The sequence below is a fragment of the Juglans microcarpa x Juglans regia genome, chromosome 2D, assembly GCF_004785595.1.
Source record: "Juglans microcarpa x Juglans regia isolate MS1-56 chromosome 2D, Jm3101_v1.0, whole genome shotgun sequence".
Lineage (NCBI taxonomy): Eukaryota > Viridiplantae > Streptophyta > Magnoliopsida > Fagales > Juglandaceae > Juglans > Juglans microcarpa x Juglans regia.
Window position 1 is genome coordinate 13,601,103 of NC_054596.1, and position 60,948 is coordinate 13,662,050.

Sequence of the window (60,948 nt, forward strand, 5' to 3'; positions counted from 1 at the left end):
GTACATAAAAATAATTTTCACCAAATTAAAATCATAGAAATAAACTCACTAAAAATCCAACCAATTTTAAAATAAGAGAATAAATTTTTGAACAATAAAAAATAATCATTTAGTAAAAATACACTAAAATACGGGGTGTTACAGCTGCAACAACCGGTTGCCACTATTTATTGACCATCTGGGTTACCATGCCATGGAGGTGTGTGCCAAAGTGTTCAATCACCATGTTTGGATTGTTTCATCATCACAGCCGAGGGGTTAAGACAACTCAAATCCAATAACAAAATTAGTTTGCAAACGTGAAAATAAGAGCATTCCCATCCACTTCCCTAAACACTTGTGTGTTTTAAATATGGCTCAGAATGGTTTACAAAATTTACATCATATGTGAGACAGGAGCCCAACATTAAATGGCTGCAAAACCTAACCCAAACCCCACGTGCCTTTTGTGAAAAATATTACAAACTGCAAAATGGTCATTTGGGTGGGGATTACCCCGCCATGTCAATGGGGCCCACTAACATTTATGAATTACCCCACTAAACACCATCATCATAGCCTAACAGTAGACATGCAGCCCCCTCCCTCCCCCACAAGTAATAATTATTCATCAGTACCAAACACTGCAAAGGTCCCAATAGCACAGACCAATTCACAGCCGATAGGTTAGAGAAGGAAAAGCAACAATACTAAGCAGCAAGCAAAATGCATAAAAATATAAATTAAATTTGTCAAACCAACAGAGCTCAGTCGATGGGAACAATAATTAAAGAGATAACATTGGCTCAAACCAGCAAGCACAGGGCAGAAACAAGTCCAAACTGGTTGACTTGAATCACTTGTGAAAAAGATAATAAGTTCTCACATTATTATTTTTCACATTCAAATCCAAAAAGTCCTCATAATAATCTTTATATCATGAACTCAACATATAGATCTACCAACGCAGAAAAGTTAAGCTCTTCATACGTTACTCTTCATTCAAGTACTTTATCAAGCTCTACATATTTTCCTCTTAGTCCAAATCAAAATACATCTCATTCAGAGGAAAAATTCTCAAGACGCAACATCAATAATGTTCCAAACTCCAACAAATGAATACCTCGTATCTTGATATCAACACTCAGTTGCACAGAAAATATGTTTTGACCCAAAAATTTCAGCTTCGTTCAATTATACGAGAACGCTGCACACAGAGTATTCCACATGAAAAAAAATACTAAAACCCAACACAACCAAGCGAGCAAGACAAACTCAAACGAACCTAAAACAACCCAAAATGCAAATGAACAGCCAAGACTCGTCTCTAGTGGCAAAAGAAAGGCAACATTATCATAAGAAAGGCAGCCAAGACTCGTGTCTACCGAGGGTTTAGAAGTGACAGGTCTGAAGAGAATCGCAAAAGGAACACTTCAAAAAATTATCATAAGAAAAAACAAATCCCATGGAAACAACGAGTAAAAACAGAAATCAGTTGACCCAAACATAAACGAGTGTAAAAACTAAAACCCAGATGGGGAAATGGGTTTCAGAAAATGTTTCATCAACCTGTTAAAAATCCTCACCCAAACAAGAAAAATTACATTAATATGCAATGAAGAGAGACAGAGACAGAGAGGGAGCCGCTCTGTTGCTTGCGATAACAGATTGAAAGCTGAACAGACGGAATCCTTACCTGTGAACGAAGGTAGGCGCGAGCGATTTTGGTCTTTGTTGTGAATCGAGAGGAAGAGAGGAACACGCGGGACCAACGGCAACAAATTTTGGATTCAGTCGATTGGGGATGTACAGTGGTTCCCCAAATATGGGGAACGACTGTGGATCCCCTAAAACAAATCCATATTTTAGGGAATGGGATGGGAGACTCATTTTCAACTTCCCCTAAATTTGATCTCTAAATTTTAGGGATAACAGTGCTTTACGCATCCGGATGGGGATGCTCTCATTGTCATCTTTTAAAGATCACAGGAAAAAAAGCAAGCAGTACTGCCAAGTGAACACTGAACAGAGTTGCTTGGCGTCTTATACTTGGTCTGGACAAAGATATTCTAAAATCGAGTGTGCACTTCAGTAGGAATATGAGGCCTCAAACTTGCCAAGTAATTCCCTCCATCTTTAGCAATATGATAAATTTTAAAGCTTCATTCTCTCTTCTCTAAGTGAAAACTCTCTCTCAGCCAAAGCCTAAAAATCTCCTCATCTCCATCCAGAGGCGGTGGAGCTTCGTCCCACCCTCTTCCCATCAGCTCTTTTCGGAATTGTCCATCGGTTTTTTTCAATTATTTTTTTTGTTTTCCAACCATAGTACAGAGATGTGGTGATCTATTGTTTTTCGACCACCCGTGATTGCCATGCACTGCACCGCAAGACTCTTCAAGAGTATTACGTGACCTCCACGGGCCTCCACAGTCACTGACAGTCGTCTGCAGGCGATTTGACCCACTTGTTGCTTACTATTTTCCTACATTCTCACTTCTCTGACCAAGAATTGAGAAAGAGGAAGTGAAAGTCTCTTTAGCCAATCCAGATCAGCAAAATTCAGCACATGACAATCCACCGTGGCTTCAATCATAGTATTGCGGTCTGACCAAAACCGCTCCAGGTGACTCCCCTCCTATAGGAAATGGGTGAGGGACAAGTCATTGACTCCAAATATTTATTTATTTTTTCTTGTGTTGTATTAGCTAGTTTGAGATTATTCTTAACTCTTGTATCTTATAACTGTTAAATATATTTATAATATGATTGCTTAGGAAAAAAAAAAAAAACTCCCCCCATCTTTAGCATCAAAATAGAAAGGTGAGAAATCAGTCTGGGAGAAGGTCTAGAAACTTAATATTCCAGGATCAACCAAAAAAGTTCTTGTGGAGGGCATTAACAACTATTCTTCCTACAAAGTAGATTTTATTCCAGAAGAAGATTGTGAAAGATGATTTATGTCCAATTCGTTGCAGGGATGTCGAAACAATTCAGTATGTATTATGGTCTTGTTTTGTTGCATGTGATGTTTGGGCAGAAAAACAAAGTCTAGTTCATAAATGGAGCTGCATAGATGATGAGTTTAGTCAATTATGGGAAAGGATGCAGTAATATTTTCAGATGGAAAAACTAGAAGAGCTAGCAGTCATTATTAAAGGGTTGTGGACTAGAAAAAATAAACTCATTTTCGAGGATAGATTTGATAGCCTCAACAAAGTAGTAAATACTGCCATTTCAAGCCTTGCAGAATTTCGGGAAGCTCATAGGCTAAATGAAGAAGTTAAGGAGCATAAAGGAGATAGTAGAAAAGAAACCAAATCGATAAAACCCCGATAAGGATTTACAAGACTTAATTTTGATGTGGCATTAGATGTTGTAAATCAGAAATTGGGAATTGGTTTAATAGCAAGGAATTGCAGGGGAGAGATTCTTTTCTCATTATGCTTTGGTAAGCCATTTAGTGGGATACCTGCTCTTGCTGAAAACTGTGCTTTATGGAGGGCTGTTGAACTTTATAGAGACCTTGATATTAAAGATGTCATATTCGAGGGAGATGCAAAAGATGTGATACAGGCTATTATTGATTGCAAGCAGGAATGGTCATGGTTGGGGGAGCTATTGGAAGATATCAAGCATCTGGTTTCATTGAGATCAGACTGGCAAGCCTTGTTCACATATAGGAAAGGAAACAGTGCAACTCATACTCTATCAAGGAAGGCATTACAGATGGATGGAAGAGGGACCAAATGTTATTTATTCTGCTATAATGAAAGATCATATGGTATGTAATTGACTCTTTTATTACAAGTGAACGTGAATGAGTATGGTTTTCTCAAAAAAATAAAAAAGAATAGCTAGGTGAGGGCTTCCAATCCAAATGGGTAAATAAGTCACAAATAAAGATCTTCACAGATATTGTGGATATCACTCAGAGCCGTATAGTAGGATAAAAAGCCAAAGCTTTATCCCCGGGCAAGCAGAACAACGCTTATACAAAATGTGCATGGCAATGGCTCTCCCCTCCTACCTACTTATGTAAGATACAAACGCTTATCATAACGTATGTACCTATGTCATAGTTGTGGCAATCGGACTATCATTGAATTTCTCCAGGCGATCAAACTTATAGCTGATGAACTTGCCAGGATTGATCATCCTGTCTCTGATGACGATCTCACCCTTTACATTCTAAATGGTTTGGGTCTAGAGTTTAGGGAAATTGCTGCACGCATACGAGCTCAAGAAAATCCTCTAAGGTTTGAGAAGCTCCATGATCTGTTAATTGGTCATGAAAGTTATCTCCGCTGCTTGGAACAACAAGCTGCGCAACCGTTGGTTGCAACAACAAACTTCACTCAGCGCAAGCAAACCTCCTCTGGAACGAATGGCCAGCGTTCTTCTTCCAAAGGTCGCGACAATAACAAATGCAACAACAATGGTTCGGGTTTTCGCAAATATAAACCCAAGTGCCAGTTGTGCGATCAGTTGGGCCACATGGCTAAATCCTGTCCGAAGCATACTTAAAATGATTTCTCTGCAAATTGTGCTGCATCCTCCAAAAGTAGGGATCAGAAATGGCTAGTGGACTCGGCAGCTTTACACAACATGACAACTGATCTTTCAAATCTTTCTATTCATTCCGAATATGATGGTACGGATGGTGATTGGTGACGGATCATGTTTGCTTGTATCTCATATTGGGTCATTATCCTTTGCCTATCCCAATCGCATTTTTCATTTGAGAGATACCCTATGTGTTCCCACCATTAAAAAAAATTTGATTTCCGTTAATCATTTTACCAAACAAAATAATGTCTATTTTGAATTTCATCCGTCTCATTTTTTGTGAAGGATCGGATCACGGAGGCGACACTACTCAAAGGTGAATGTGAGGATGGCATGTACCCTTTGTCGGAGACAATGGCTATGTTTTCGAATCCCGCAATTGCTTATGTTCATGAATGTACGATGGTAGATGGATGGCACAAACATCTTGGCCATCCTTCTCTTAATTTTTCAACATCTTATCCGCACTTTTTCTTTACCTATTAATAAAAAAGGAAGTTCATCCCTTTGTGTCTCAGGTTCTCAAAATAAAGCCCATCGGCAAATGTTCCAATCTCATGGCTTGAATAGCATGGCCCCCCCTAGAATCTCATGACACCAGTATTGATGGTTCAAAATATTATATTATTTTTGTTGACCACTATACCAAATATATATGGCTCTATCCTATGTCTCACAAATCAAGTGTTCAAACGATATTTCCTCAATTTCGAAATCTTGTGGAAAATCGATTCAACACTAAAATCAAGAGTCTATATTTTGAAAATGGAGGCGAATACATTGCTCTCAAAATTACTTATATGTTCATGGCATTGGTCATTACACTACTGCTCCCCACACCCCACAACAAAATGGCATGTCTGAAAGACGACATCCCATCTTGTTGAAACAGGTCCTACTCTTCTCATTGATGCACATATGCCTCTTTCTTATTGGCCATATGCATTTCAAGCACAACATACTTGATCAACCGAATGCCCACTTCAACCCTGAACAATAAAACACCTTTTGAGATGCTATTCAATTGGATCCCCAACTACATGAAGCTCAAACAGTTCGGGTGTCTTTGCTATCCTTTGACCAAACCCTACAATACACATAAGCTTCAGCCCAAAGCCGTGTCTTGTTTCTTCGTGGGTTACTTGCTGACCCAAAATGCTTATCTGTGTCTTGAGCCCATCAACTGAAAAATCTACCATTTCCGACAAGTAATTTTTGATGAGAGAATCTTTCCCATGGCTCAATCTAACTCTCATCCTTCAGAAAATTCCCAAATTGACACTAGTGCTTTGGGCGACGCACAACCCGTGGTCATCTCTCTACCGTTGCTACCTCATGCACCAATGTCAGCGCCAAATGTCTTACCAATGGGTACCGCTGCTCCTTCGTTGCCTTTGGTGGATTTGCCTCCCACGACGGTTCCTTCGCAGGTATGTTCTTCTCCACTTCCTTTAGATCCACCCGAAAATCGCTCTCAAAATCTGAATGTGAGTCATCCGTATGAGGTATCCACCAGTACTGAATCTCGCACACACCATATGGTCACCAGATCTATGAACAACATTTATAAGCCTAAAAGATTGTTCATGGTCACCAAACACCCTATACCTCCATCTCTGGAACTCACCTCTATGACTCAAGCTCTAACTGATCCCAAGTGGCGCGATGCAATGTCATCTGAGCTTACAACTCTTATGTGCCATGATATGTGGCGTCTGGTACCACTTCCTAAAGGCTGCAATATTATTGGGTGTAAGTGGGAGTTTCAGGTAAAACGACTTGCTGATGGATCAATTGACAGATTTAAAGCCAGATTAGTGGCAAAGGGCTTTAATCAAAGACTTGGATTAGACTACACTCGGACTTTGACTTGGATTAGATACACTCAGACTTTTCAGCCCTGTAGTAAAACCAGTGACAATTCGAACAATATTATCTGTTGCTGTGATGCACGGTTGGCCACTCAGACAATTAGATGTTAATAATGCTTTTCTTCATGGTCATCTTACAGAAGTATACATGACACGACCTCCAGGTTTCGAGATCAATCAAAACTTGATTATGTTTGCTGCCTTTGAAAAGTAATTTATGGTCTCAAACAAGCACCACGTGTTTGGTACTTTGCCCTCAAACAAGCCCTACTGGAATTTAGTTTTGTTAATACCAAGTCAGATTTTTCATTATTTGTGTATGATGTTGAGTCAACTATTGCCTATTTTCCGGTGTATGTTGATGACTTAATTATTACTGGCAATGACTCTCATTTTATTGCAAGCATCATACAAAAACTTGGGGAAAACTTCTCTTTCAAAGATTTGGGACCATTACACTTCTTTCTTGGAATTGAGGTAATTCCTACAAACAATGGGCTGTTTCTCACTCAACATAAATACATTAGGACCTTTTGGCTAGAACATGCATGGATGGAGCCAAGGATGTCACCACTCCACTGTCAACTTCGATCTCTTTGAAGTTAGATGATGGATCAGCAGCTGTCGACTCTACAAAATATCGCCAGGTAATTGGTGCATTGCAATATTTTTCACTCACTCGGCCTGGTTTGGCAGTAAACAAGCTATCATAGTTCATGCACTGTCCTACAAATCACTGGACTGCCACAAAATGATTGTTGCGTTACCACAAGAACACAATTTTTTATGGCATCTCAATTCAGAAAAATATTAGCCCATCTCTTATATGCTATTCAAATGCGGATTGGGCAGGAAATTTGGATAACCGAAGCTCCACATCAGCAGATCTAATTATGCTTGGTTCAAATCTTATCTCATGGAGTTCAAAAAAGCAACGTGCCATTGCAAGATCATCCATAGAAATTGAATATTGAGCGCTAGCAACAGCTGCATCAGAATCGGTGTGGATGCTATCACTCTTTACTGAAATGAAGTTCTCTCTTCCAAAGCCACCAATGCTTTTGTGTGACAATCTTGGTACAACCCATCTTAGTTTTAATTATGTCCAGGATTCAAGAACGAAGCACATACAAATTAACTTGTACTTTATTCGGGACCTAGTTCAAAAAAATGCTCTCATTGTTCGACATGTGCATACAAATGACCAGCCTGCAGATTTACTCATCAAACCTCTTTCAAGGCAACGCACAAATTTTCTACGAAACAAGATCAACCGTACTAATTGTAGCCCATTCTTGCGGGGGCATATCAAGGAAGAATGAACTGTCATTATATACCAACTCATGTAATAGAATATTTAGGCTACGTTTGGGACGTGATAATACCTGAGAAGTGTTGAGAATGTTTGTGAATAGTTATGAGTAGAGATTGAAGTGAGTTTGTGGGTCCCATTGAGAGTATTTTGAGTTGTTTGGATGTATGAAGTATGTTGAGTTGTTGACTTTTGGATAGATAATTGAAAAAGGTGTGGGTCCCATCAACGATTGATTTTTTTTAATGATGACTTTATTTATATATAATAATAATAAATATTATAGTGATTTTATTTTTTATTTATATATAATAGTGATAAATATTATAGTGATTTTATTTTTTATTTATATTTAATAGTGATAAATATTATAGTGATTTTATTTTTTTATTTATATTTAATAGTGATAAATATATATTGATTTTATTTTATTTTATATATAATAGTGATAAATATTATAGTGATTTTATTTTATTTTATATATAATAGTGATAAATATTATAGTGATTTTATTTTTTATTTACATATAATAGTGATAAATATTATAGTGATTTAAATTTAAATTTATATTTAATAGTGATAAATATTATAGTGATTTTATTTTTTATTTATATTTAATAGTGATAAATATTATATTGATTTTATTTTATTTTATATATAATAGTGATAAATATTATAGTGATTTTCTTTTTTTTTATATATAATAGTGATAAATTTTATAGTGATTTTATTTTATTTTATATATAATAGTGATAAATATTATAGTGATTTTATTTTTTATTTACATATAAGAGTGATAAATATTATAGTGATTTTATTTTTTATTTATATTTAATAGTGATAAATATTATAGTGATTTTATTTTTTATTTCTATATAATAGTGATAACTATTATAGTGATTTTATTTTTTATTTATATTTAATAGTGATAAATATTATAGTGATTTTATTTTATTTATATATAGTAGTGATAACTATTATAGTGATTTTATTTTTTATTTATATATAATAGTGATAAATATTATAGTGATTTTATTTTTTATTTATATATAATAGTGATAAATATTATAGTGATTTTATTTTTTTTATATATAATAGTGATAAATATTTTAGTGATTTTATTTTTTATTTATATATAATAGTGATAAATATTTTAGTGATTTTATTTTTTATTTATATATAATAGTGATAAATATTATAGTGATTTTATTTTTTATTTATATTTTTTTGGAGAGACTTTGGTACGAAGATGGTTCATTGTGTTTAGCATGTGAAATATTTTCATCAGTACGGGAATACTTGGAAAGTGTTGAGAAGACTTTGCTACCCAAAGTAGCCTTAAACTAATAAGCCAAGATTGCTGCAAGCTAGAATCAAGGATCGGTTTTATAATTATTTTCTTGCATACTTTCCATACATATTTACGGTTTTACATTGTATACTTTCCATACATAGTTACTCTATTTTTGTATATAAACCAGCTTTGACATATGAATAAAGTTGTACAAAATTCAAGCAGTACTTGTTATCTTTTACCCCCCATAATAACCTATTGATCTTGATCATGTTCATATCTACAACCATTTTATAAATTATTACTAAAATTCATCTATTTTAAATGCAGCCTCGATAAAGCTATCCTTTTTTTCTTTCTTTCTTTTTGCATCTTTCTTTATTTATATTTGGGAAAGGATGCTGCTAGAGGAACCGATGAAGGATCGATAAGTGCAAATGCACTTTTTTTTTTTTTCCTGTTATTTCAATCATATTTTGATATATATTTAAATATTTTTAAAAAATAAAAAATATCAATTCACTAATGATTAATTCCTTAATCATTAAGAAAAAAAATAAAAAGAAACAAAAAAGTCAATTGATTACTTTTATCGGTCAAAATTATTGGTTCAAATAGCATTTTCCTTTGGGAAAATATATAAATTGGCTTCAAACTAGTCACCAATTTGTAATAATTTTGCAAACGATCAATTTTGATAACCACTTACAAACTACTAAAAATTTGCAATATATTGAATTTTCTCCTTAAAAATATAAAATTATATCTAAAAATTACATTTAATATACAATTTTAGTTTTCCCAAAGATAATATTGTTTTTATTTTAAACTCTTGTTTTTTAAAAATCATTTATCAAGTAATTTATTACGTTCTTCAATTTTTTGATTCTTTTGTTATATATATAAAAGGCATATATATAAATACTTGATAATTAAAGGGAATTGAATGCATGTTTGGCCAAAATTAAAAATTTGATAGGTGGTTTTAAATTTCTTAGCCTGAAGGGTAAGGTATCTCCTTTCTTTATATATGACGCACGAGCGGTGTCTTTTAGAAGTTCTACACTAACTGTATGCCAACTAAGATTAGAAAATCAATCCTAACGAACTCGTTGAACCCTTCTTTTAGCAGTTATTTATTTACAGCTAGCTACAAGAAAGGCCTACCCAACACCACCCATATTGCAAAAGACATTAGAGATCAACCCATGCATGCAGTTTTTTCTATGACATTATAATCTCGTTGCTATCCATTAATATCAACTCTTCTTCAACCCCAAGATCCGTGCAAATTAATCTACGATTTCATAACCATAACCATAACTTTACTGCCATAGCACCCCGGTCTAGCTGCATTGCCACCAATATTCCGGACCAGCTCAAACCATGGCACGAGCCATGTTCATTTTGTGGAGCTTTTCTGCAATATTGGTGGGCTCAGCTAACCTTACTGCAGGAGTACCCGTAGGCGTAAATTGGGGTTCCCAGGCATCACACCCTTTGCTTCCCGGCATTGTGGTTCGTATGCTAAATGACAATGGCATAAAAAAAGTGAAGCTTTTCGATGCTGATGCTTGGACAATCAGTGCCTTTGCCGGATCCGGCATCGAGGTCATGGTCGGTATCCCTAATAGCCAATTGCACGACCTGGCCAGCAGCCTTGATAATGCCAGAGATTGGGTCCAAAAGAATATCACAAGACATATTCGCAATGATAATGGTGGCGTCGAGATAAGGTTATATATTAATTAATGTTATATAATATTGTTACATGATCTTTTGGACATTCATTTGCTAACTTAATTAATATTTCATGTTCAGACGACAATGAAATAAATAAACGTCCTAATTCATGATGTGAATAAAGTTAGAATCAAAATCATGCATGTGTTTCAACAAAACATGGAATTGATTTATTTTTAACTAACTAATTAATTATACATGCTGTTCTTGATTAATTTTGCAGGTATGTTGGTGTCGGAAATGAGCCATTCTTGACGAGTTACAATGGAAGCTATATGAAGACTACTTTCCCGGCATTACAACACATTCAGAAGGCTCTCGATGGGGCTGGCTTTGGAGACAAGATCAAGGCCACGATACCCATTAATGCTGATGTCTATGAATCCCGCTCAAATATACCATCTGAAGGTAATTTTCGCAAGGATATTCATGATCTTATGGTCCAAATAGTGCGTTTCCTGCATGAAAACAAGGCTCCCTTTATGGTCAACATATATCCATTCCTTAGTCTTTATCAAAACTCCAAATTCCCCCTGGATTTTGCTTTCTTTGATGGCGGCTCCCAGCCAATCCAAGACAAAAATCTCCAATACACGAACGTGTTTGATGCAAACTTTGATACACTCGTTTGGACGCTAAAAAAGAATGGCGTTGAGGACTTGGAAATCATTGTCGGGGAAGTTGGATGGCCTACTGATGGGGACAAAAATGCCAGCCCAAAGCTGGCAAAAAGGTTCTATGATGGTCTGTTAAAGAAATTGGCCAACAAAAAGGGAACCCCGCTTCGGCCAGAGCCATTACAAGTGTATCTCTTCGGCCTTTTCGACGAGGACATGAAGAGCATCGCACCGGGGGGCTTTGAGCGCCACTGGGGAATTTTTCGATACGACGGACAACCCAAGTTTGAGATTGATTTCACTGGACAAGGTAAGGACAAGATACCGATAGGTGCCCTTGGAGTACTATACTTGGACCGTCAATGGTGCGTGTTGAAAAAGGATAGTGTTAAGAAAATGTCAGAGGTAGGAGCTGAAGTTGATTATGCATGCGCCAACTCCGACTGTACCAGCTTGACATACGGCTCCTCGTGCAACAATTTGGACATGCAAGGGAACATATCATATGCTTTTAATATGTACTACCAAATGCAAGACCAAAGCGTTGAGGCATGCAAATTCAATGGCTTAGCTGAGATCGTACAGCAAAATGCCTCTCAAGGAAATTGCCTGTTCCCGATTCAAATTCAGAGCGCCGGAGAGAGGACCCGCTTGTCATATGGAGCAAGTATTTTGGTTGGTTTGTTGTTGATCTTGTTTTCATTGGTATTGTGAGATTTGAGCCAATAGATCATATATATATATATATAGACCGACCGGCGGCAAGACGTTGATGAATCTTTACAATTACGAGCTTCATTCATTCTTGTTTTACTAAAAATAATATAGCCATGAATATAAATTGCATTATTATCTTTAGAAATAGCCTACCAATAATACATTTTTCGAAATATTATGATAATAAATAGTAATAATCATATAAGGTTAACTTTGTTGATGAAGTACTTTTTGAATACAATCAGAAAATAGAGCAAGGGACTTGTAGATCTAATAAATATGATGCGTATTAATTAATTATATTTCTCTGTACAGACCAGCAATATCAGGCCTAGGACAAACATGATAATTTCGTAATCTCGATACAACAAATTGATTTTTTGTGACAGTTTTTGTAAACTGTCATAGAAAACATGGGATAAACAAGATACATTCGAACATCAACATTATACCTCATTAAGTAACTAAACAACCATTGATCAAACATTGAATAATTATAGTTCGATCGGCTTTAAACTTTTGCATTCAAACCTAAATCACATTCAAACGTTATATATATGGATCGAACAATTGAACATACGTAGATATATGAAGATCATGTGACGTTTGAATGTTAAACATTATTTTTTAAGTGTGGAACGTCACATGTATTTATTGCAAAAATTAAGAACATAAACACATGAAAATGAGTAACAAACATTATTTATTTACTACATGTTCATTTTTTTTTATTGAAATACTTCATATTGTTTTACGTTATTGTTGTGCATTGTTGTTAGATAATAAAAAATAAATAAATGCATACATATCTAAAAAACTAAAGACTTGGATTGATAGAAACGATGAAGAGAAAAAAACTAGCTATTACATATTTTTCCAACATATTTTTCCATAAAAATAAAAATCTGTATAGCATATACATACCAAATAATTTTCATATGGGACCGAGTATGAAAGGAAATTATATGTGTGCGTAGATGACTAGAGAGAATCTATACATGCATATATAAGATGCGTGCATGCATGCATCTCTAACATCATTGCATTGACCCGTGAAGTACTTCGTCATGTCTTCCCATTGGATGAAGATCCTTCGGTGTGGGCTGTGGACGTGTGTCATCACCACGATCAGTCTGTGTACGCAATGGTAGGTTTATGTCATCCCTTCGTCCCAGCTCTACTAGGAACCAAGCACGAGCCATGACGTTGAAGGTGATGATCTTATGTGTCATTCACCTATGTCACTCTCTCATGCATGCCAACCATAACATGCTATAGAAGATGAAGATCAAAATGCACATATCTCTGATGTAGAAGATAAAGCTAGAAGTCAACCTCCGGATAAGCAACTTATCAACTCTAACAAACTCAAGGATAAGCTCCCAGATGATACAAATCCTATTGTAACCACCTGATAAATCAGTGGATAAACTTGTACATGTAATCATTATCCTCTGTAACAAAGTACTCTATAAATACAATCACTGATCCCCTGCATATTCAGTGTGCAGAGAACATTAATTCATAGTGAAAATATATTTCTTTTTATGGTATCAAGAGCTATTTGACTTGTGTCCATAACCGACCCTATGGCCTCTTCCCTCTATTCTTCTTCTTCTTCTTCTTCTTCTTCCCCACCTTCCTCAACTATCTCAACCTCTCCCATTACCCTCACTTCCTTTGTCTCCATTAAACTAAACAATGACAACTATTGATTGTGGAGAGCACAAATTACACTATACTTGCGTGGACAACATCTTTTTGACTATGTTGATGGCAGCCTTCCTATTTCGCCTCAGCTCCTATCAGCTTCTTCTTCTAATGGTTCCAGTCTGTCACTTGATAATGCTGCCTACACAAATTGGTATCATCAAGATCAAGTCATCCTCAGTATGCTGGTTTCTATCTGAGTGTGTTCTTGCCAAAATTGTTGGACACACTACTTCTCGTGCAGTATGGTTTTCACTAGAAAAGATGTTCCTCTCCACTTCTCAGGCTCGCATCACCTGCATCTGTTATCAACTATCTACACTCAAGAAGGGTGATTCATCCATCTCGGATTATCTTCAAAAGGTAAGATCCTTGGGCGATGTTCTTGTTGCTATTCATGGCAAACCTCTTGAAGATTATGAAATTATATCCCTTTTATTGGCAGGAATGGATTCCTCTTATGAATCTTTGATCACCTCCATTACCACTCGTGTGGACCCATTGCCCATGGATGATATCTTTAGTCATCGCCTTAATCATGAAGCTAGGCTGGAACAACTCAATTAAGCCAATGATCTTGCAGTTGCATTAGCATATGTAGCTGCCAAAAATTATTACAATCGAAACAAGACCAGCTCCAACAAAGGAAGATCCTCCTTCAACAATAATTCCCGAGGCCGTGATAGAGGTAGAGGTCATTCTGGCCCTCCTAATCAATCGTCTCCACCCTCCACGTGTCAAGTGTGTGGTGAAATAGACCGTACTACTATTAATTGTTGACATCGGTTCGATTAATCCTTCCAAGGACAACAACAACACCAACAACCCTTTGCATACACTGCCTTTCCCAACCAAACTAGCGATGATGTCTGGTATGCTGATACAGGGGCCACGCATTACATTACCAATGATACTCAGAATCTCACAATGCATGCTGAACCATATCATGGTCATGATCAAATTCTAGTGGGTGATGGAACAAGTTCAAAAATTCAGCAAATTCGTACCTCTAAACTCTCTCTACCTCAATAATCATTATTACTCAAGCAACTTCTACATGTGCTTGCAGTAAAAAAGAATTTGATTTTCATAAGAAAATTCACTATTGATAATAATATTTTTGTTGAATTTCATGGCAACCATTTTTGCATCAAGGACAAGGGCACGAGGAACACACTGCTTAGTGGCAAGACTAGGAATGGCATGTATCCACTCCCTTTGACACTGTCTTCCACCTCTACTCCTCAAACATATTTTTCAGCTCGTATTCCTCTTCATACGTGGCACTCCCATCTCGGTCATCCAGCCATGTCTACTGTCAAGCAAGTTATTTCAAAGTTTTCTTTGCCTATTTCATCCCTTAAGTTTGATGGAGTTTGTGGTGCTTGTCAGCAAGGCAAAAGTCACCAACTTCCCTTTTCTCTATCTGATTCAATAACAAAGGCTCCTCTTGATTTATTATTCTTGGATGTATGTGGGCCTTCTCCTTGTCTTTCAATTAATGGAAATTGGTACTATGTTATTTTTGTTGATCATTTAAGCAAATACTCTTGGTTATTTCCTATTGCCAAATGGTTTTGTAGAGCATCGCCATCGCCACTCATCTCCCTACAAATATTGGGATTTTGCATTTCAAATGGCGTGTCACCTAATAAACTGCCTACCCACATCGATCTTATCTAATCTATCTCTTTTTGAAAAATTGTTTAACTCTACTCCTAACTATTCCTATCTCCGTGTCTTTGGCTGTCAATGTTGGCCATATCTATGGCCATTTCATCTTCAAAAGATGCACTTTCAGTCTCATTGCTGCATATTTCTTGGTTAGAGCGACCATCATCGGGGGTTCAAATGTCTCAAATCCTCATATGGTCGTATTTTCTTATTTCGCCATATAATTTTTAGTGAGTCCAATTTTCCATTCATAAAACTTTCTTCTTCATCAGTTGCATCACATTCACCTCACGCCCGTCTTCCATCTTCCTTGAGTCTTTTTTCTCCTCTTGATGAGCCTTCTATTTCAGGTACTCCAGTTCTACCTTCTGCTGTTTCCCCACCACAAACCAATGAGTCCTCATCCGCCATGCTAGGACCCTTCTAGTCCTCCTGCTTAAGCTGTGTGTCAACCTCAGACTCATCCTATGCGAACTTGGTTGCAAGACAACATCAGTATACCAAAGAAATAAACTAATGGCACTATTCGTTATCCTCTACCACATGCATTAGTTACTGCCTCCACTGCTCCTATAAAGGAGCCCATTTGCATCTCCATTGCAATTAAACATCTTGAATGGTGCCAGGCCATGGACTCAGAATTCACTGCACTTATTCACAATGGCATTTGGGAGCTTGTTCTTGCCACCTCAACCTTGAACATCATTGGATGTCATTGGGTCTATCGTATCAAATGTCGTTCCAATGGGTCTATTGATTGCTACAAAGTGAGACCCATCGCAAAGGGCTACTATTAACAGCTTGGTATTGATTTCCTGGACACTTTTAGTCCTGTGGTTAAGCCCACAACCATTCGGCTTGTCCTTGCTCATGCCTTCTCCTCTGGTTGGACAATTCAACGGCTTGATGTACAGAATGCTTTCCTTCATGGATTTTTCACAAAAAAAGGCCTATATACAACAACCTCAAGGCTTCATTGATAGTCGGCACCCAACTCATATTTGTAAACTACGCAAGGCCTTTTATGGCCTCAAACAAGCCTCAAGAGCATGGTATTCTCGACACAATAATCATCTCTTGCCATGGGTTTCTCTCACTCCAAGGCTGATACTTCATTATTTATTCTCCATACTGCTCACTATGTTATTTTTACCCTTGTCTACGTTGACGACATAATTATAACAGGCTCGAGTTCTACTATTGTTGCCTCTGTCATACACAAACTTGGGCTTGAATTTTCCATTAAAGATTTAGGGCGTCTTCATTACTTCTTGGGAGTGGAAGCTCATTTTCTTAGTGATGGTCTCCTTCTCTCTCAACAGAGGTATGTCATTAATCTTCTGCACAAGACCAAGATGGCTTAAGCCAAGCCCGTATCCTCCCCAATTTCCACAAGCCAACCACTATCCATGTTTGATGATGCCTCATTTGAAGATGAATCATTGTATCGTAGCACTATGGGTCCTTTTCAATACTTGTCCCTCACTCAACCCGATAGTTCCTTTGTTCTGAACAAGGTATGTCAATTTATTCATCGCCCTACTATTATACATTGGTAGGCCGTAAAACATATTCTACATTATCTCAAGAGCACCCTACATTATGGACTTCTCCTACGCCGCAACTCCCCCCTCACTCTTAATGCCTACTTAGATTCTGATTGGGCTAGCTCCCCCGATGACTGGCTTTCCACCAGTGGTTTTCTTCTCTACTTTGACAATAACTTAATTTCCTGGAGCTCCAAGAAACAAACAATTGTGGCTCACTCAAGCACGGAGACCAAATACTGTGCTATTGCCAATGCAACTACTGAATTAATTTGGGTTCAATCACTTCTTCATGAACTTGATCTTTAACGACTGCTCCCACTCCTTGGTGTGACAATGTTGCATGCCCATACCAAGCATGTTGAATTGGATTTTCATTTCGTCCGTGAACGTGTCTCTCAAAGGCATCTACTTGTTCGTTTCATCTCCAACAAAGACTAGCTAGCAGATCTCCTCAAAAAGGCACTATCTCCACTTGTTTCATTTTCCTTCGTGACATACATGGTCCAAGCCCCGTTGTGCTTGAAGGGTAGCGTAGAAGATGAAGATCAAGATGCACATATCTCGGATGTAGAAGATAAAGCTAGAAGTCAACCTGATGATAAGCAACCTATCAAGTCTAACAAACTCAAGGATAAACTCCCAGATGATACAGATCCTATTGTAACCAATTGATAAATCAGTGGATAAACTTGTACATGTAATCATTATCCTCTCTAACAAAGTACTCTATAAATACAAGCACTCCCCTGCATATTCAGTGTGCAGAGAACATTAATTTATAGTAAAAATCTATTTCTATTTACATACAACTTTATGAAAAAGTCGATTAAAGAGTTCTAGTAGTGGCAAACCAGATTCTTCATGTCAGTGGTCGTGTAATCTCTTCCTATCATTGCTCAAAAGTCATGATCATAGTTAGGATCCAAACCTATTGTATGCTTGAGATCAAATGGTGCAATACCACCATTAACATTTATAAACGGCTCATCAGTAGGTGTAGTACTAGTAGACGCCCAACTTAATTGTTGATGATTCACCAGACCCCATGCTAGACTCTACATCAATTGTCTGATGGATTTGCAAGAGCTCAACAATCGTGTTTGTTGAAATCAGTAGTACTTGCACTTCTTGTATAGTAATTGTGTGCAAATCTTTCTCGACCCTTGGCATATGTTGCATCTTTATGTAGAAATCTAGAACTATTTCCTGGTAGATTGATCCTCTAAAGCACATGATAATCGCCTTCATCCTATGTTAAGGAAGATATATGATTTAGGTCTTATTTGGATAAAGAGATGAGATGAGATAATTTGTAAATAGTTTGTGAATAGTAGCAAAATGGTTTGAGTTAATATGTTTTATGGGGTTTTGAGAAATGAGAAAGAAAAATTTGAATAAAAATATTATTATAATATAATTTTTGTTTTGAAATTTGAAAACGATTTAAAAAAGATGAAAAAAATTAAAGATTTTAAATTGAAAAGTATTTGTGTTTGTGGTGTTTGGATATTGAGATGAGAGGAGATGAGTTAGAGGAATTTTGCTATCCAAACCAGGTCTTAAATTAATTATCGTCACAAATTCTCTCCCTTTGGAGACTAAATTCTCATTAATATTAAGTTTCATGAACTCCTTGTTAATTTTGGCCAAAATGTAGATATCATATAGATTACATGTTTAATTTTTCTTAAACATCTTTCCTCTTACAAAAAAAAAAAAAAAAAAAAAAAAAAAGAAAAAGAAATTGTGGATATATGCACTATAAATGACGTGCACATGCTCGAAAATAATTCAATATGTTACAATAAAATTGTAAATGTTTAAAAAATATCATTGGGATGAATTTTTTTAAACGTCATTAAAAAGGGCTTGAAAACAAAAACAAAAACCTCACTATGCATGGATGATGAGGTGGATGTACGGAGAACGTTACCTGTTGGGTAGACAATGAAGACCATAGACCTAAATTGTTTGCATCCTTTCTCAACTTTTCCACAATCGCTGAACTCATCTCTCAGCTTCACAATTATTTGGTTGGCAGAAATCTCATGTAACAAATGACGGCCGATCAAGGGTTCTAAGTAGAGGAAGGAGCGACAGTCGTGAGTTAGAGAAGACAAAAGGAGAAGGAACCCTAGCACACGAGGGGAACTTCAGTTGAAGAGAATACATAGAAGTACTCCAGTAGTTGACTAGTAGTTGAACTCTCATGGACTAAGGGATATGGTGTGGGCTCGCATTTGTAAGAGGCCCATGGTCTTATTGTGTTTCCTTTATTTCACGTTTTCTTTACTTAATAGTTGTCTAAGTATGTAAGTAGGCCTCTAGGCCTTTTAAGTACTTGTGATCATCTTGAGTATGGTCGTAGCCTTGAGCTCTTTAATTTTCCCTTCTAAGAGTATGTTAGATAAGGCCGTGGCAATAGTTAGTGTCCGTTTAGCGAGTCAGTCTTATTTGTCTACCTGGAAAGGGATTGGGAAGTTATCTGGAATATATCTGAAATCCTAAATTTTTTCTCTTCATTCCTATTTTTCCTTAAGGTGCTCCTCTCGAAGAGAGCTACTATTCCTGTCCTTTTTCTTTATTATTTCAGATGTGTTACAAAGTATTATCAGGGACATCGTTCTCTATATATCGATATTACAAGCATGGCAGAAGGTTACAAGATTAAATCAACTAGAAGATGGGTTCAATGCGCTAAAAAAAATCAAATGATGTGTTGGAGACTGAGGTGCTTTCTCTAAAAAGGCAATCTGACACCATAGTACAACAGCTTGTAGCTTTGACAACAAAGATGCACAAGAGGAACCAGAACAACAGCCATGGAGAATCAACATCTGATGTGCAACCCAGAGAGGGACTTGTCACGCCTCAGCACATGGGAGAAATACAAGCTAGAATTGTCAAACTGGACTTCCTAGTCTTCCATGGTAAAGATCTTGCAGGTTCAATTTATAAAGTGCATCATTTTTTTACTTTTCATAATACACTGCCACAACATTGTTTAAGACTAGTTTCTTTTGACATGGAGGGTAGGCCCTCATTTGGCTCCAAGATTTAGATGAATCTGGGCAGATTAGTGATTGAGATTCCTTTATTAGGGTCTTGTTGATGAGATTTAGGCCTAATGCCTATAATGACCCTATGAAAGCCCTTACTAAGTTGAAACAAAATGGCATTGTGGAGGAGTACAAAGTTAGGTTTCAGATCTTGTCTAAAAAGCTGAGAGTTTGTCTTATACCTACAAACTTAGTTGTTTCCTTAAAGGCCTTAGGGATGACATTCGTTTACCTGTCAGGAAGTTCAACCCTCCCAACTTAATTTTAGCCTATAGCCTAGCCAAGATTCAAGAGGAGAATGTTAACCTTGCAAAAAAAAAAGCCACAGATTTGGCATCAACTACTCACCTGACCCAGGCATTCTTAAGAGCCCCAACCATTTCCCAATTAGCCAACATAAAAACACAACAGAACCCAACAGAAACATCCAAAAATCCTCACTACCCATACAAAAAATCAACCAACAACAAATAAAGGAAATGAGAGACAAGAGACTATGATATTATTATGATGCAAAATAGGGCTCGGAGCATAAGTCAAAACTTTATTTGCTTGAAGATGTGTTGCTGGACAATGAAATTAGTGAGGTATGTGGTGATGAAAAAGGAGAAAATATTGAAGAACCTACAACCTTAGAGGTGGTTGTTCCATAGGGAGATCATGAAATTTCCCTCCATGCACTGATTGGTTCCCACAACTCGAGAACCATAAGAGTTAAGGGGAGGATTGGAGCACAATGGGTCACCATCTTGGTGGACTCGGGGTCCACTCACAACTTCCTAGACCCAACTATATTAAACAGGGCCAAACTACGCTTAAAATACCATGAGAACGTAAGGGTGAGGGTTGCTAATGGGGAACTCATACCCAGTGAAGGGAAGTGTAATGGGGTGAGGGTCCTAATAGAAAAGACTGTTTTTGCAGTGGAAGTGCATGTATTCGTCTTAGTTGGTTGTGACATGGTATTGAGAATTAAATGGTTGAAAGATTTGTGATCAATTTTTTTGGAGTTTTGGGGACTTAACAATGAAGCTTGGCTACCAGGGGAAGGAAATAAAAACCCAAGGGTGGGCTATTGCAAAAATGATTGAGGAAGGGTCTAAAAAACAATCTAATGGGTTGGAAAAAAAAGGGTAATTTTACAAGTGACGAGGGGAGGTACCAATGTTGAGTTAAAGGCTATAACTGAGGTTCCTACTACCATATAGCCCCTGTTAAGGCAGTTTAATGATGTATTTGTTGAAGCAAATGGGTTACCCACACCAAGAACCCATGACCATGCCATCAACTTTATACCTGACGCTAAACCTATATCCATGAGGCCATATAGATACCCCTACTACCAAAAGGAAAAAATTGAAAAAATTGTGAAGGAGTTGCTATCTATAGGGATTATTCAACTGAGCCAAAGCCTCTACTCTTCCCCGATGTTGTTGGTAAGGAAGGCGGATGAGACATGAAGGCTGTGTGTGGACTACCAAGGGCTGAACAATGTCACCATTGAGGATAGGTATCCTATTTTGGTGGTGGAAGAGCTGATGGATGAGCTACAATGGGCCATTATTTTTTCTAAATTGGATTTGAGATTCGGTTACAACCAAATCCGAGTTAAACCAATGATATACCAAAAATAGCGTTTAGGACTCATGAGGGGTACCATGAGTTCCTAGTCTGTCGTTTGGGCTGACTAACACTCCATCCACTTTCCAAAGCCTTACGAACGAGATATCACACCCTTATTTGAGAAAGTTTAAATTTTTTTTATGACATATTTTTCTATAATAAAACAAAAAGGAGCATGTGGACCACCTCCAAACTACTTTGGAAGTACTAAGACATCACAAGTTGTACGCCAAACAGACCAAATGTCACTTTGGGTGTAGTGAAATTGCCTATTTGGGTCACTTAATCTCAGCCAGAGATGTACGGGTAGATCTTGATAAGTTGTAAGTAATGAAGGATTGCCCTCTACCTAAGTCCCTAAAGAGGGGATTTTTAGGTCTGACAGGCTATTACCATAGGTTTATAAGAGGATATGGTGGGATTACCTCACCCCTAACCCGGATGTTAAAGAAGGATGACTTCCAATGGAGTGAAGAAGCTAAGGTGGCCTTCCACAAGATGAAACCCTCTGTTCTGTCCCTACCAAAATTTTCAAGACCTTTTACTATTAGTTGTGTGACGTATTGGAAAATGCAATTGGGGGTAGTGTTGATGCAGTAAGGCAGTCCCATAGCCTTTTTCAGCTAGGCCTTGAAGGGAAGAGCGCTCATGATGTCCACATATGAGAAGGAATTCTTAGCCCTCATGTCAACCATTTTTAAATGGAGGCCTTACCTTGTGGCACAGACCTCTGTGGTACGCATTGACTAACAAAGCTTTAAGCACCTCTAGGACCAAAATGTGGGAACCCCAAGGCAACAATATCGGATCACTAAGTTATTGGGATATGACTTCCTTGTGAATACAAGAAAGGTTCTGATAATAGGGTTACAGACGCCCTATCAAGAAAAGATAAGGTGGAGAAAGGGAAGTTAATGTTGATCAGATTCCCAAGTGTGCAATAAATGGATGATCTAAGGGTCAAGGCAGACAACACCTTACCCAATGGGTTGCTACAGCCACTGCTCATACTAACCCAACCTTGGACTCACATGACTATGGATTTTTTGGAGGGACTTCCAAATTCATAGCGGTTTAATAGTCTTTGATCGTGACTACACATTTACAGGCCAATTTTGGAAAGAATTGTTTACCTTACAAGGGGTCCAGCTATCACCAAGCATAGCATACCACCCACAAATTGACATGCAGACTGAGGCAGTGAATAAAACAATTGAAAATTATCTTCGATGCTTCATGGGTGACAAACCTAAGGACTGGGCTAGATGGATACCCTTGGTCGAGTGGTGGTATTCTACTCAGTATGCATCAACCAAGATAACGCCCTTCGAGGCCCTTTACGGTCAATCCCCTCCTAGACTTTTAGATTATGTGTCGAAAATAGCATGTGGGGAGGCTGTGGAAAATTCTCTCAAGACCAGTGACCAGATCACAAAATTACTCAAGCAAAATTTACACAAAGTGTAGGAACGAATGAAGAGATATTTAGATCTAAAGAGGAAAGAGCAAGAATTTGAGGTAGGAGACTATGTATACCTGTGGCTTCAACCTTACCGACAGACCACCGTGACCCAACGACGCCAATTCTAGCTATGCCCATGTATTTTGGGTCTTTCTAGGTGCTACAAAAGGTGGGCCAAGTGGCATACAAGTTAGATCTCTCAAGCTCTTCACGGATCCACTCTGCTTTCCATGTGTCGCAGCTCAAATGCAAGATCAGATCCTAGGTGACTACCCTTCCAACACTACCGATGGTAGATGACCAAGGAGTCATACGCCTAGAACCAGAAGAGACCCTTAACCGCCGTATGACTAAGGCAGAAACAAAGCTAAACTGGTGCTTCTGGTCCGTTGACAAGGCTAAGAGTCCGACAAGGCCCCCTAGGAAATCTACTCTAGGTTGAAGGAGGAATTCCCACACCTTGCGGGCAAGGTTTTTTGAATGGGGAGGATGTGTAACAAACAACGACAAAACTCTTCTGTTTTGTTTATAAGTTGCAAAGTTTTCTAGAGGGTTTCAAATGAAAGTTGCTACCATTACGTAATGCTTCTTTCATTTCGCTTCTGGGTATTTTTAGATTGTTTGCCTTATCAGACTTCTTGAGTTGATTCTTTGGCTTAGCATTAGTTTCACAATTTTTTATTCCAATCTTTCATTTGGTCACTTCCTCCAAGATAAACCGTTTGGCATCACCTTCGACAAAAAGAAAGAGTAATCCAATGGCAGATAGAACTACAAGTAATGTCTTCATGATAAAGCTACATTGAAACCAATAATTAGATTTCATGAAGGAGCAACCGGCGAGAAGAGGAACAACCAGTGAGAAAGAGCTCATGGGAAGGGAACTTTGGCATGAAGGAGCAGCCGTCGAGGAGAGCTTGAAACACGGGTGCCAGTGAGAAGAGCAACAGTGAGGAAGGAAGAATAAGGAAAGGGAAGAAGGTAACGGGAACGGGCATCACAACCATTTGGTCATGGGAGGGAGGGGGAAGAAATGAAGGCATTTAGAATGGTGTGTTAAAATTAAGGCTTTACAATAGAATTTTGGATTAGCAAAATGTGGGACTTGGTTTTGTAATATGCTAGAGTTTCAATCTCAAGGGCGCCAGGCTAAACATAGACAAAGCGAATGACCCACAACCTGTCCATTGCCCGTTTTGAAAGGTTTGAAACTACTATTTATGATAAACAAAGACACATACAGATAGGGGTAGGTGGTGAGGCATCACCCTTGCCACTTTGTGTCCAACGCCTCACCCCTGCCTAGGTTGCACGGTCAAACCCGCTACCCCATGTAGGGGCAGGGGTAGGGGCAACCTAGCCTGCCCTTCTCCTCATCGTTTAAGCCCAACCCAATTATATATATATATATATCATAACCAAAACGACATTACTTTTTGTAAAAAAAAAAAAATTAAAGCAACAACAGGACGTTGTTTTGGTCCCCCTCCTCAACCCGAGTCTCTCTCCCCTCTTTTTGGCTCTCTCTCTCTCTTCAAAATTCTCTCAAAGCTTATTTCCCCCTCTGAACTCTTCTCTTCCTCCTTTCCTCGACATCTCCTACTTAGCTTCTCTTCTTCTCTTAGATGATTAGACCCTCTCAAGCTCTTGACCTCTCTCTATCTTTCCAATTTGTTCTATAGTACTTTGCAAATGATTTTTTTACTAGCTTAGGATTTTGTTTTATAGTGGATTCGTTGTGTATTTTTTTACTATTTTGTTACAAATTTTTATTTTTTTGGATTTGTGATTTGTGATTTTTTATTTTTTTACGACTGTTTAGCTGTGGATGGCTGTGAACAGGAAGGCGGATGAACTAGGGGTCCGCCCCTGCACCCAGGTATGGGACGAGGGCCCTGCCCTTGGTGTGTGGGGGCAAATTTTGAGGGGAAAACCCCACCCTCCGCCCATGAGGGGGCATGGTGCTTGAAAGGGCCACCCCCACCCCCACATGGGTGGGTAGCACCCCTACAGACAGACACGGTCAAACATTACTTTAATATAGGAAAAATTCTATTTGGAAGTTGAGGTATTCTAGTTGGAAGCCGGTGTGCACAACACATATTGTATTTTATTGACATGACAAGACTTAATTTTTTAAAAAAATTTAAAATTAAAATTTATTGCAAATAAAGTCTTTTTATATCAATAAAATGAATGGTATGCTTTGCACACCGTCTTCCAGGTAGAAGAATTGTTTTAGATTTGGAGAGTCCGGAATATGAAAGATTCTAATGTAACACAGCTTGGGGAGATTGACCATGTGGGGTGCTAAGTAGAGTGGTTTTGAACCAAAGTCCTATTAGGAAAAGAGATTGTCTAGTGAAAATGCTAGAAAATTAGTGATTAGTGGTGAGGAGAATGTGGAACAGAGCCTAAAGGAGGAGAAGGAACTTGGGCAAATATGACAATTTATATGTTGCCAGCATGGAAGGTGTACAGAGTGTGGGGCTTTCTGAATAGAATTTTTGAAACTAAAACCCTTAGAAGCACTGGGACTGGTACGTACGCAACTGGGACTCTCCAAAACTCCCTTCAACATGCTAGCCTCATTTCCCACTCGACCCACAACAAGCCAAAATGGATTGAAACTCGAACAAACCTCATTTGACTCCGCCGTCGACCTCTCCTGCTAATTTCCCAGCTGCTTCCTTACTTTCATGACCCTCAACCGCCCCACAGTTGAAGCAAAGTGGTGGCAGGGATGATGCAGATATTGGTCAAGTGAAGGGAGGTGAGGGAGAGCTGGAGTTGAATTGGGTGTTGTGGGCCTTAGGCTTGTGTGGGGTCTAGGGTCTAAACCAAAGAAGGCTTGTGTTGATGGATCACTGAAGGCTTGTGTCTTGGGCTGTGGGTCTTACTGCGCTGTAGTGGGCTTGAGCTTTATGCTGTAACCAGTTATTTCCATAAGTCCATAGTAGTATTTTAATTCCTATTTTCTTATTGGTTGTGTGCCAGGTAGTGGAGTCAGTTTTTGTAGTTTGTTATATACTGTCGCATTGGGTGGTTAGGGGTTAAATCAAAATATTCTTAGATTGTTCATTGGATGTGCTCCCCTCTAAGCGAGCTGTATCCCTATGTTTGACAATTAATTTCAGTATTTTCCATCATTTTTCATTATCATTTGCATTCCATTTTCTCAAGTGTATTACAATTGGTATCAGAGAAGTTCGTTCTCTGTACAGTGGCAAATTCATGGTAGAAAGCACATGGTTCAACCAACTTCAGGATGGACTTAACTCTTGAAGAAGTCCACTAAGTCTCATTTCAAGGTTATGGAGATCGAGATGCAAGATTTGAGGAGGTAAGTCAAGAAGTCTGTGGAGGTGGAGATGCAAACCTTGCGAAGGTAGGTTGAGGCAGTGATGCATTAGCTTTCTTCTTTGACTTTGGAGCTGCAAAGGAAAAACAATAATCAATTTGAAGGATTGTCTTTACACCAGGAAGAGTCAAGGCATTGTGATTGGAATTTTTGTACCTTTCATGGAAAAGACCACCTAGGGTGGTTGTATAAGGTAAATTAGTTCTTCAATTTCCACAACATACCACCACCAACACTGCATGAGACTTGTGTCTTTCCACATGGAAGGAAATGCCCTAGTGTGATTCCAAGACTTGGATGAATCTGGAGCTTTGACTAATTGGGAAGAATTTGCGAGTGCATTATTAGTTGAATTTTGCCCTAGTAGTTATTATGATCACATGGAGCAGTTGACTCGACTAAGACATATAGGGATTATGGAGGAATGCAAAACTAATTTTGAGGCTCTATCTAATAGACTGAGGGGGCTGTCCGAGAGGTATAAACTAAGTTGTTTCCTAGAAGATTACATGTTTGTATGTTCAACCCCAACAATTTAATTGATATTTATAGCCTGTCCAAGATCTAAGAAGAAAATGTGAACCTATACAAGAAACTAAACCATTGTACCCTAAGCCAATAAATATACCACTGAACCTGTATCCTTAGAATTCTAGCCAACACCTCACTTAAGTGAACCCAACAAAAATCAAAGCAAGGCAACTGTACCAGTGTAGAAAATTAGCCAAGCTCAGATGAAAAGTATAAGGAAGAAAGGGTTGTGTTATTACTATGATTCCAAATGAAATCTATGGCATAAGTGCCAAAGTCCTACGTTGTACCTAATTAAAGAGGTGGAAGAGAGCATAGAAGGTAGTGGGGATGAAAATGACTTGGGGGTAGGACAAAATGAGAACCTGGATATGCTATATTCAGAAAAAGACTTAGAGATTTCTTTGTATGCAATTATAGGCTCCTTAAACCCAAAGACTGTGAGGGTTAAATGGAAGATTGGTAGCTAGTGCGTGATCCTTATAGACTCAGGGAGTACCCACAATTTTGTGGACCTTGCTATACTTAACCAAGTGCCTTTACCCTTGGTTGAGGAAAAAGTAAGATTTAAAGTAGTCAATGCAAAACAAGTGGACAGTGAAGGGAAGGTGTTGGAGGTTAATGTAAACATCTAGGGAATGAGTTTTAATGTTGACATGTATGTGTTGGTATTAGCAGGGTGTGATATGCTGCTTAATGTACAATGGCTGCAAAGTTTTGGTTCTATTTTGTGGAACTTCCAAGAACTCTCCATGCAATTTTTTCACAAACAAAACTCAATAAAATTGAAGGGATTGAGAATTATACTTGGATCGAGGAAGGGTTTGTCAACATGCTTCATAAGATGGAGAAGAAGGGTGTACTACTGCATCTTATTGAGGATGTCACAAGGGCAGTAGATCATGAGGTTTCCCAGCCTATCCAGCAGTTGCTTGACCAATACAGTGGCATCTTTGCCTTTCCAAACAACTTACCACCCACAAGAACACATGACCATGCCATCAATCTTCAGCAAGGTACCAATCCAATTTCTATGAGACCCTATCACTATCCTTATTTTTTGAAAGATGAAATAGAAATGATAGTTAAAGAGCTGTTAAATTTTGGCCAAAGTCCTTACTCATTCCCTGTGTTGTTAGTTAGGAAGGCAAACGGGACTTGGAGACTGTGTGTAGACTATCGAGCCCTTAATAATGTGACAACTAAGGATAAATAACCCATTCCGATAGTAGAGGAACTAATGGATAAATTGTATGGAGCTAAAATATTCTCTAAGCTTGACTTAAAGTTGGGCTACCATCAAATATGAGTGAAACCAGATGATGTTCCAAAAACTACGTTCCGAACACATGAGAGACACTACGAGTTCCTAATTGTCATTTGGCTTAACTAACGCTCCATCAACTTTCCAAAATTTGATAAACGAGGTCTTCAAAACTTACCTGAGAAGGTTTATTTTAGTGTTTTTTTTTATGACATTTTAATCTTTAGCAGGGATGTCAAGGAGCACTGGACTCATTTGAAGATTACTTTTGACACGTTGAGGAAAAACCAACTGTTTGTTAAACTAAGCAAGTGCAGGTTTGGTTGTAAGAAAATTTCCTATTTGGGGCACTTAATTTCTAGCCAGGGGGTGCGAGTAGACCCAAAGAAGTTGAAGGTAATGTTACAATGGCCCAAACCTCAGTCCCTAAAGGGTTTGAAGGGTATTTTGGGCCTAACGAGATACTATAGAACGTTAATTAAAAATTATGGGGGAATTATTGCTAAACTGACCAGTTTATTGAAGAATGACAGTTTTAAATGGGATGAAGAAGCACAAGCATCATTTGAAAAATTGAAGTCAGTTATCACCCAACCCTCCGTCCTAGCATTGCCCAATTTGTAGTTCCCATTTACTATTGAATGCGATGCCTTGGGGAGGCTATAGGGGCTGTACTAAAAGGAATAACTCTAATGTGACACCTATGAAAAAGAATTGTATGCACTGGTGTCTGCAGTGCAGATATGGCTCCCATATATTTTGGGGCAATCTTTGTGGTCAAAACAAACCACGAAAGCCTCAAATTCCTATTGGACCAAAGGGTGGGAACTACTATGCAACATAAATGGGTGTCTTAAGTTGATTGGATATGAGTTTATTGTCAAATACAAAAAGAAAATGGAGATTGTTATAGCTAATGCATTGTCTAGGCAAAGGAAGATGAATTGTTTGTGGCTATGCTATCACTGCCCAGTTTTGATTGGGTGATAGAAATTAAATCCTCTTACAGTTCAGATGGGAAACTAAGGGAGTTGCTAGAAAAATACTAAGAAAGTAACTTGCCCCCTCTTTACTCAATTAAAGATGGACTTTTTTTCTACAATGGTAGAATGTATATCCTTGCTGATCAGTCCCTCATTAATAAGCTACTGAATTTCATGCATAGAAATCCTATGGGTGGCCACTTGGGCTTTTGATAAAACTGTCCACAGATTAAAAGAGACTTCTATTGGCCTAGGCAAAATCAGATGTCAAAACCTTTCTTAAGGGTTGTGATATTTGTCATGTGGTGAAGATTGATAACACACTACCAAGTGGATTGTTGCAACCTCTACATATACCCCAGAAGCCATAGACAAGCATCATGATGGACTTTTTGGAAGGGTTGCCTATATCGGAGGGTTTAACCCATCGTGGGTCATAGTGGATAGGTTCACTAAGTATGCACATTTTGTGCCCCTCTTTCAACCCTACACTGCACGGTGGTGGCCCAGTTGTTCATGAAACATAAACTAAAATCACATGGTATGTTGAGTTCTATTGTGCAAGATAAGGACCCCACCTTTACCAACAAGTTTTGGAATGAGATATTCTCCTTGCAAGGTGTTCACTTGGCTTTCAAACATACCATCCTCAAATGGATGGCCAAACCAAGGCAGTGAATGAAGGGGTGAAGAACTACCTGAGAAGCTTTACTAGTGACAGACCTAAGGATTGATTGAAATGGGTGAAACTGACTGAGTGGTGTTACAACTCAAGCCAACATGCCATTACCAAAGTTACCCCCTTTGAGGATTTATACGGCTACAAACCCCCCGATTACTAAACTACGTAGCAGGAACTTCCAGATGGGAAGAGGTGGACTCAACATTACAGAACCACAATAAACTATGACAATTACTAAGAGAAAACATCAATGAGGCTCAAGATTGCATCAAACGCTATGCAGATTTGAAAAGTAAAGAACAACAGTATGAAGTGGGTGACTAGGTCTACCTACAACTCCAGCCATACCAACAGTCCTCTCTCCACCACCAATGAAATCTAAAGCTTTCTCCCCACTTCTATGGCCCCTTCCAGGTGGAGAAAAAGGTAGGTGAGGTGGCGTACCGCCTAAGATTGCCAGACATGGCCCAGATCCACGATGTCTTTCATATATCACAACTAAAGTGCAGGTTGGGCTAGGACATCACACTTGTATCAAAACTGCCTCCTGTGGATGCTTAGGGCATTTTGAAACCAGAACCTGAAGGGGTGCTGACTTGCCTAATGAGGAAGAAAAAGAACCGACCTTTAGTTGAAATACCGGTCTACTGGCAAGGGCAACATGTGGAGGATGCCTCCTAGGAGCCCTACCACCAGATGCGTGCCGACTTCCCTTACCTTGTGGGCAAGATCTTGTAAAGGGGGGATGTCATACGACGATAGGGATGATGCATAGATTGGTAAAGTGAAAGGAGATTGGGGGAGAGCTAGAGTTGAACGTGGTGTTGTGGGCCTTGGGATCTTGTGGTCTCTAGGGTCTAAACCAAAGAAGGCTTGTGTTATTGGATCACTAAAGGCTTGTGTCTTTGGGTCTTACTGCGCTGTAGTGGGCCTGAGCTTTATTCTGTAACTAGTTATTTTCATATTAAGTTCATAGTAGTATTTTAATTCCTATTTTCTTATTGGTCGAGTGCCAGATGAGTGCCAGATAATGGAGTCAGTTTCTGCAGTTTGTTTTGTACTGTTGCATATGGTGGTTAAGGGATAAACCATAATATTCCTAGATTTCTTTTATTGTTCATCGGAGGTGCTCCCCTCTAAGCGAGTTGTATCCCTACATTTGACAATTAATTCTAGTATTTTCCATCAAATTCCATTCCATTTTCTCAAGTGTATTACACAAAAGTGTGCCGCAATCACACTCGATTGCAACATTCTCTGAGAAAGCGACTGAAGCAATTGCATTGAAATTGAACGGATAATTAGGATTGGGATTTTGGGGAACAGAGGAGGCAGAGATTAGAGATTGGTCATCAACAGCCGTCGACAACATTTTCTGGTGACGACTGAGTAGTGAAACTAGGGTTACAGACTCATGCAACTGGGGTTACGGGTTTGCTATTTGCGATGGATTTTTGGTATATTATAATTTCTGTACAAAAACTCTACTCAGCCTTCGGTCTATGAATCACACACCAAACACCCACGTGGCGAACTCGGTCTGTGGCCCACATCATGGTTCTCTTCTCTGACACTCATCACTCTCCTGAGCTTCCCTTAGGCATCCCTTTTCTCCCTCAACAACGAAATGAACTTCTCTCTCACCCACAACACCTCGTTGCAGCCCCAGTGCCCATTGACTGAAAAGCATCTCTTCTTCCTCACCTCGATCGTCATAATCTTCCCTCACCCATCACCCTGACGCTCCTCACCCCAGTCCCTTCATGTCTCTCTCTCACCCCCAAAACCCTAGAAGATTTCATTTCGTCCTCAACGAAGACCCGATCTCCCTCACCCCTTTCAGTCCCAATCTTTCTCACCAATTCCTCCCTTTAGTGGCCTCTCTCTCTGTCTCTCTCACCAAGCCCTCTCTCTTGTAAGGATCCTGTGCTAGCCCCAACCATCTCTCTTGCACTCAAACTCTAGATGGTGGGTTGAGGTGATCTTGTAATATCCAGACGTCGCAGAAAAACCCAGATTCCCATATTAATAGTGGAGTCACAGTAACACTAATTTCGTGAAGGTTTATTTTTTTGGTAGATTTTGTGTAGGAATATCATTCACTATTTTTTGTAAATTTTGTTTAAGTTTTTTCTAGTATACACTGATTGTGTAGTTTGGTTGTGTAGATTTTGTCTAATTTATTTATTTATGCTTAAGTTTTTTCTAGTATACACTGATTGTGTAGTTTGGTTGTGTAGATTTTGTCTTAGTTTTTTATTTGTGCTTAAGTGTTTTTGGTAGATTTTGTGTAAGTTTTTTGTGTAGGAATATCATTCACTATTTTTTTGAAGATTTTGTCTAAGTTTTTTCTAGTATACATTGATTGTGTAGTTTGGTTGTGTAGATTGTGTCTAAGTTTTTTTATTTGGGCTTAAGTTTTTTTGTATAAGGATGAGGTTGTTGTGTAGTTTGGTGAAGGTTATTTTTTGTGGATTCTATACATTGAGAAAGAGAGAGGAAATGATAGAGAATCATCGGATTCATGGTGATTTATGATGGAAAAGTATAAAAAATAAAATAAATTAAAGCTACCACACTTGAAAATAGGCTTCTTTTTATCAATAGTTATTTCAATGTGAACTTCTTAGTATTTGGGTATGTGAGCAGCAGAATTAACTGTCAGCAAAAAAGTAGAGGAAATTTATCATTTTTACAAGAAACAAAGTCATGTGAATGTCCTTTGGCAAGATATAAACTTGATGCTTAGGAGAGAGAAGAGGGTAGATTCTTTTTGAGAAGAAATAATAGTAGCTGCTTTGAGTAACTCAACCAAGAGAATTGATGTAAAGGTCTCAGCACTACATCTACTTTGCAGGACACCAAGTCATTACTCGTTACTCAAGTATGAAGCTCATTTGTTCTAGACAAGCTTTAGTGTACCAATTTTAGTTGCAAGGTACCAAGTCTATTGCAGGGTGCCAAGTCCTCAGTTTGTTTTAGACAAGTTTTAGTGTACCAATTTCCATTTGTTCTTGTCATTAATTTACAAAAAAGTTCAAATGATTCATACCCAGATGAGAATTTTGGAAACCAACATTTACAACTTTTGCAAGCCACTAAGATTTTATAGTGTTTTGCTCCTCACATCCCCCTTTTATTTTGGTTTCTAATTGATATTACAATCTGAAAGTGCACTATCTATTTTTTTTTTTTTTGCGACAATTAAACAATTATTTATGAGGCCAAAACATCCAATTCTCCAAAATAAGTCCCACAATATATATGATGAGGCTGAGTTAAAATCTTTCACTCTCAAATGATGAGGCTGTGTTGTTGATGCGTTTGAATGATATATTCATGATGGAAAAATCTAGTCAGCATTCGGTCTATCAATCATCATGTAGATCACCTATGGCATTGAGTTAATCTTCGTCATGTGTTTTTGATGCATTTGAAATGAGCACACCAACTTGTTGGTGTGGTTTGAAAGCACCATTAAAGATCTTCCACACTGACAAAAATGTTGGAAGGAAATTTTTTACCTGCCTGAACTATAACACGGTAACTAATTTCTCATATATTTTTTTTCATTACTTTTGAATGCATGTACAAAGTTGTTATATTTGAAACTTGAAATTCTTGAATTTTACGTAGGGAGAAGTAAGATGTAAATTTTTCATATGGGTAGATATACTACAATTGTAGAGAAAAAAATTCTAACAAGAGAGAATGCAGTTTGAAAGAGGGAGGATGATTTATTGTTGCATGAGTATGAAGTTAAAAAAAAGATAAACTATTAGAGAGAGAGAATGGGCTTTATAAGCAAGAAGACGAACTTCAAAGGCGGATTGGAGAGAATGGGGGTGCTCGTATATTGTTGTGTTTGTACTGGATCGTATTTCTTGTAATAGTTTTTTGTTGGATTGGATTATAAAATGTATGAGGATAGTCTTAAATGTAATGTAATCTAATCTATTTTTGTTGAACTTAATGTAATCTAATATGTGTGATCATACTTATAAGAGGGATGTTATATTTGGCCACTTGTAGATTGAGTTATGTAATCTAGCCATTGTAATCATCATCATCACCATCCAATAAACTATAAATCACTAGCAATATAACAAGCATCAATTCCTCAACTAAAAAAAATATTAACTACAACCACAACCATAATTTGATCTTTAGTGGAAAAAAAATTAAAACCTTTCATGGCTCTTCACAACCATAACCTGTAAGATTGATCAACTTGCATAAATAATCAAAATCAACAGTCTTTCATTTATATATTACACATTTACAAGTTCACCATAATTTCATAATGTATAAGACCGGCCATCCGGCTCTAGTAAGTCACAACAAAAATAATTTTCATACCTCATTCAACCATTTTACAATTACACATTTACACAAGGATAAAAACTAAATCTATTTACAAATACACAGTTACACGTGTGCAACCATGGGTAAAAACTACATACAAAATACATAATTACACATTTACCCATTTGTTACACCAATTCATCTAAACCAATTGTTGCTCAAACTCGGCCACTAATTTGCACTATGTCTCATGGGGCATGCACGACATTTACTGGAGATATGCAAAATTGAAAAATTAAAACAAAGACATCAAGATTTGAAGATTTCAGGAAGAGTTATAAAGGTGAAAAATGATCTCACACCTCATTATTGCCCAGTGGCGTTAGCTGTGTTAGAGTCGTACTATACTGGGTTGGGATAAACCGTCCACACTACCACCAACTTATGATTTCGGGAGGTCACCATATTGTGATTTGTCATGAAATATTTTTCTACAAATCCAAATTGACAAAAAAAAAAAAAAAAAAAACAATGAATATGTGTTAGAAAGTAATATGTATGCAATCCAATATTTACACAAGTACTCGAAGAAAACCTACTACATATTTCTTCTTTCTCTTTGTTCAAACTTTTCCATCATTGGAACCTTTCTTTTTATTAGCGGTCTCTCTTTCCCTCGAACTACATGGGAGCTTAATATTTTCTTACCCATGTTGGTGACCATGTTCTCTTTCACCTTAGTTGAACTAGACTCAAGCTATAATCATGCAAACTTTTGTTCAAAGTCATCCAAATGGTGCAAGAATGCATTCACATGGTCATCACTTGGGGATATACGTGTCGCCAATTTCAAACATCTTTTAACCACAATGTCATACTGTCGTGCATCCGCATTGACCCACAAGTCATTATAGCTACTCTTCACTAGTGTGTATCTTCTCTTTAAGTCTTTTCTTCATCAATCAAACACATATTTCTTTGACAGCACATGAATGTATTTCATCCGATAGAGTTTAAATGCACGCCTACAGAGAGTCTCCCTCATCTCAAATAAGGCTCAAGTGCATTTAACTTTGCACTCCTTTTCGTTATAGTAAATTGAGTACTATTTTTACATGTTCATCGAAGGTGGAAATGCAACCTTATGTGTTGACAAGTGCATGATTACATAGAATCATCCCCTAAACCTCTCGTTAAATCTCTTTAAACTTTGCATTCGTGTATAATGATTGAAACTTCTTCTCAATTTTGAATGGGGATACACATGAGATTGTTTGGATGCAAGAATGAAATTCAGCTATCGTCTCCATCTCCACCTTCTTCAGAGCATTGTCAAATTGATCGACAAATTCCTTCAATGTCCTACCAGAATGCACAAAGCCGTCGAAAAATGCGTTCATGCTTTCAGACCGCTATGTAGTGTTCATACTAGCCCAGAATGCACCATTCAAGTAAACTGGTATCCAAATGACCTCTCGTTGTGCAACCCCTGCAACCATGCATTATGAGTAAAGTCATACTATTGAAGTAATTGCCCTCACTTCTCAAATTATTCGCAACTCTGTGTATCATAGAGTGTACTTTGAATGACAGTTTTCAACCCTACGTTGTATTCTGAGTGGGATCCCAATTTCTCAGGTAGTTTCCGCATTATATGCCAGAGACAATATCTATGGTGGTTGTTTGGGAATACAATGGTAATAACACTCTTCATTGTCCGGTCTTAGCCTGTTATGATTGCTTTGGGTGCTCGTCCATTCATGCATTGTAATCATACTTCAAACAACCACACGAAAGTACTTATATCCTTGCTTGGAATCAAACATGCCCCTAACAGTATGGAATGTCCATGATGGTTGTCTGAATTACTCATATGCCGCTCGACTTCTGTATTTGTTTTAAAAAATTTTAGACATAAACCTCATACCCAGCACTTATTTAAAAACATGTTATTTTACTTTTTTAACCACGCAATGAAAATAATTCTAGACATATTTATAAGTAAAATATGATAAAAATGTAAAATAATATGTTTTTTAAGTGATTGTGCAAGATGTTGGACTTATGAGTAACACTACTCATTTATTTTTCCACGTCACCGTAACAGGGAGGGTGTGCGGCGTGTGTTAAAAATAAAGGCTACTTGTGGCACTTCTCGTGAGTTTCTGCCGGCGCAACTGGTGTTTGATCATTGTTCTGTGAGACTAAGCCAGAAAGAAGGCTTTCCTTTTTCTTTTTCTTTTTTCCTTTTTCTTTTTGTCTGTTTTTCTTTTGGAGTTGTGATGGCAAACAGCAAGTACGAGTATGTGAAGTCATTCGAGGTTGAAGACGAGGTCATGCTGCCCAATTTGATCGTTGTTCGAATCGATGGCCGCGATTTTCGAAGGTAAAACAGCTTACTCAGTCTCCATGCATTAGGGCAATTTATAGTCTTGTGCTGCCATGGTTTTGTGACCATTTGGTCTAAAAGGTGACGCTAAACTAGATACTGGAATCAACATATGATAACATGCCCAATGTGGACACTGTACAAACGATTCCCTGGCTACCCGCATACCGTTTCGTGCCATCTCTGCAATAAATTAGGAATTCTGATACTACGAATGCAGGAATGCTTAATGGAATTCAGGTTTTTAATTATGTGATAGGTTTTCGGAAGTTCATGAGTTTGAAAAGCCAGATGATGAAAGAGCTTTGAATTTGATGAACTCGTGTGCAACTGCCATTTTGGAGGAGTATCCTGACATAGCGTTCTCCTATGGATTCAGTGATGAGTACAGGTAGTACATTTTGCTAGTTATAGTGTTTTCTCTGTATGCATCACTCTCTTGTTATCTGCCTACGACATTATAATATGACACTATTAACTTCCCTATGCGAAGCTTCATGGTTTATCGGTGATGTGAGTTGCAGTTTTGTTTTCAAGAAGACATCCAAGTTCTACCAGCGGCGAGCCAGGTTCTTAATCTGAACTTACTTCTTCTTCTTCTTCTTTTTTTTTTTTTGGCACCTTCTATGGTCTTTGATGTGTGTAAGATATCAATTGTGGGGGATTGTGATGTAAGGGTGTGACTAGAAAGGCCTTTTTCCTGACAGTTTTAACTTGTGCAAACAGCCCTAAGAAAAGAGTACACTATTATCAGTGTATGACAGGAAAGCATTCAAGGACCATAGTAATTGAAATAGCATGAGAAGTATTAGCGTATCCAACAGCTAAAATAAAATAGCATAGGCAGCTATGCACACACTGGTCAGAGCATCGAGATGTGATTGCTCTGGATCCTTACCAAAGTTCGTATTTTGTAATAGTCATTTTTTTTGCAAGTTCAATATGAGATCCTAATTATGTATTTATTCTTAGTGTTAACTTGCTATCTAAATTGACTCTGCAGCAAGCTACTATCTCTCATTGTCTCCTTATTCTCCTCTGTATATGTCACCAAATGGAAAGAATTCTTCCCTGAGAAGGAGTTGAAATATCCCCCATCATATCATTCGCGTGTAATCAGTTGTGCATCAATAGAAGTTCTTCAAGCATATCTTGCATGGAGACAAAACGATTGTGAGTACTCAACCGCTGGTGTTAAATATCATTTCAACAACCTCAAACATTTCTGAAATAAGTTTCTTGTTTGGATTTGGTTTTAACTACTTCTGAGACTTTAGAGAAAGCCGACAACATGATTAAGTCTTACTATTCACATTTATCTTTTTCTTTTACAGGTCATCTCAATAACCTGCATGACACATGTCTCTGGATGTTGGTTAAAGGTGGAGAGAACGAAAATAAAGCACGCGAGTTTTTAAAGGTGCTAATGTTCAGTTTTTATGAATCTGTCTTCATATGTTTTTACATGCATATAACTATAAAAAAATGTTTTGCATGCATATCTTGTCAAAAGAAAATATGCATTTTACATGTATATTAGTTTGTGTGAAAAGGTTTGCTAGCTTTTGGATTTCCAAGATTAAACAGAACATTTTTTTAACTTTTATTTCCATTGTTTTAAATGACTTTTTCTATCATCATTTTCTTTATTTACTTAAGACTTTTGGAATTTTACTGTGATATCCTTCAAAAGTTCAATTTCCTGTCTAACTAGATTTAACCAAATTTTTAATTCATGTATCTTTGCTTTGATTCTTGTCCAGCACTTTTTATCCAAAGAAATATTTTGGTTTCCAAAGTTGGCATGCATAATGACTTAAAAATATCCCCTTGTTTATTCATGGTTGTGTTGTATCTCTAAACTGTCAGGGCACCCAAAAACAACAGAAAAATGAGTTGCTTTTTCAAAAGTTCAACATCAATTACAAGAACCTTCCTGCCATGTACCGTCAAGGATCTTGCATTTTCAAAACAAAGGTAATCATGTATTTAAATGGAGTTATCCTATTGATCTAGCTCAAATGGCCCCCCTTTCCTCTGTAAGAACAATGTGGAGGGTGAACTAGTGGGTTTGTGGTGCAAGTGTCACTTACCATTCAATATCTAACGTTTGGTTTGTTAGTGGTGACTACATTGTAAATTTAAACTTATTAAAAATATATTGTAAATTACTTATCAATATATATATATATATATATATATTGTAAATTTATCTTGTTTTCTCGGCCAAAGTTCATAAATTTCAAGATTATCAAACCCCTGGTAATATTTTATAATAATTGTTGAAAGAGACATGTGGACCCTTATACTACATTGTAGTTTTTTAAAATTAAAGTACCATTTCCTTTGTTTCTTTTCTCAAGATCATTAATGAAACTTATCTCATTGTCAAAAAAAAGGTGACATTTTGTAAAAAAAAAGTGACATTTTTTTCTGCATACACCGGCTATGGCTTTTGTATTTTTTCAATAATATGTTTGATCGCTTACCCAAAAAAAAAAAAAAAGGTCTCATAAGAGTGTCAAATTGAAAGTTATATTATTCAGATTAACTGGAATAAAATTTCTGTACTTTGATGAGACAACTCAATGATGTAGAGTTTGGGACATGTAACTGTACAGAAGTTCTAATATTGTTGCTAATGTTACTGGATTTATGCCTTTTATTATTTGATGCGATTATACCTTAAGGCCCTAAGCTTAAGCCCCTAAATGAGGCAAGTACCAAGTCTAATGGGGTATTTGAAAACTAAGGATTTGATTCAGTCTGGTATTGAATTAATCCTAAGTTACAAATAAACTTAATTGGTTTGAGTTTATATGCTATTTTTCCAGACTCATAGTAACAAGTATGGTATTTGAGAAATATAAGATTTGTAGATATTGGAAACTAGTTGTGCTATTCATGGCTTGTCCAGTTCAAGGGTTGTCAGACATGCCTTTATGCGTCATATACATTTCATGTTTCTACAGTTTTTTTTTTTTTTTTTTTTTTTTTTTTTTAATTTTATGATAAAAGTTTGCTATGGACAAGTTGGCTGGATTTTGTAGTTGGTGGGACATGTCCTAGTGCATTGGGGGAGGTTTCAATGTTATTAACTTCACACAGTCTTCTAATGGGGACAACCCCTCTTGGGCCAGAATTGACCAATTCCATATCTCTCCAGAATGGAAGGTGTTATTATCTGAAGTATCCCAGTGGAAACTACCAAGACTTTGCCCAAGTGATTCTCTTATACCGCTAAATCGTGGTCACTATCAAGGAGTAAGCGATATCTCTAGTGTGAAAATAAGTGGTTAATTCAGAAGGTTTTGTAGATAGGATGGAGGAGTGGTGGAATTCTTATCGCTTTCAAGGCACCCTGACTTTTGCTTTCGAGAGAAAACAAAAGGCCTTGATAGCATGTGTAGCAACTTGGAACAAGCAATCTTTTGGAGATGTAGGGAGACAGAAAATGCTTCTCGTGAATGAGCTTAGTGATTTTTTTATGGTTGCTAATGAATGTTTAGACAATCGATTGTGTTCTTCGTAAGCTAGGTATGGAAAAGATGTTTGATCATGTGAATTGGGATTTCCTTCTCTATATGCTTGGGAGATGTGGCTTTGGGGAGAGGTGGTGCGCGTGGATTAGACATTGCGTTTCTATTGCTCGGTTTTCAGTGTTAGTTAATGGTACTCCATGTGGTTTCTTCCACAGCTCTTGTGGTCTGAGGACCCCTTTTATCTCCTTTCCTATTTGTTATTATCATGGAGGCATTGGGTAGAATGATGAAGGCTGCTGTTGGGGGGGGGGGGGGGGGGGTTATTTCTGGTTTTTCGGTGGGAAATGCCAATAATGGGACTATCACACTTACTCACCTTCTTTTGTAGATGATACTTTGGTTTTTTGTGATGTGGATCGTGATCAAATTCAAGCCTTAAGGGCTGTGTTGTTATGTTTTGAAGCTGTTTCGGGCCTTAAGGTGAATATGGGTAAGTCGGAGATGGTTCCGGTGGGGGAGGTTCGGAATATAAATTGTTTGGCGAACTTTTTGGGCTGTAAGGTTCCTTCTTTACCAATGAAATACTTAGGCCTTCTGTTGGGTGCGTCTTTTAAGGCTAAGGTTATTTGGGATGGGGTGGTTGAGAAGATTGGGAAAAATTTGATTGGTCGGAAGCGGTTGTATTTATCCAAAGGAGGTAGAATTACCTTAATCAAAAGTACACTCGCCAATATTCGAACTTACTTTCTCTCTTTATTTCCATTGCCTATAGTTGGAATAAAGTTATTTCGGATTGAGAAGTTATTTCGTACAATTATGTGGGGGTGGCATGGGCGAGCAAACTAAACTCCATCTTGTTAGTTGGAATAAATTTTGTGCTCCTATCTCAAATGGAGGGTTGGGGGTTCGTAATTTGCGAATATTCAATAAGACTTTGTTGGGGAAATGGTTGTGGAGATATCAATCGGAAGGAGAGTCGTTATGGAGGGAGGTGATTGATCGAAAATATGGGTGTGACTAGGGGGGTTGGTGCTCTAAGGAGGTTAAGGGGGCTTATGGTGTGAGCCTTTTGGAAGTTCATTAGAAAGGGGTGGGAGAGTTTTGTTAAATATGTTAGCTATGATTTTGGCGAGGGTTCTAGGATCCGTTTTTGGTTTGACATCTGGTGTGGAGATCGGGCCCTTAACAAGCTGTTCCCGACTATTTTCCGTATGGTTTCTGATGGGCACGCCTCTGTTTCTAATTTGTTAGTTCGTTCTAATGGTTCTTTGCAGTGGGATGTTTGTTTTATTAGAGATGCACCTGATTGGGAACTTGATGATGTTTCAGATTTTTTCAGCTTCTTATATTCACTGGGAATAGGGGGTTATGAGAGAGATAAGATGTTGTGGAAGCCTATGGGAAGTAAAAAGTGCACGGTTCGTTCATATTATAAGGTGTTGACTGTTCAGCATAGCCCCTCTTTTCCTTGGAAGCGCATTTGGAAGACTCGCATGCCTTCCAAAGTTGCTTTTTATGGACAGCCTCACTTGGGAGCATTTTGACGATGGATAAATTGAGCAAGCGTGGCCTTATTGTTATGGAGTGGTGTTTTATGTGCAAAAAGCATGGGGAATCCGTGAATCACTTACTTTTGCATTGTGAGGTCGCAAAGGTCTTGTGGAATGGAGTTTTTAGCAGAGTTGGGTTGGGTGATGCCTTTGAGAGTGGTGGATCGTCTTGCGTGTTGGAACGGGTTATATGGTAACTCTCAAGTGGCTGCAATGTGGAAGATGGTTCCTTTGTGTCTTATGTGGTGCATTTGGTTGGAAAGGAATGAGCGGTGTTTTAATGATGAGGAGCACACATTTGTGGAAATCTGGAACTTTTTTGTGTACTCTTTATTGCAATGGTTTTCTGCTTTAGCGCTTAATGGAACTTCTGCTCACAACTTTTCGTTGCCATTTTCTGTTTTCTAGAATGTATTTAGGTGTTTTCTTTTGTATACATCCTGTGTACATGTGCTTCACCTATTTCGTTCGTATTAATAAATTTGTCTTCTTACTTATCAAAAAAGAAGAGAGAGTGCTATTGAGAAGGAGACAGTAACCCTCACCTATGCTCCTAACAGTGCCAAATATGTTATAAAAATATCGAGCTCCTTTCCCATTTAGATTTTGTGTTTCCACTTAAGAGCAACAGATTTAAGTAGCTGTACTCGTTCATGTAAACAAGGACACTCTCCCCAAAATGGCTGGCTTGGTGGCCACTCTCTATGTTAGGAACTTTGGGGGAACCCAAGTCATTGTAAATTTGTTTACTGTGGGTTAATATACAATTTTTTCTATTTGTAGTCAAAAGTAAACCACTATCTAGGCTAAGATTCAGATTTTTCTATTTCTAATTAATGCTGATGTTACCCTATGTTGTCAAACATCTACTAGTGCCACTTTGAAGTCTATGCTAGAATCTTCATACTGCCTCAGAAATGGTTCTTGATAATCCTTATGATCACAAACATGGACTAGGGGCTTTGATTTTCATAAGTCAATTGAGCTATTCCCTCTTTGGGATATTTAAACACGTGGAATCATTTTCCTATGGTTCCTGTTCATCATGGTTATTTTCCTTATTTGTTGAAAATGTGAGTTACTTGATTTGTTTAGATAATTTAAGTTTTTGTCAAGAAACCGAGCCATTTGATCATATAAATTGTCGTTTTAACTGTTATCTTTAAGTTTCCTCATTCTACGCTGCTAAAGAGTTTAAAGTTTTCAAGGAAAACTCATCTTTGTTGTCCTATGATATCTGAATTATCAGTGGTTGGCTCTCCAATTTTTTTATTTATAGCTGATAAATATTAGGACCTGAAATGATGAATCAAGTTCTCTATAAGATCCAAGGCATGTATGGTCCCGGCCTGCTAGACTGCTAGTGACCTGGCTATAAGTGCCCTCAACTAATAACTACAGTACTACAGATTGTTTTGCTCTTCATTATGTTCATGTGAGTGGTATGGCATTTGCGTTTTGTTGGCAGTGATAAAAGTAGATTTTCAATTTGTACCAAAATGCATACATTATCCCTTGTTGCTCTTTTCTACATTGCCTTGTATATGGCTTCTAACATGCCAAGCCGGTCTCTTTCTGACCTTGTTTAGGTGGAAGAAAATGTCAAGTGCAATGTGAATGGTGCACCTGTTAAAAGACTTAGGAGAAAGGCTAGAATTGTCCTTGCCGAGAATATAGCTGGAAGAAGTTTTTGGAATGAACATCCAAGTCTTCTGAAGGAGGTGGGTGGTTTTACAGAGGATGTGGACAAAATAAAACTGGAGTATGTTAGGTTCTTCCAATTTGAGAACAAATTGATGCCATCGACATGGATTGTAATTAGAATTGATGGCTGCCATTTTCACAGGTAAAGTTAAAATATGCATAGAAACATAGCCCATTATCACTAGAATTGGGCCAGGCAATTTTTTTCCCTTTCTTGGTTCTCATTGTTGCTTATCAAATGAAGTCGGAAGCATTGTAGGGTAGGCTCAGTTTCCAAAATATTAGAGAACCTGGTCACTGTATGCTTAATTATTCCAATAAATACATGAAGACCATTAGGCATTCAACCATGCACTGATGACATGGAACCTCACCAAGGCAGGGCCCTACGGACCCACCCCTGGGTGTAAACTCCAGATAAAAAAAAAGTTCAGATGCACAACCCTACTTGTCAAAATTGGGTATCAAATAATCTAGGAGAGCTCTTAGTGTGGAATCGAACCAAGATATGTGAGTTTAAATCTCATCTCAAATCCGCCCTTCGACCACTAGGTTGCACCTTGACGAGGATGCTTTCACAATTTAGGGCACATTCAAAAGTGCTGATATGTCTCTTATAGTCATTTGTTGTCACAAGTATAATACAGCTTGTAGAATAGAACAGGTGTGAAAATTTTGGGTCATTCAAAATCCTACTTTGTGGAAACGTCTAATCAATTAAAATGACTGAAAATCAAAAGATAATTTACAATGGAGGTAGTTTTCTCTTAAGTAAAATTATAGAGGACTCTTGCTGACCTATATGTTTCCCAATCTTGTGATGCATGGAATTTTGTTGCTTGGTTCCCGCTAAGATACTGCAAATGAAGCTCAGGGTTCAGTTGTCTGTATTGTGGTAGATTTTCTGAAGTTCATCAATTTGAGAAGCCGAACGACAAACAAGCTCTGAACCTTATGAATTCATGTGCAGTGGCTGTGTTACAAGAGATTCCAGATATAATATTTGCCTATGGTGTCAGTGATGAGTACAGGTATGGCATTTTTTCATGTTTTATAGTTCTAGACTCGATATTTCTACCAGTTTCTAATCACATTGTTGGTGTTATCCAGCTTTGTTTTTAAGAAGGATTCTCATTTCTATCAACGCCAAGCAAGGTCTTTCTCCTATCTTTATTCTTTTAGCTCCAAACACGGTAGTCATATAGTATTTATGGGATACTTATAAAAAAATATAGTATTTATGGGATAATATCCTGTTGGGATGGGGGACAGGAAGGAATGCTCTCTCCTTGCCCGTTTTGTAACTTGTGATGCCTATGTAGGGAAATTTGAATGTTCAATTTTCCTGTGGGAGACTTCTAGTATCTGAGGATTCAGTATTAAAATCACTTCTATTATCACCTTTGCAGTGAAATAGTGTCTGTCACTGTATCATTCTTCTCTTCCATGTACGTAATGAAATGGAAAGAATTCTTTCCACTGAAAGAATTGAAGTACCCTCCTTCTTTTGATGGACGTGCTGTATGCTATCCATCAGATGAGATTCTTCGAGACTATCTAGCATGGAGACAAGTTGATTGTGAGTATTAAGTGCATTTTACAAAATATGATAACATCGATAATGATATTAAGGTAGCAGGAAAAAAAAAAAAAATTGGGGAGAAGAAGACCTTGAACTTTTGGCTTTTTAACATGTAAAACCAAATTACTGACTTTTGCAGACAGTGTAAACTTGTTCTCTCTATTAGGGCATGGTTGTTAATTCCGTGGACATATTGCAGGCCACATCAATAATCAGTATAATACTTGTTTCTGGATGCTTGTAAACAAGAAAGGAAAAAGCAAAAGTGAAGCTCAAGATTATCTGAAGGTGTGTGCTAAGATCTGTTCACCCTCTCCAAGGATTGTTCCTTCAGTCGTATTAGATTACTTCCTTTGTATTTGTGCTTGTTCTTTAGTTTTTCTTGTCTTTTCTCTCTCTTCTTATGATGTGTATTCTTGTTCTAATGGAATTCTTTATGCTGCGCAAGTAGATCATATATTTGCCGTATTTAGACGGAATCCTCCACCAGTAATTTAGAGCAAGGGGCTCCACTGTGAGAGAGAGCCAATTGTTGACATATGTTCATCATTTCAAACTCTTTTTGGAGAGTTATATTGTTTTAGTCTCTTGGTCTACTGTAAGTTAATCCCTCACTGAAGATTTTTCTTTTAGTGCTCAGAGCTTGCAGATTTAAACCTTCTACAAGCAGTTAAAAGGTTGATTTTCCAGAGCCTTGTGGTTCAAGCTTCTTTATTTGCAAACATTATGCAACATTTTTCCCTTGCTTAATACATGTTGCTTGCATATACCGTATGCATACACATAAAATCAGTCACAATCATGCTGATTTCCACCATTGGGAGAAATATTTAAGAAAGTTTCATTGAATCCTAGTAGGATTATTGAGTTTTGAGGATCATGGTCTGTATACTTTCTATGGTGTGGTCTATCTATAGTTCTTGGCATTTTATATCTTCCATGAACTTCTATTCTTCTAATCATTTTATTTATCTGCTTCTGTTATGATTTTTTTGCTGTTGTCTTAAGGTCATAGGAGCTCTCCCCTGGTACCTGGTACCCTCTCAAGTACATGGATGGTTGCCTATTCTGTTGTTGTTACCTTTTTTTTATTTTCCATATACTTACATTATTTCATATACGCCCATGCTATACTTTATTCTTCAGTTTGTGACATTTATAAAAATGCAAATTTAATGTTATAGTGAGAGAAGGTATCCCCTATGAATATCGGCTGTTAATGTTGCTGTCGAAATGTTAATTTTCCAGGGGACTCAAGCAAGAGAGAAAAATGAACTACTTATCAAGGAATTCTATATTGAGTACAATGAATTAGAACCCATGTTCCGCCAAGGTTCCTTGGCTTTCTGGGAGAAGGTAATCTTTATCTCCTTGTCAGAGGTGAATTCTTCATAGTTCTTTCAATGCAATTTCTCCCAGAGTATCGTCAACTTGTATCACAGTCCACTAAGAGATGGTGCACTCTGACAATTTGGGATGCATGATGAAATGTGGATATGAGTTGGTTCGAGTTGTGTTAGATGCTCAATCACCTAGACTGATCATCTTGGCCTGGTTTTTGAGCTCATCTGTTCAATGCTTATATGTTTGAAGGTGATGCCACTCTAGGACTGAGTTTGTAGTAATGGTGAACACTCTTGAGAGAATGTGGACTCCATTGTGCTTGCATCAATATGGTTAAATAAATTTCTAGACAACAAATTGTTTGGCTGATTGTTGGACCTTCCAAATTAATCTACACATAGATAGCTTTGCTATTTGTGTAAGCATGCCATTTGGCATTTAACCTGTGTAGTTAATGATGGTTGTTCTCTATCATCACTTGTTCCATTTTATTCAGAAGCTTACAATATTCTTCTCAGGTCCTTATTTAGGTATATATATGTCCTTTTGCTTGTGAGCAAACCAGCACTCCACACATATTTGCTAGTGATTTTTTTGGAAAATGACAAAAAAGATAAATAATTGTCATATAAAAAAAAAAAAATTGAATTTTAAAGCAAACCCCCCAAAATTCTATTGTATGGTACCAAAATATCCTTTGTTCAGAATTGACCACTAGGTAATGTTGATAGCTGAGGTAAGAAAGTTGGGACAAACTGTTTGGTTGGCTTCCTTCAACCTCAATGGTTGTGTTTTACAACATCCTGTGTGCCAGTCATTTTCCAATTTTCCTTGATAGTTTATCTTCTGAAGCTCAGATTATAGTTTTGTATGCAGGAAGACGTAACTTTAGCAGATGAGAATGGAGCATCCGTTGCAAATTCTCACAACAAAGTTACTGTAGAACATTGCGACATAATCAAGCCGAACTTTTGGGAAGTGCACACGAGCATCCTTGGTGAGATGGTACCAAAACTTTGAAGTATTTGGTTCGCAGTTTTCTTACCAACACGAATCTCCTGAAAAAGTACCCTTGCCATTATCTTGTATTCCCAGAACTTATGAGGTTGCCGTGCATCTGCTTTTCTATGTTCTGGGAAAGTTGAAAGTTGACAATATCGCTTAGAGAAACTTCTCATACGCAGTTGGGCAACGTGATGTTGTGTGGTTTTAAGTTGTAAGAGCTTGGACGTCTGAGGAGATGGTCCCTGGATTTATTTTAACTGATAGTTTAGACATCTGTGATTACCATCTGGCTACTCAATTTTGTAGATACTTGTGAGCAAACTTCTTTATTTTGATGGATTACAACTATCCAAACTTCATTATAAATTGTGAAGTGCTCACTCTTAACTTCATTTTTATTATGCAAATCTCAACCGGCTCCCACTATTTTTATTCCACACATCTCCAAAGCAGAAATTAAAGCGAGCTGGTCTTCAAGTTCTAGGGAGATCTTATACAGAGGGCAGTGCTTGTTATTCCAGATTCATAGAATTGTTATATTCTTTGAGTAGATCATAAAAAGCGTAATAAATGAGTCTCAATATCTGATATTCACTAATATTCAGGAGTAAAAACAACAATGTTCCTACCAAAATTTTATTAAGCAACAGATCGTTACAATGGCCATGCAAATTTCCCTTCCATTTACACGTGCTTCGGTCACTGAGATCGCCATTAATCCATATAAATGATTCCTATTTTACATCGATATCATAGGCAAAAATAACAAAGCCAAACCTAACTGAACATATTTACCTCATCGAAACAAAAAGATTGAAAAGATTTAGAAAGAAAGCAGAAAATGGATTTTTGCCATATTTTGACGATCAAGCACTGATGTCTACAGAATTCGGTCGGCTAAGCTACCATAAGTCTAAGAACAAATCCTACACAGGCCCGTTTCTGATCATTTACTTTGATCATAAAATGTACAATCTACCCCAAATGGGGAGAACCTATAGATGAACAATTATACTCTATACAGCCCCCCAATCTCTAATTTCAAGCTTCTCTGGAGCAAAAACCAATGTCCTCCTCGCCATTTCATTTAGGCATGCCCCATCTGAACTAACTAGCACTGCCCCATATCCACATAAGACTGTCTTGCAATTTGACCAGCCCCACTATTATGAAACAAACCCCAACTAAGATCATCCGATACAACAACAATTTGTCCAAAACTCATTTGAAACATACCAAGACTCTAATGTAGAACATTCCAGGTATGGATGTTTGCAGACCAAACTATTACAAAGTAAAACCATTCACACATGGCAACTGCTTTGCACTCGAACACAATATTCTACGCACAGAAATGCTACCCGCCATACTCACAATGTGCAAAAAAAAAAAAAAAAAAGTGAATGGTTTTATTCTTAGTTATCCAAAAAACAAAAAGTGTGAACGATTTACTTATACCGGAACTCAGCATTAAACTCCTTTTGAAACCGCTCCTGAGATTTGGCTTTTGCTGCCAACACAACATCATCCACAAATCCCCTTTGTGGAAATTCTTCAGGCACGAGAGCTTGATATGTTTCGAACTGTTCTGCAGCTTCCTTCTCTTTATCCTGCAGGCTGTATATAACTCCCTGCCACAATAAAGAAACCATCGTAATTGCGGTAAACAACAGGCACTGTAAAGGCATCAAAATAGAGGGTAAAGTTTTTAGAGCAATACCAAATTGATTTTATTTATTTTTTCGATCAGTAATACCAAATTGATTTTATATCCTAAAATGAATTATTCTTCCTTTAAATCATAAAGTCCATAAAATTAATTGTACCAATTCAACAAAGACAATGGGCCTTGCTGCATTGTGTTTGGGCATTGATAGATGCTTGTCCCTTAATGGTAAATCTTTTCAAAAGAACTTGAACAAGAACGAAGCCCCCACAACCAAAGGGAGAGGTGCAATTTATCTCTGCCAATGAGGGTAAAATATGACAAACTTGTGGAATTTTATGGTAGAGGAAAAGAGAGGACTGGGGCATGGAAAAAAGGAGGTGGAGTTAAAATGAAACGTGAATTGCAAGAAGTGATGATGTAACATCCAAACCCAAAATTTTTGTAGGCTTTATAAGTTTGGACCACGGGCCCAATCTTTTTAGGCTATTATTTGAGGATCTAGTATTGAGGACATAGGATTGGATATGAAATTATGGACCTAGATTCAAAATAGAGTAGGTTCGGCCCATTAGGTCCATATATGGATGGATAAGCCCAAGTATTTTCTAGCCAAAGCCCATTTGATTTTTGCCTGTTAAATTCGTGATAACCGGAAACCAGCCCCAATTATGACTCCTAAATGGACCCAAAGAATAGCAACATATTTACCCTAGGACTCCTAGCCATTAGGATTCCCAGAACTCATTTTCAAAACAAACAGAGTTAAATTCGTACAGCCCTATTATTATGTTTTTCAGCTCTCATTAAAAGAATTGTATGGCCTAAAAACTAGAAAAGCAGAGGCTGCTATGAGTCTGGAAAGTTTTTATGGCAATCCCATGTGATGTTCTTCAAGAAAACCAATCCTTAACCCTAGACAACTGCTGCAATTTCAGGAGATTGAAAAAAGAACCAGCCTCACCCTATCAAGTCCAACCCTTTTCCAGCAATTTCAAGTACGTGATTATTGACATGTTTGTTATCAATAGATGCAGAGAGGTAAGCAGCATGATCATACCCTTACATGTATGGTAAACAATGTTTTTTCAAAGTATTATGTATGTATGGCCCTTTATTGGAAGCCCCTTTTTAGGTATCAAGTTATGATGAAAGTGATTTTTTAATATTTGCTAATACATGTTTTACATGAATCATGATATATTTTCATTTACGATTACAATAAGATGTCATTATGTGTTCTTCATGCATCATGGAAAGAAAGATAAAAGACAAGTTATGAAAGAAGCTTTAGGAATGGCCATAAGAAATGCATGGTGCCAATGCAGTTATGGGTGGATGTGCAAGTTATGGGCTTAAGCGTGGTCCACCATAGTATGTTATGATAAGTTAAGCGGTTCCCCTTGTGGCCACAACCAGTCCGAGCACAACCCTGCACGCAGGGGTTAAGGTGTGCTAGCCATTAAAGAAAAGGAAAGACAAACTTAATGAATTATGCGTAGTACTGTTACATATTTATGTTAGTATAAGTATTGAGTATGCACGCCTTTTAAGAAAACCCTATGTTTATTATGTTTACTGTATGATGTGCTACTTATTAAGTATTTGACTCATTTTGGTTGTTTGTTTGTTTGTTATTTTATGTTTTTCAAATGTCCAGGTAAAGATAGTTTTGACGAGCTGACAGCCAGGCATAGATCTTGTGTCAAGGGATTTTCAGTTTTAAATTTTCTTGCTATGAGATTATATTTTTATGTTATGCTTTTTCGGTAATTTATTTTTCGATAAACTAGGTATTTTTATCAAGTTGGGTCTCTTTACAGGGCAAAGTTACGAAATCCCGTCACACTCCTTTATACGGAAAGGGGGAGTTACAGAAGAGTCCATTGTAAAATATGTCTTAATCCAGCAATGATTTTCTTATATATGATCAACAATAAATTATTTTTTTATCAAAATGATCAATAATAAATTCATAATCCAGTAATGATCGATATTAATATGTGATTAATCTATTATTTAATTGATACAGTAGGTGCTGAGAAGTAACATGCATTCAGTAGAATGTCTATATATTTACTCTCACTAATTGCTACTCTGAATTATCACTAAAATCATAATATACATACCAACACATATGTCAGCCTGTCAGGTGCCTTGAATAAGGATAAAGTGCCAGGTCCGGATGGCTTTACTATGGCATTTTTCCAGACTTGTTGGGAAGTGGTGGGAGGGGAGATTATGCAGGCTTTTCAGGAATTTTTTTCGTCTGGAAAATTTGAGAAAAGTTTAAATGCTACTATTATTGCACTTTCCCTAAAAAAGTTGGTGCAAATAAAGGTGCAAGATTTCAGGCCCATTAGCCTTGTGGCTAGTATGTATAAGATAATTGCCAAGGTCCTCGCCAACAGGATGAGCACCATTATGGATAAGATTATTTCTAAGTCCCAAAATGCTTTTGTGAGAGATAGACAAATTTTGGACTTGGTTCTTATAGCTAATGAATGCTTGGACAGCAGGCTTAAGTCGGGAGTACCGGGTATTTTATGCAAACTAGATAGGAGAAGGCCTATGACCATGTCAACTGAAATTTTCTGTCGTATTTGTTAAGTAGATGTGGTTTTGGAGAAAGATGGCAGGGGTGGATGCAACATTGTGTGGCGACGGCTCGGTTCTCGGTTTTGGTAAATGGTGATCCTGTGGGTTTCTTTAATAGTTCGCGGGGGCTATGACAAGGTGATCCACTATCACCACTCTTATTTGTGCTTGTGATAGAGGCTCTTAGTATAATGGTGTCAGCTGCGGTAGAGAGAGGGTTTTTTTCAGGATTTTCAGTGGGGGCTGCTAATCATGGTTCCACCACTATTTCTCATCTCTTGTTTGCAGATGATACGTTGCTGTTTTGTGAGGATAGGGCAGAACATATTCAATCCTTGAAGGCCATCTTACTATGTTTTGAAGCGGCATCCGGATTAAAGATAAACTTGCTAAAACAGAGATGGTTGCGGTTGGTGAGGTAAGAAATATTAGAGGATTGGCCAGCATATGGGGTTGTGTGATTTCTTCGCTATCATTGAAGTACCTTGGTCTTCCGTTGGGAGCAAATTTCAAAGCCAAGAAAATTTGGGAGGAGGTGCTAGAGAAATTAGAGCGAAGGTTTGCCGGGTGGAAAATGTTGAACTTATCAAGAGGGGGCAAATCACACTTATAAAGAGCACTCTTTCTAACCTTCCCACTTATTTCTTGTCTTATTCCCCTTCCGGCGAGCATTGCATCTAGGATTAAGAAACTTCAACGCGATTTTCTGTGGAGTGGTCTAGGAGATGAATTCAAATTTCATCTAGTTAGTTGGGATAGAGTGTGTACTCCTTTGAGAGATGGTGGGTTGGGGGTCCGTAATGTTTGGTCCTTTAATAAGGCTCTATTAAGGAAATGGTTGTGGCGTTATAATCAAAGAGAGGGAAGCCTTATGAAAAGGGGTGATTGATGCGAAGTATGGGAGTGCAAGAGGGGGTTAGTGTTCTAATGAGGGGAGGGGGGCTTATGGGGTTGGGTTGTGGAAGCATATAAGGCAAGGGTGGGGGATTATTCGAGAAATACTCGGCTGTGTTTGGGGGATGGCAGAAGAATTAGCTTTTGGGAGGATGTGTGGGCGGGAGATTCGGCTCTTAAGGATGCTTATCCTAATATTTTTAGAATTGCACGAGATAAGGAAGCTATGGTGGCTGATGTGAGCAATTAGTCATGGTTTACAGGTGTGGAATATTAACTTCACTAGGGAGGCACAAGATTGGGAAGTGAGTGTGTTGGAGGAGTTCTTCAACCTGCTGTATAACATCAGTGTGGGAGATCCAGATGAAGACACGATGGAATAGAGACCTTCTAAGAAAAGAAAATTCTCGGTTTGCTCCAAACAAGATGTTCTTCCCTATTTTCCATGGAAGAACATCTGGAGGACTAAAGCACCTCCCAAGGCTGCATTCTTTGTTTGGACAACAGCTCTAGGGAAGATCTTAACCGTTGATAATCTAAGAAGGAAAGGAATTATAATTATGGACTGGTGTTGTATGTGCTGAAAGAGTGGGAAATTAGTAGACCATTTACTATTACATTGTGATTTTGCAAGGGAGATAAAGAACTACTTTTTCAGCAGTATGGAACTAGCTTGGGTAATGCCAGGAAGGGTGGTGGAACTACTAGCTAGCTGGCGAGGGATCACAGGGACACCACAGATTGCAGCAGTGTGGAAGATGGCTCCTATTTATATTTTCTGGTGTATTTTGAGCGAACGAAATGATAGACTTTTTGAGGATCATGAACGTTCCTCGGAGGATTTTAGGAGAGTTTTTTGGAAGACTTAATTTATGTGGGCCATTGCTTTAGAGTTAAATGGTCTCAACTTCCAAAACATTCTTGTAACAGTTTCTAGTTCTTAATTTGGCATATTCTTATGTATACCTCCGGTGTACTTGGACTATGTCTATCTTTATCAATACAAATACTTATTACTTATAAAAAAAAAAATGTCAGGAGCTTACAACTCCATCCAGGGTGTCGACTATGTAATTTGACTAGATAAATGGAAAATGATACCAATCCAACCTACAAATTTCAGCAGCAGCAATCAAATAGTGCAAATAGACTCACCTGGCACAGATAAGGCCGAAAATCTCGAGGATTCTCATTGACCAGATCTTGAAGCTTCTTCAATGCCTCATCCAATTCCCCCTATGAGGCATACAATTAAATAAGTACTTAAAAAATGAGAAGATCTTATATTTTCTATGAATAACATATGCCCTGCCAATTAATATATCAATTTGTTCCTCAAGATGCAATGCTAGCACAATAGAAGGATATAATCTCAATGGTGCAAACATCCAAGCACCCCCACCCCAAGTCAAAGGTTTTCCAATTTAAGCAGCTAGTAGTGATTACAAGTCACCTCTACAACATGCATTTGTGCAATTAGGATTTTGATATTCCTCGCCTCAGTTTCTCTTTTTTCACGGCAAGCAATATCTAGCGCTTTATTCAGCATCTCCAAGACAGCTGGGCCTTCATGGTTCTTATGCATTACCAAAGCCAGACCCTGTAGAAAGAGGACAACTTTGAGTTTCATTGCTCAAGTATAGACCTCTGAACAAGACAGAGGCATCGTGATGCATTTACAAATCTGTTATGGAGTATGCATATAAAACATGCAGATGACCTTGAACAAATAAAACACCCAAGAAATGCGTTTCAAGATGCATGTAGCCAGCTAAATACCAGGGTAAAACCCAACTAAAGACAAAAAAAGTAAGAACAATAGTCAAAAGATTTCTAGTAACTGGTAACCTACATACTATGTCTGTTGAAGATGCAACTTAAAAAATCTGCCCAGAGAAAACACTGAAGAAATTTCTTCTCAAAGCACATCTAGAGCAAACTTTCACATATTTTGAATAAATAATTTATTGATAAGACAGGAAAAAGAAAACCCTTCAAAAAATCTTTTCAAAAAAAAAAAAAAAAAACCCTTCAAAAAATAATAGCAGTAACCCTCACTTCTTGAGGGAAGGGAAGGCATAGTTTTCATACCTAGCATATGAACTGTAAAGCAAAACTACAGTGCTGTAGCAGGTTAAACACCCCCCCCCCCCTAAAAAAAAAAAAAAAAAAGAACAACTTTTAACTTATTTTCTAGTGGCAACAATTGAATTCATTCCCACTGCAAATCCAACAAATGCTTCCAACGACCAATATACTTAAACTTCCAATGACCAAATTTCTGTTCCTCATCTGGCTATTGGAACCATCACAAACATGAAACTAGCATTTCTCTTTTAGGCCTCGTTTGTTTTCTGAGATGAGTTGAGATTAAAATTAAAAAGTTAAAAAAAATATTGTTAGAAATATATTTTTGAATATTATATTTTTGTTTTGAGATTTGAAAAAATTGAATTGTTTATTTTATTTTGTATGTGAATTTGAGAAAGTTGTAATGATGAGATGAGAGGCTTTCAAAGTTTTCAAAGTTTTGGGTTATAGTCTTGAAAAAACGAGGCCTTAGAGTCCAAGTAGCACACAGAAACTTCCATATGACCTTTTGCATACATATTGTCTGTCGATTGGCTTTTTAATAACAAAAAGCCAGTAGATTCTTCTTAGACTACCATTGGGAAAATTTTATAAACAGAATCACTACCAACGGCCAGTTGATTCCTGAATGTTATTTACCTGGTTATTAATAAAACTGTTTCAATTTAACCATTCAAAAATATAACCAGTTGAGAGATCAGTGAAATTGCAGGTGCCAACAGGCTACAAGGGCTCCCTTTTCCCAACCATCTACACACTACAACAAGATTCACTTTATTTTTAACTAAAAATACCAGAGCACCTACCCTATCAATGTACGTTCTTTAAGGCAACAGTTCAACTTCCAAGCAGAAGAATGTCTTGGATGGCAACATCCTTCTTGGTTAATTGAACAGACAAAATCCAAAGTATTAAATTCATGACAAGCAAGTATTAGAAAATAGTGATTTTTTGGACATCACATGATGGGCCTCAAAAATCATTTTAGCTGCCGCCAAAAGCAATTTCTGTTCAAATTTTTCTGAAGTGCATCCATTCACCCCAAAGATTCTTCATTTTTTTTCTCTTTTCCCTTTAATATAAGTTACCCTCCCTCAAAGATTTACCTCAACCTTAACTCCCCCGGAGTTAATTTTCAAGAGAAACAAAAACAAAAAAGGAGGAAAAGATTTTAATGATCTATGTCTACAATATAGAAATCTCACATCATACCACGTGTATGAACATGGAGAGACGATAGTTTCTTATGGAAGTTGGGGAAATAAATGAGTGTAAAAAGAATAGTGGCAGCAACCGGTTGAAGCCCCTCTGAAGAAGTTTCCATATCTCACAGAAAAATACACGTGTGAACCTAATTAGCGTTTGCAATGTGAATTTCTACACGTACCAAAGAATAATGAACAGACTACTGACAGAACATATGTCCCGCTTACAACGTCCTAAACCAGTCTCAAAGACTCCCCAGTATGCGGCTTACCAACCAAAGTAATTGTTCTTCACACATCTATCTCAAATTCTAGTCCGCCTTCATATATATATATATATACAGACATTCAATATAGCTTAAAAGTGATGTGTCCAATTCATTCTGTATATATGTATCTAATTACACATGATACACCTACAAAATCACAACGCATAAGCATGGAAGCGGCAACAAAGTTTTAAAAACTTCCAAACAAAAATTAAAAGCCATGAACCATACATGTAAAGCTCTGAGTAAGAGAGGCGTCTCCTCCAAGATTTCCTTAAACAGTCTCTTAGCCTTACTCAATTGACCCATCATCTCATAACAATGCGCCATCAACAGCCTCCATTCAACCTCGTCAGGCTCCTCTTTAATCAACCTCTCCACGTACTGCACAGCCTCCTTTGGCTTCCCTCTCCTCATTTTCCCATATAAAACCACCTTCAAAGCCTCGACATTTCTTGGGTCCTTCTCCAAAACCTTCTCACACATCTCCTCCTCATCACCTTGCCCTTTCTGAGTATCTATCTTTTCCTCCATATTTGCAGCAGAACTACTTGTTTGAGCCGTTAGTGCTATAGCTGCTCCAGTTTTACGGCACCCCATAAAAGTTAATATACCAATAAGCAAAACCACTATCTTCTCTGACAAAAATTTAGAAATGGTTTTCTGGGGCGAGAGAGAATAATCCAAATTTGAGAGTTTTGAAGTGGGCACGCTAAAACTGGAGGTTTGAGAGAAGTGAGTGAGGAGGTGAGAGGGTCTTGCAGATACACGGAGTCGGGTTAGTCGAAATGGGAGTGATAGACGATTGAGTGATTTGTGAAAGCAGGTTGAATTGATGAAGGATGAGATTGGTGGTGATTTGAATGATTTACCGAGCTTGGTGTTGAGAAATTTGGGATTGTGAATTTCTTTCTGTATCCAGAGAGAGGTAGTAGTGATTGAAGATGAAGTCATTATTCAGCCCAATTGAGTATTGACCATGAAATCTTGGATTTGGTATTTGATTTGTTAGAGCGTGAACTCCAAACAAACACTTCCGGTCTGGGGTTTTAGATGACCAAGAGTGCAAGTGTCTTCTAAACGGGAGGAACTTATTCGAGATAGTCGGTCCATACAATATTCTTTCATCGAAATTAAATTTTTTTAAATAAATATTAATTTTAATTAATATTATTATAAAACTTTTAATAGAAGTAATAAAAGTTTAGAAATATTGCAACATAAGAGTAACTTTTCAGGAGTTTAATATCATTTACTTTAAATTTCTTGTATTATACAAATGATCCTCAATACACAATTTTTTAAGAATAAAAAATATGAAATGATGATACATAAATTAATGAGATATATTCATAAATTTTAAGAATCTCAAGATTTGATACATGAATGTGGTAGAATTTTAAAAGGTGGAATCTAAATAGTCATCCATCAAGCTCATGCATATATTTATAACACTACCCTTTGATGACCATACATAAAGAACATGCATACTTAAAACCTTGCCATGGAAAAACACAATGAAAAAAAGAATCAATAGAGAAGGAAAAATAGTACAATATTCTCGTGTGCTTTGGAATGCTGTAAGATTATATCGTTTAAACCCTTCAAAACAAAACTTAATGAAAAAAAACCTTAGCGAACGAAAAAAGTACAATACGTTTGATTATTTTCTCCCTATCAAAAGTATGTAGAGCTTCAATCGTTTATGATAAAATGTCATTGAGTTGACCCATTCTGATTTTGTATACCAACTTCTTAAATGTTGTAATTGGTAATGCTTTAGATAATAAATTCACCAAATTATCACATGATCGTATTTGCTTAACATCAATATTACAGCTATTTTAGAGTTCATGTGTATAAAAGATCTTTGGCGATATATATTTGGTTCTATCACTTTTGATGTAGTCTCATCTGATTTGTGTGATACAAGCATTATTATCTTAATATACTATTATTAGGCTATCTTTGATTGTAGATAAATCACACTTTTCTCGAATGTGTTGAATTACTGATCTTAACTATATGCATTCTCGATTTGTTTCATGAATTGCAATAATCTTTGAGTGGTTGGAAGAAGTAACAGTTAATGTTTGCTTGACAGATCTCCATGAAATAGCAACACCACCCTAAGTGAATATGTGTCATGTTTATGATCATCCTTTATGCGAATCAAAAAGGTAACCTAAGTTTGCACAACCAATTAACTAAGGATTGGATCCTTTTGGACAAAATAATTACATGTTAACTGTTCCATGAAGATAATGTAGAATATGTTTGACCGTCATTCCAATGCCTTCTAGTTGGTGAAGAAAAGTATATTTCTAGTAAGTTAACTGAAAGTGCAATATCTGATCGTGTGCAATTTGCAAGATACATCAAACATCAACTGCACTTTGATATGGTACTTCAGGACCAAGATTTTTTTCACTGTCTTCTTGTGGGAGAAATAGATCTTTTTCATATCAAGTGATTGGAAAACCATTAGAGTACTCAAAGGATGAGCTTTGTCCATGTAAAAATGTTTCGGGTCTTTTTCTATGTATGTTCATTGATGGACAAAACTCCATTTGAAAAGTGTTCAATTTGCATAGAATCTTAAAGATACATGAAGTTGGGTTAGTTGAAATGAGACTATTAGACGGTAGAGTGGTTTGTGAAAGTAGGGTGAACTGAAAAATGATGTGATTGGGGGTGCTTTGATTGACTTACATGGCTTGAAGTTGAGGAATTTGGGGTGGTGAATTTTTGTGTAAAGAAAGGCAATAATGATTGAAGTTGAACCTATCCTTGAGCCGAGACGAATCATAGAAGAAAAAAAGTGGTTACAACAACACAATCCAATTGACCATGAAAACACTAGGATTTTGTGTTTGATATGCTCAAGCGTGAACTCCAAACACACTTTCGGTCTAGGGGTTTTAGATAAGAAAGAGTGGGAATGTGTATTGTAAATGGGAGAAACCTATCTGAAACAGTTCGGCCCTTGATGCAGATATTCTGTTCTTCATCAAAATTAAAATTGTTTAAATAAATATTAATTTTAAGAGAAATGATATTTGCAGTCGTAGAGTACGCAAACGTCGCATAATCTTTTTGAAAAAAATTAGTAAATATGTGACCCACATGAAAAAATTAATTTTATAATAGTGGAGCCCACTCTTTTTCAAAACAATTGCATGGCGCTTGTGCATTCTATGACTGTATATAGTATTACTCTAATTTTAATTAACATTATTGTTAAACTTTTAAGACAAATAGTAAGAAAATAGAAAGATTGCAATATAAGAATAGCTCCTCAAGAGTTTCATATCATTTACTTTGAATTTCTTGTGTCCTACGAATGATCCTCAAGACACCATTTTATAGGGATAAGGAATATGGAATGGTGATACATGAATTAATGAAATACATTTATTAATTTTAAGAATATCAAGAGTTGATACATGAATGTGGTAGACTTCTAAAAGGTGGAATCTAAATCATCATCCAACAAGTTCATGCATATATTTATATCACTACTACTTAGATGACCATACATAAAGAACATGCATCGTTAAAACCTTACTAAGGAAAAAAAAAACAATGTTGAAGGAAAAATAATACTATATTATTGTGTAACTTTGAATGCTATAGGATTGCCTCGCTAAAACCCTTCAAAGGAAAACTCAATGAGGAAAAAACTTGGCAAAGGAAAAAAGTACAATACGATTATTTTCTCCTCCTCAAAAGTATATAAAGATTCAATCGTTTATAATAAAATATCCTTAAGTTGACCCATTCCAATTTTGTGTACTAACTTATAAAATGTTTTAGTTGGTAATGCTTTAGAGAATAAATTCGCCAAATTATCACATGATCGTATTTACTTAACATCTATATCACCGTTTTTCTAGAGTTCATGTGTAAAAAATAACTTTGGTTAGATATGTTTGGTTCTAGCATCTTTGATATAGTCTCCCCTAATTTGTGTGATACAAGCAGCACTATTTTCATATAATATTGTTAGACTATTTTTTATTGTGGATAAACCACACTTTTCTTGAACGTGTTGAATTATTGATCTTAACCAAATGCATCATCGGCATGCTTCATGAATTGCAATAATCTCAAAGTGATTGGAAGAAATAGCAACTAATATTTGTTTGACAGATCTCCAGGAAATAAAAATACCATCCCAAGTGAATAGGTATCTAGTTTGTGATATTCCTTTATGCAGATTAGAAAGAAAACCTAAGTCTACATAACCAATTAATTGAGGATTAGATCTTTTTGGACAAAACAATCACATGTCAATTGTTCCACGAAGATAGTGTAGAATATGTGTGACCTCCATTCCAATGCCATCTAGTTGGTGAAAAACAGTATTTTGCTACTAAGTTAACTGAAAATGCAATATTGCCATTTACAAGATATATCAAGCATGAACTGAACTTAGATATGGTACTTCAGGACTAAGAATTTCTTCGCCATCTTCTTGAGGGCGAAATGGGTATTTTTTTCACTTGAAATGATCGGACAACCATTAGAGCACTCACAGTGGGTTATGTAAAACCCCTATTTCTGTATAATTTGAAGAAAATAATATAAAAGTGGCATCCAAAGGATTATCTATTCCATCTATAATTTCTAGTTGGCTACAATGTTACTGCTACACTTAGTAGTAACTGTTCACAATTGTAAATAATTTTTTAATTATTTCTCTTTCATATGCTCGTCTTCTGCCCAACGTTTCTCATGCACTCTGCACCTCCATTTCGCGTGTTTTCTTGCATGTCTCCTATACTCTCCTCAGCAATGTTAATTTCAATATCAAATATATATATATATATATATATATATGTATATATACTCTAATCTGCTCGG

General features: G+C 37.2%; 3 protein-coding genes across 6 annotated transcripts; 2 read left to right on the forward strand and 1 right to left on the reverse strand.

Moving 5' to 3' along the window:
* Positions 1-10,095: 10,095 nt before the first annotated feature.
* LOC121250462 (glucan endo-1,3-beta-glucosidase 8) lies at positions 10,096-12,272 on the forward strand. Its single transcript, XM_041149590.1, has 2 exons — positions 10,096-10,758; positions 10,989-12,272. The coding sequence occupies exons 1-2, from the start codon at positions 10,409-10,411 to the stop codon at positions 12,094-12,096; spliced, it is 1,458 nt and encodes a 485-aa protein (XP_041005524.1). The 5' UTR covers positions 10,096-10,408; the 3' UTR covers positions 12,097-12,272.
* Positions 12,273-36,463: 24,191 nt separating this feature from the next.
* Positions 36,464-47,794, forward strand: LOC121249154 (tRNA(His) guanylyltransferase 1-like). Of its 4 annotated transcripts, none has more exons than XM_041147854.1 (13): positions 36,466-36,689; positions 36,952-37,083; positions 37,217-37,261; positions 37,696-37,865; positions 38,027-38,112; positions 38,562-38,669; positions 43,314-43,570; positions 44,328-44,459; positions 44,539-44,583; positions 44,838-45,007; positions 45,210-45,298; positions 46,259-46,366; positions 47,219-47,794. In XM_041147854.1, exons 1-13 carry the CDS (start codon positions 36,586-36,588, stop codon positions 47,372-47,374), a joined length of 1,602 nt encoding a protein of 533 aa, XP_041003788.1. In that variant the 5' UTR covers positions 36,466-36,585; the 3' UTR covers positions 47,375-47,794. The 4 variants fall into 4 exon arrangements, with proteins under 4 accessions (XP_041003790.1, XP_041003788.1, XP_041003789.1 ...); XM_041147855.1 differs by having other exon boundaries at positions 47,231-47,794; XM_041147857.1 differs by having other exon boundaries at positions 36,549-36,689; positions 37,186-37,261.
* A 479-nt stretch (positions 47,795-48,273) lies between these two features.
* On the reverse strand, positions 48,274-57,164 carry LOC121249156 (protein SLOW GREEN 1, chloroplastic). The gene is made up of 4 exons (XM_041147858.1): positions 56,314-57,164; positions 53,971-54,117; positions 53,673-53,753; positions 48,274-48,990 (listed from the first exon to the last, which is right to left on the reverse strand). The coding sequence occupies exons 1-4, from the start codon at positions 57,034-57,036 to the stop codon at positions 48,808-48,810; spliced, it is 1,134 nt and encodes a 377-aa protein (XP_041003792.1). The 5' UTR covers positions 57,037-57,164; the 3' UTR covers positions 48,274-48,807.
* Positions 57,165-60,948: the final 3,784 nt, after the last annotated feature.

Coding starts and splice junctions, on each gene's coding strand:
- LOC121249156 (XM_041147858.1), bottom strand. CDS start 57,036: ATGACTTCATCTTCAATCACTACTACCTCTCTCTGGATACAGAAAGAA. Junction 53,754..53,970: donor CACAAATGCATGTTGTAGAG/GTGACTTGTAAT, acceptor TATGCCTCATAG/GGGGAATTGGATGAGGCATT. Junction 48,991..53,672: donor TTCGGCCTTATCTGTGCCAG/GTGAGTCTATTT, acceptor TTATTGTGGCAG/GGAGTTATATACAGCCTGCA.
- LOC121249154 (XM_041147854.1), top strand. CDS start 36,586: ATGGCAAACAGCAAGTACGAGTATGTGAAGTCATTCGAGGTTGAAGAC. Junction 37,866..38,026: donor TGCATGGAGACAAAACGATT/GTGAGTACTCAA, acceptor TTTCTTTTACAG/GTCATCTCAATAACCTGCAT. Junction 45,008..45,209: donor AGCATGGAGACAAGTTGATT/GTGAGTATTAAG, acceptor GACATATTGCAG/GCCACATCAATAATCAGTAT.
- LOC121250462 (XM_041149590.1), top strand. CDS start 10,409: ATGGCACGAGCCATGTTCATTTTGTGGAGCTTTTCTGCAATATTGGTG. Junction 10,759..10,988: donor AATGGTGGCGTCGAGATAAG/GTTATATATTAA, acceptor TTAATTTTGCAG/GTATGTTGGTGTCGGAAATG.